Source organism: Prosopis cineraria, unplaced genomic scaffold (genome assembly GCF_029017545.1).
Source record: "Prosopis cineraria cultivar Desert tree isolate PC_DT_omini unplaced genomic scaffold, ASM2901754v1 PC1, whole genome shotgun sequence".
In the NCBI taxonomy this organism is placed as follows: domain Eukaryota; kingdom Viridiplantae; phylum Streptophyta; class Magnoliopsida; order Fabales; family Fabaceae; genus Prosopis; species Prosopis cineraria.
In genome coordinates this window covers 1,964,458-2,014,941 of record NW_026555332.1, presented here as the reverse complement: position 1 = coordinate 2,014,941, position 50,484 = coordinate 1,964,458, and the positions used below count along the sequence as shown (strand labels likewise).

General features: G+C 31.4%; 5 protein-coding genes across 6 annotated transcripts; 2 read left to right on the top strand and 3 right to left on the bottom strand.

Annotated features, from left to right (window-relative positions):
- Positions 1–4,203: 4,203 nt before the first annotated feature.
- LOC129288155 (uncharacterized) lies at positions 4,204–9,418 on the bottom strand. The gene is made up of 4 exons (XM_054924578.1): positions 8,076–9,418; positions 6,444–7,775; positions 5,072–5,186; positions 4,204–4,668 (listed from the first exon to the last, which is right to left on the bottom strand). The coding sequence occupies exons 1-4, from the start codon at positions 8,724–8,726 to the stop codon at positions 4,430–4,432; spliced, it is 2,337 nt and encodes a 778-aa protein (XP_054780553.1). The 5' UTR covers positions 8,727–9,418; the 3' UTR covers positions 4,204–4,429.
- Positions 9,419–26,547: 17,129 nt separating this feature from the next.
- LOC129288270 (mediator of RNA polymerase II transcription subunit 28-like) lies at positions 26,548–29,010 on the top strand. 2 transcript variants are annotated; one of them, XM_054924776.1, is made up of 6 exons: positions 26,548–26,837; positions 27,063–27,253; positions 27,738–27,779; positions 28,229–28,341; positions 28,457–28,597; positions 28,724–29,010. In XM_054924776.1, the coding sequence occupies exons 2-5, from the start codon at positions 27,076–27,078 to the stop codon at positions 28,589–28,591; spliced, it is 468 nt and encodes a 155-aa protein (XP_054780751.1). In that variant the 5' UTR covers positions 26,548–26,837; positions 27,063–27,075; the 3' UTR covers positions 28,592–28,597; positions 28,724–29,010. The 2 variants fall into 2 exon arrangements, with proteins under 2 accessions (XP_054780751.1, XP_054780759.1); XM_054924784.1 differs by lacking the exon at positions 27,738–27,779.
- An 866-nt stretch (positions 29,011–29,876) lies between these two features.
- On the top strand, positions 29,877–35,940 carry LOC129319657 (serine/threonine-protein kinase D6PK-like). The gene is made up of 3 exons (XM_054964750.1): positions 29,877–29,886; positions 31,223–32,120; positions 35,065–35,940. The coding sequence occupies exons 1-3, from the start codon at positions 29,877–29,879 to the stop codon at positions 35,864–35,866; spliced, it is 1,710 nt and encodes a 569-aa protein (XP_054820725.1). The 3' UTR covers positions 35,867–35,940.
- Positions 35,941–37,825: 1,885 nt separating this feature from the next.
- On the bottom strand, positions 37,826–41,253 carry LOC129311112 (exocyst complex component SEC15A-like). Its single transcript, XM_054953134.1, has 2 exons — positions 41,078–41,253; positions 37,826–40,421 (listed from the first exon to the last, which is right to left on the bottom strand). Exon 2 carries the CDS (start codon positions 40,396–40,398, stop codon positions 38,035–38,037), a length of 2,364 nt encoding a protein of 787 aa, XP_054809109.1. The 5' UTR covers positions 40,399–40,421; positions 41,078–41,253; the 3' UTR covers positions 37,826–38,034.
- A 3,171-nt stretch (positions 41,254–44,424) lies between these two features.
- Positions 44,425–46,797, bottom strand: LOC129322084 (copper transport protein CCH-like). Its single transcript, XM_054968127.1, has 3 exons — positions 46,653–46,797; positions 45,695–45,770; positions 44,425–45,049 (listed from the first exon to the last, which is right to left on the bottom strand). Exons 1-3 carry the CDS (start codon positions 46,659–46,661, stop codon positions 44,691–44,693), a joined length of 444 nt encoding a protein of 147 aa, XP_054824102.1. The 5' UTR covers positions 46,662–46,797; the 3' UTR covers positions 44,425–44,690.
- Positions 46,798–50,484: the final 3,687 nt, after the last annotated feature.

Genomic DNA, 50,484 nt, shown 5'->3' with positions numbered 1-50,484 from the left:
AAATTATGATTTTGATATTTTTAACAAATATATAATTTTGAGTTTATAATTGTTTTGACACACATATATATAGCTATTTAATTTTTTCAAAAAAAAATATGGTTTGGATTTATAATTAATTTTAACATGTATTAGGGTGTTTGAATAAAAAAAACATTGATTTTTGGTTTATAATTAACTTTTATATGTAATAGAAGTGTTTGATCATGTTTTAGCCCCTGAAATTGATTATTTTGAAGTATCCAAACATGTACAAAGTGAAAAATAAATTATAATATCCTAAAGCTTAACTTCTGCAAAAAAAAAATTAATATTCTTTTCAAAAAAAACTAAACCGTTTAAATATGGTCTAAATTTATATATCAAATATACATTTCTTGCATTTTCCTCATTATGCATAGGAAATTCAGATAACATATACGAAAAAGCTTGATTATTTAGCAGACGAATTTATAGCTACAGTTACATGGAAAATGATCTTATTAAAGGCCACAAAATGTACTGTGTGGCCAACTATATATAATTAGCTATTTACACTTTTGTGATATTCGAATAAGGAGATAATTCAATAAACTTGTAAAAATAGGTGTCACATATAATATTTAATTACATGTTATTGTTATTGCAAACAGATAATTTTTCTCATAAGTTACAAACAATTGATAAATATTTAATTTATTTGTACTCATTAAATAGAAAAAATAATAAATTATCAAATTAAATCATATTTTAATTGGAAGTCAAGCAAATTAGTTTAATTATTATACAATATCAAATGTCCAGGTAAGAGATAGAAGAAGAAGAAGATAATATGAAATGGTCAATTGTGAGGTTTGATTGTCATGATCGTAACACCTATACGTAGTTTTATTTATTGAACTTAATTATTATTAAATTATGTAAGAATATGATATGACTCATCGCAAGTACGTATGAAAATGGTTATTATGCTTTTAAAGAAGACACATACATACATATCTTAGCAGGCCATTATTGTTTATCAGGCATAATAAATAATAAGCACTTATTTATTTCTTAGGCATAATCTTGACCAAGTTGAAGGAATTAATCCTGGAGTTTCAGGAGAGGACTTGCATTGTGATTAAAATATAAGAAAATATAATCATTAATCCTTATAATTTTAATAAATTTTATTTTTAGCCCCTATAGTTTGTTTTACCCTTTATAAAGGCTTTAATACTAAAAATATTAAAATTATAGAGACCCAAGTAACAAACGTCTCTCAATTTTGTTGAAATTATAAAAATTAAAAAGTGAAAATACTAGAAAAAAACTATAAGAATTAAAAATAAAATTTAATAAAGTTATATGAATTGATGATTGTGTTTTTTTCCTTAAAAAATGGAGAAAAAAAAACACAAACTAATAACAAATTTTTAATAATTTTTTCATATTTGCGCACCTTGCACCAATAATGTTTTTTTTTTTTTTGAAAAAATGTATCTTTTACTCTGAAATGAAAATTAATTTTTTTTATGAAAAAAAATAGATCCTTCTCAACTAAGTTTAGTCTATATGAAATAGTTAAAAGTTAAACTCTCAATTGTTCCCTCCTATCCTAATAATTAATTATTCATATTTTCTTCCATATGTGTGCACCCCGCCCCAAGTCCCAATAATTCTTTTTTAACCCTTTAAAGTATTGGAGGCACAAAGTAGATTCTTTAGGTTTACTCTACACAATAGATGAAAATTGAATTATTAACTACTTGCTCAGGAGAGAAAATAAAATGCTCTCAATGGGTATAACAAATAGGTTTCCTCTAATTATTATTTCATCCGTCTCTATGATAAATTATTTTTAATTAAATATCACATATTAATAAAAATTTATTATTTAATTAAACTCACATAAAATCATAATATTTTTTCAGTTTTATCTCTAATAATATCACAATTAATATCATGATGGTGTAGGGAAAATATATAATTAATGATTTATTTTATTTTTCAAAACAAGAGTAAAATTGTTTGAATATTTAAAAATATCATTGTCACCCTTTATATTTAGATAAAATAAAATTTTAAAAAAATACTTAATATATAGGACAGAGGCAGTAACTTTTTTTTTTTTTTTTTTTGGGTGCTTCTTGAGCCTTCCCCCAACCCTGTCAAAATTGCGCATTCCCATCCCACATATATGAACCAGAGGTGTTGATGGGCTGATCTGAGTTTCATCCTTGTTAACCCAATGTCTAATTGGGCTGAGTAAACCTAATACCAGATCAAGATTAGCCCAATAGAAATTTTAAATTTGGAATTTTAAAAAAAAAATAAATATAATTATATCTTTTACTTAAAAAGAATAATTTACTCCATTCAAAATATGCATTTTCTTAAATAAAAAAAGAATGTGAGGATCAAAGGTAACTTTCTTCAAAATTATTAATGCTCAACAGTTTTAATTTTTAAAACCACTTATCTTGAAGAAAAAAACGTGTTTGGTTTTTAATTTAAAAAGTTAATTTAAAAAAGTTAGTAATTATAATAAAATTTATATTTGGATAATTTTTTTTTCAAGAGATAATGATAGTTTGATCCCAAAAAGATCAATTAATTTAAGTTAACTTTTAACTAAGTTTAGAGTGCCAACAAAATTCTTTAATCCTTCAATGATAAAATATCAAGTCTAACAGTTCTAGGGATTGGCAAATTCATTCAATTTTAAAAAAAATGAAAACAACAGCAACTAGATCGACTATAGGTTTTCGTTAGGCCCAACTTGTGGAACAGCTGAAGTTTTTGCTGCACGGAACAAATAACATAAAACAATGGTGTTGTTAACTTCTGGTACTAAATTACAACAATTAACAAATCACGTGTAAACATTTACTCTTTCGATTTTATGCATTAGTCACATTCTAAAAATATAAATTGATCTTTCTTATAAATCACTAATGATAAAATTATTTTGTTTCAAATTAAAATTTTTAAATTATTCCTAAAAAATAAGAAAAAAACAGAAAAAATAATATTATATTATTTATTTACTTATTTATTTACTTTTTGTTTTTTACTTGAAGGATATAATTAAAATTTTGCTTACTTTTATTTCTTGTACTTTTATTAATATTGATGAGATTAATAAAAATAATTTATAAATAGAATTGAAGGGAGTATCTCAGTATGTGGGATGTGATCAACTACATGAATATATTATTAACAAAAAAATTTCTTCCAACAATTGTAATAAATATTTTTTTTTAACCTTCCTTTGCCCAAACTCAAAATTGTCCATTTCACCTTCCCAGTTTCCATTAACACCTCTAACAGCTTTCTTTATATTATGTTCAAATAATCTAATTCTAAAACAATAAAAAAATATATTTTTTTTTCATTCAAAAAATATAAGACATTTTTAACCGAATCTTAACTCGCAATAAAGTAATTACATACTTTCAAACTAACCCTATCTTTTTATATTTATCTCTATTAATACCCTATAATAAATATAAAGTCATTATCAATATGGACACTTTTGAAAAAAAGTAATGATTACATCTCAAAATATTAAAAATACTTTACATTTTTGAACATTCACCTCCTCAAAAAATACCTTACACTTTTGAATAGAGAAAGTACATTATTTTTCAAATATAAGCTAATAAAGTACCTTATTTTGATACTAGAGTCGATAATTTATGTCAAGCCAGACAAGACCAACTAGAAAAAAATTAAAGTTGGACTTGACCATATGAACTATTTTAGAATGTAAAATACTTTAAGCTCGATTCGAATAAACTTAATTATTAAAATTTTCAACTCTATATACATATAGTCAGTAATTTTAACCAAGTCCAACAAGCGAGCTTAAACCCGATCAAAAAAAATTATGACCAAATTTGACCATATGAGTTTTTTTAAGAAAATAGATACTTTGAATTTGACTTGAAATAAACGCAAAAAAAAACCGGATTAAACCCAACCCAAATAAATTACAGCCATTTGGAACAACCAAACAAGGTCTCCGAGGCATAAAAACAAAAACCAAGCATGAATGTAATAAAACAAGAACCAGGCATAACAACTACGGTCTTCTTTTGCCAATTGAACGGCCAGACCCTAGAAATTTAAACCCTTAATCAGTGGATCAACAAGAGAATCAGAGTTTAAAAAAAAAAAAAAACACGATGATCAGTCAGAGACACAAGTTTGAAAATCCTGTGTAACTTCTTTTTTTTTTTTCATTTTCTTAAATTCTTCCTTTAAATCTAATTAGATGAATCTAGTCTAATTGTACAGAAGATCCGGGAGGTCAATGTCTTCATACAGAATGTACATACAATAAAAATCTATACAAAATTACACTTAAATTAAAAAAAAAAAAAACACAGCACCAACAGATCTGCTGTGTACATTTCCTGTAATAAAAATACTGTTATAATTAGCTTCAGCAATTCCTCTACCATCAATCAAGAAAGAAACCGGCCGAGACATCTGTTGATTCTGCAACTTGGGCTGCTTCGGCTATTCTAATTAACATTGTGGCCTTGTAAGTGGCTAAATCAGCATTCTCCATGAGAACCTGAGCTCTTTTGCGTTTCAGTATTGCTAATTCCATGGATTTGTCTGCAGAAGCTTTAGCCTCTTCAACCCTAAGCATCATCGCGTTCTTTTCTTCCAAAGCAACTTGTTCAGCCGCAATTGCTGTAAATGGATATAGAGATTAGAGATGATGATAAACAGGTTATAACAAATATGCAGACAGATGCCCGCAATTTAAAAGTGATCATCAGATGAAACCACAATATGAAAACAAGATCATATCCTAAACCAAATAATATATGCGTGACAGGCTCAAAGGGCCAAGCAAACAAGATATGCAATCAAACAGCCACTGCAGGGGTAAAGGTTAAAAGTTGGGTCAAGACAACAACAACAAAATGTTTAGCATCTCAGCATTGACACAAATTACCGCTATGAAAATTCAAAACCAACCATACTGTAACAGCACATCCAATGAATTGCTGATAATTCAACATTAATTCACCCACTGATAGAAACAATCCTCAATCAATCTTATAGCTAGAAGTAGAAACAAATTAAGTACCTTGCAATACACTTGGTTGCTTGCCTCTACCAAATTGACTTGGCTGTCTCTTGAAGGACCTTCTCTTCCTTAGCAAAGGCTTTGGTATAAGTGGAGCTTTCTTTGATTGATGACCCTGTCCGTAAGAAAACATCCAAGCCAATCTTATGAAGTTGTAGTGCAGTTTAAAACACCGTTCACAATTTGGTTCCAAAATTGAAGTACAATTAACAAGTAAAAGATGAAAGAGCAAGTGAAGCGAAATACTACTCCTGTAGTACCATTTCACATGCTTACGCTTCCCAAATAGCATAGTTATTGATTTATTGGGGCAGCACAAGCACCAACCAATTTCCAAAAGTACAGTACTCCCAAAATGTAAATCACCATAAATTCAGTTGCCTCAAAATGAGCACAAAAAGATTCATAAATCAGGTACTGTTCTTGAGGTTTTGTTCTGTTCAAACTTCAACCCTCTTATACCATCACCACTAAACCAGTTGTGGTATTTCCACCTTAACTTTAATCGGGAAAAACACGAGTTGTACATCATTTAATAGTTTCATAGCTGAAAATATATTTCACTTAGTACTAGCTTTTGAACGCTTTAGATGCAGTGAAAAACTCTCGACAAATATTTTTTGTTTTTTTTTTTCAATTTTGACATTGAGGTCATTATCACTCTCAATGCTTAAATACAAGATACCACCTTCACAGCAAAACAAACTACAAGAGGGTTGAATAACACTATAGAGAGCAAAATGATTAAGGATCAAACCGCACATAAGGTGTATTTTACCCCAAAGGAATTGTCCTTCATTTTGTCATACTTTCCTAAGTTGTAATTCTCACAACATTTTCCCCTCTTATCCTTGCCCATCAACTCTTTTAGATTATGATACTTTGGTTATCCTAAAGTGCACTGTTTTCACATGACCAAAATCTATGGCTCGAGTCCCCCCCCCCCAAAACCCCAGCAGTAGAACAGGTTTCAAGAACATCATACAAAATGCGTTGTACAAATTTTCATAGAAAAGTTGCATTGGCTAAAGTAATATCATCCACACCAGGGAGAAAAAAGTATACGTCAATGCCTTCAACCGAGAAAGAGAGAAGAAACATATTAACCTACAACCTTGGATCACAGTTCAGATACGCGGGCTCAAAGATGTATATCAAATATACAATAATACTTGCACATGCAAGGAAATTTTCTATACTGATACTAAAATAGAAATGTTAAACCGCATTTCACACAGGCCTGAATTTTTCCCACCTCTACTGACAAAATGAGATGGCAACAATAACATCTACAAAGTAACAGACACCATAAAACTATCACAAATACACTCTCTGGATGGAATGCATTATCTGAAACACGAGGCAATTTTACCTGGAAAACCCTAAGCAGCAATGAACGTTTTAGCTTCCGTTTTTTCATCCAATAGCCATATACAGCTTCCACAATTCCATTGCTTCCCAGATCTTGACAAAGATTGGCAGGCAATTTCTCGTCAGAAAAATCATCAGGATTACAATAATATGCCTTCTCCAAAGCATCAATAATTAGCTCAAAATTATCCTCTGAAACACGCTCTTGAGACTCATAATTGAGCTTTTTTAGCCATTCCTCATCTTCAGAGTCCAGGTCATATATTGCTGTCGTCTTGGCCAAAGCTCTAGATAACTCATCACCACTCATTAAAATATAGCTATCTGGTCTGTGAAAGGGAACACTCTTACTATCTGCATAACCAGGGACTTCACACACACCTGGTACAGGAATGAATTTGACAACAGGAGCTAAAATATTGCGATCAGAACACTCTTTATAAAGATTTTTAAAAAGAATCCAGTCCTGTCGCCTATCAAACTCTAACTTCCAACCATTGTCCAATGGAAACATTGTCACATGGGTGAACCGATTGGAAGAATTGGGTCTCATAACTTTTTCTGCTCTGAGAGTGCATCTTGTTAAACCATCTTTCTTCACTGTGATATGCCAGTCTTTTGAAGCTGACATTTCAAGAGTAATTATTACTCCCTCTACCCTATAACATTTGTCTGACTCCGTGATTAATAGATTTGCAGAACAGAGAGATGAATCCAGGTCTTCAATTGAATCAACCAAGGAAGAACTCATTTCTTTAAAGCTTCCAGGGGAATAACTGTGAACCAAACTTCTTAGCTTCTTCCTTGAAGCTACACCAGTCAAAGGAGTGCTGTTTTTCCTGCCATCCCCTAAATCAGAAGCCAACGCTGCATGGGTTTTCTGCACACCCAACAATGAAGGATTTCGAGCTTTCCTTTTCCTAAGTGAACTTCTCCTCCTCTGAATTCCTCTAGAATTTAGAATACTTCTGTATTGTCCATTTCTGCCAGCTATCCTGGAACCCCTAACAGGTGCTTGTAACGATGAACTGTCCTTGATTTCAATGACATCAGGAGTGATGGATACACTCCCAGAAGGTTCTGTCTCGACAGAATGGCATGAATTCGGCTCTTCAATCTCAAGTTCTTGGTAGTCACTATCCACCTCATCGTCACTATGCACACAAATTAAATTATTTACAAGTAAAAATGACCTAAAAAAAGATCTCGAAAGCATTGCAGAATGCAAGTGCAAGAAAGAAAGAGGGACGGCAGAGAAATCCACACTGAACAATGGGTCCAATCCTGTGATCCCAAAAAATTTGCAAATTCCAATTTTCGTAGTAGGCGGTCCCTGAAGCAGAGAAAAACAAAAGTTATACAAGAAAGTATCGAAGGAATGTTAATCGAGCAAAAGGAAAGATAAAGTACAACCCACAGTACAATAAATAACTAAGTAAAACGTCAATCCGACACTTTAGTTTTATAATGTGTTCCGTCCATTCATTCAAGTATAAAATAGAAGGCGAATTTGGCTTAACCAAAGCATCACATTTGCAAAATAGCAAAAAAAAAAAAAATTGGCCGATGAAATTGCACGAGTACAGGAGTAACATAAAGCGGATCCCCAAGCAAAGCTCGGGGGGGTCATTACCTGTAGAAATTGTATACCCCGGGAAGCATAGGCACCACAAAAGGGCTCAAATAGAATAAAGGCCGAAAGATCCTTAAATGTCAACCCAACCCGCCGAATGTACCTCAACACCAAAGCCAAGAAAGACGAAAGCCAATGGCTGTTGCCATAAGAGGGCCTCACAACAACAGAAAGCACACCTTGATTATCTTCAATGAGTTTCCTTCGTTGCCGACGAGAAAAATACAAGCCCCACCTCCTGTCATCTTCCAGACTTCGTTTGGCCCCTACATCAACTGAAAAGTCTGAACTTTCAGCGACCGGTGTCTTTCTTTTTCTACTATATACAAGACGACACATTTTATTGGGGCCATTTCCGCCGCGTGAAGATCTGCCTTCTTTCACTGGCTTCGTCTTCTTCGTACCAGAATCTGCATGTTTTCCTATAACTGCGACTTCTTGCTTTGTTTTAACAAAGCCACGAGCCCAAGCGTCGCCTTTCCCAGGAGTCTTTACCGGCTTCAACCACTCATCCGCATCGTTACCCCTCCTGATCTTCCCATCATAAGATTCCGGCCAAAGGCGCCTCCCCGACCTCAAGACCCTGGCGGAGTCAGCTCCCTTCACGACTCCAAACACCCTCGTGGTTCGTCTCATCCCAACCGCCGGCATTGCCGTACGGTTTCCAAAAGCTACAACCCGAGACTCGATCTTATCTAGACGACAGTCACCGAGTCGAAGCTGAGTTGACTCACACTTAAGTCCACAGAACAAAATCGAACCCAGCGGATTCCCCAGCGCCTAATTGTGTCATACACACTGAAAACAAAGAAAATTCAACCGACAGTCGGATTATTCCAGCATAATCGGAGCGACCCTTGACCCGAACACAGAAATTGTATGAGCTAAGCGCAGGGTGAGTTAAAATACAGTAACAAAGAGAAGAAACGACATGGCAGCGAAAATCAGGATCTTCCCCGAGAAAGGAAGACAGGGATCGAGTCTGATACAAATTATAAAGTTCCAATAAAATAGACGAAAATCAGTAAGATAGGTTGGGAATCGAAATAAGAACCGAATCTCAGAGTGAGATCTACTTGGGACGAGGAGAGAGAATAGAGGATCGAAGGAGTTGTAGCCGCAAAGAAAGAGAGCGTGGAAGAGTATCGGCTAGGGTTTATGATTAAAACCACTGAGGAAGATGGGGGTAACCACACACCGACTAGTCTGATCCGTTGGATACAATAATGAACGGACGAGATTGATTAAACACCCAGACAGTTCGAGGGCTGCGCAAAGCGTTATGCACTTCAGGTCTAAAACGCAGGAGAGATATAGAGAGAGAAATGGAGGCCGAGGATATTTTTAGAATTGAGACACGTAAGACTGGAACTAGGGGTTATGGGACATTAACCTTCATTAAGATGGAGATGGACGTCAGCGCCTACAAATTTGTATTATGTGCCGGTTTATTTCATTTTTTTTATGAAAAAAATATTTTTTAAAAAAATTATTTCATGAATTTTTATGATATTTGTTTTAAATTTTTTAAAATAATTAAAATTATAAAAAATAAATATATGATTATTTTAAGGAGTTACCAAAGTAATTTTTGTAAATAATCATACACGATGGATGGGAGGTACTCACTCCGTTCAAAAATATAAGACATTTTTTGAGAAGTTAGATGTTTAAAAATGTAAGACATTTTTAATCTTTCGAAGTATAATCATTGCCTCTTTTCTAAAATTATTTCTATTAATAATAACTTTATATTTATTGTAGGGTATTTAATAAAGATAAATATGAAAAGATATAATTAGTTTAAAAGTAGATAAATATTTTATTGGAGATGAGATTCTATTAAAAATGTCTTACATTTTTTAATAAAAGGAATAATATTTTAAAATATGAGATACATAAAAATATTATAAAATTTTAAATAATTAAATAATAGACTATTTTTTTAAAACATAAATCAAGAAGAAAATTTAAAAATTTAAAAATAATCCATTAATAATATATTTTTTATTATTTTACCCAAATATAAAATAATATTTATAAAATAATTTTTTATAAAAATTTTAAATTATTTAAAAGTTACTTATTTTTAAATTTTAAATAAATAAGCGTTATATTTAACCAATTTAACTTTAGTTCTCATCCATTGAAGATAAAGCATGGATTTGGATTTTTTTTTTTTTTTAAACTAGTGAATTACATAATTTTTGGCACGAAGTCAATTTCTTGAACAAAAGAGCAATGAAATCTAACAACTCAGGTAAAAAAAAATTCTTAACTTATTTGGACTGTCTTATTACTTGAAAAATTTACATTGATTACCTTCATCTGTGCAATGTTTAATTATTGAATCTCACAATTTTAATTCAAAATGCTGATATGAATTCTATTTGAAAATAGAAATATTTTTTTATGTATGATGATCTCTATTGGAAAATATTCAATTGACGCAGGATTCAATATAAGTCAATTTATAATTTTCTCATTCACGTTGTAAACAATGTATATCTTATCAAAGCTTTATTCTTAAACTATTATTGTATTTCTTACGCTTTATCAAGTTACTTTACCATATTCATTGATCGTATTGTTTTGTGTCAATGACTAAAATAATACGAAATATTCATATGAGTTTGATAATTTGAGAAACTCTTCATCCCCATCCGTGCACGGGGATAACTCTAATTATATTTTTATTCAACACATTTTTATATCTTTTTCATTAAAATTACTCATAATACAAGTAAATACAGTAAGTTTTATTTACAACTTAGCATAGCAAGATGTTAGCATTATATTATCATTTTGTGATTTTCTATAAATTTTACATTTAATTGTGCCATGGAAACCTAAATGTAGATCTTTTTTATTTTGGTCTCATCTCAATATTTCATAGTAAAATAGTAATTATTTTTATTTTTCATATAATATTTTATTTTAATAATATGTAAAATAAAATTAAGAATAATATAACTTACAATCTCTAAATTTTTATTCAATTATCATTCTAAAATTTAACTCAATACAATCCAGTTTTTATAATTTATTGAATTAATGAATCACAAAGAGTTCAATGATAAATCTAGAGAAGCAAAAGACCCTTTCCTCTCACTCCAATACTCCTTCTAAAAAATTTAAATTTTTTACTTATAATGTAACACTCTCAAAAATACAAATTAATTTTTCATAAATTATTAAAACTATTCTCATGATAGAAAATTTTCTTACCATGATACATCCAAGACATAACACAAGTCTTAAAATATCCAAAAAGACAATTAAAACCATGAGGGACAGACATAATCCTCATGGTCATATAAATACTTTTAATAAAAAGGATTAGAGTTTACATGCTCCACAAAGAAGATATGTCCTAAGTTGGCACAAGATACATTGTATAATCCAAAATAAGAGGCAACGTAAAAGATGGTGTCTCATACACCATAGTTACACCTCTGGTGCTTTCTCGGCCGGACTCGCTCCTGTAAAAATATTAACCACGGGGAATGAGACTTAAAAGTCCCAGTAACCAAAAATTAATATGTAATGATGCATGCGGATGTAACTAATCATGCGATTGCTAAGTGGGCACACAAAACATTTAACCGAACAATATTTTCAAACAAACCGAACAAGTATTTAATTGCATGACTGCACCTTATATCCTCCTTTTACCATGCTCGGACGCCAAATCACCCGGCCAAAGGTGAGTTGGACCAAGCGACACGCCACTCATTGGGTCCAATGAGGGCTTACCACGTGGTAATAATTAACCGAACAGAAATTCTCATTAACACCATACATTAAAATACCCTGACAAGTCATGCATCATTCAAATATGCAAACAGAAATATATCCGAACAATAATATCTCATCATGATAAACAAAAATAAATTTTTAACCCACTTGGCAATGATTTCACAGAAGTATATAACAGTATTTATTTTCAATAATTCATAATTTTTTCAAACAACAAAACAACACATAACCATTCACAAACACACCCATCACAACACATTAATAATGGTTACCTTGTGTCTTGAATAACAAGTTCCCCTTCACAACTCCTTTTTCACCACTATCTTTGTCAATATAATCTACATAATTATTTCACAAAACTATATATTAATTTTACATTAAAATAAATAACTCTAATTTAAATAGTTAGAAAGTCTTAGATCTATAATCCATATTAACACTAATTTAAGATTTATGCCTCATTTAACTTCTCAAATTCTTTTCTAAAATTCTCATACCCTAATAAACTATTTTTTTATCCTCAAATCACTTCTAGTATCACAATTTCACCCTTCTATATTCTAAAAATTCATCCAAAAATAAATTAAAAATTTTAAAATTATCCTGAAGCCTCAAATCACCTTTCTATAACCTCAAAAATACCTATTCATACTTAAATAAATATTTAATAATCATAGATTTATCCCTACATCTCAGATTGCACATAAATTCAACCATATAGATCTAGATTTTAACTCAAAAATTCTTAAACATGAGTTTCAACCTTAAGAAAATATTCTATAATATTTATTATATCCCTAAGAGTTTTAACCTATATTTTTAATCCATCATATCATCAGATTAACTATCCTATTGAAAAGTCCTAATCAAAATATTTACTCTATCCTACAAAATAATCATATCACTAGAAAGCTAATATTATTTAGAAAATAACTATAAATTAATTTTATAATTAAATAAATTTTTAAATGCTAATCTAAACAGGAAAGTTAGAACATACCTGAAGAAAAAGAAAATAATCCCCCCTTGCGAGAAAACGCCGAGCAACGTGAGAGGAAGAGAGAAAAATAATATAAAAATGGCATTGTGAGTCCCAAAATTATATTAAAAAAAACTATAGGTCTGAATTTAATTATTCAAACATTTGGGCCATGAGTTGCAATTTTTTCTAAATTGCATCTTAACCTCTCATGCTTCCTAATGCACACACCCCCTCCTTTTTATACATGAAGGCACCTCTTCTCTTCTCTCATCTAACTAATGTAGGACTTAAAAACAACAACCTTCCACCCCCTTTTTTTTGTTCTTTCTACCTTCTCTCTCTCTTTTTTTAACACACACATAAAAAAATTATTTATGTATTATATCTTAACTAAATATTGCTTATGTGGTTTTAAATTTAAATTTTTAAATTCATAATTAAATACCTAACCATAATATTATTTCTAAATAATCTCAAATAATATAAATTCCTATTATTATTATTTTTTTCCTCAAAACCTAAATTCCATAATTTCTTTATTATATAAAAATCAAGATGTTACATATAAAAACATTAAATTGGATTTTAGCCCCTCCATTCATGTTTTAGTTATTTGGCCCCAATTACTGGCTCTTAGATTTATCACTACATAGATTAAGTTATACTACCAAATTTAAAAATTTATAAGGATTAAATATTTTCAATTAATAAATTATAAAAATTGAGTCATTCTAAATTAAAATTTAAGGAGTGGACCCAAAAAGTTCATGAACCAAAGTTCTGCTTGTCCTAAAAAAATATGTTAATTTAATTTTAAAAAATTGTAACTTGTCATATCTCTGAGGAAAAATGATGTGATAGATACCATTAGACAATCGGGAAATTTGTCCAAAAAAACTTCATCAGCAAATTAATTGTTAAAAGGGAGTTGGGGAGTTTTGGAAAATTAGGTCCTTTTATGGCATTATCATAGTATCGTTAAAAGACTAAAATGCCCCTAGCAAAGTAGATTTCAAAATTAAAAAAAAATAAGAAAGGGGTTGTACTTCCCAGCAAATTACATGTATTCCTAGAAGAATTTTGCATGTGCACATAGGTTATTACATCAAAGGGAGATATGTTGCATATGTGTGATCAGATTCTCGTTTGTAGAAGATGTTTGCATTCTATTAAAGATTATTGTATATGCAGGAAGACTAATTGCATATGCTTGATGTCACATGCGCCTGTAATAAAATAAACTTTTACGGAAGATGCATTGCATATATCGATTAATTGGCTGTATATATTAAAGACTTTTCCATATAAGGAGAGCTTATTGCATTAGAGAGATATATCCTACATATGCAAAGTCAGTTTCTCATTCGTGAAAGTTGATTGCACTTCATTGAAGTTTTTGCATATACGAGAAGATCAATTGCTTATGCTTGATATCAAATGCACCTGTAACAAAATGAACCTTTAAGGATAATGCATTGCTTATACTGACTGACTAATTGTATATATTGAAGACTCTTGCACATGAGAGGAGCTTGCTGTATTAAAAGGAGATATGTCGCTTATGCATGGTTAATATTTCATTCATGGAAGATACATGATTGCATTTCGTTAAAGATTCTTGCATATACAAGAAGAGTAGATGCATATGCTTCATATCACATGCACCTACAACAAAATGGACATTTAAGGGAGATCCATTATGTATATCGACTGATTAGTTACATGTAATGTAATATTCTTACTCCACTAAACACACTTAGCAAATAAAGTCCATGGTAATTAAGGGATTAACTCCGAAGAGTGATTAACAAGTTTTAATTCAAAAGGAAAGGATCCCAAGTTTTTTAAATAGAAACGAGTTAAAAAATCAATCAAAACCTTTCTTATCAAAGTAAAAATAAGTTTCGGAAGTATGGGATACCTCAAGGAGTGAAAGAAATCAAAAATGGTTGAAAACAAATTATGTATTGAAATACATAGTAATGCACCACGGCGTGTTGCTCTCTTTGCCACGCGCCGTGGCGAGTTGCATGATTCTTCACTGGTTCTGCTGTTATTTGATAATAGAATTAGGGAAACTTTTGACTTGCCCCGATTCTCTGTCCGACGTTCGAATGACGTGATCTAGGTGTCTATGGATAGCTCTTTTCATGTATTAATTAATGGTATGGGTTTTACTTACAAAATAAGTCACACTAGGAAGTTGGACACCCAAACATATTTTAACCACTTTTTAACACTTTTACACAAAATGGGTGTCCAAAACCCTAAACAAGTGCCAAAAGCTTTTCCTAACAACTGGACCATGTCCAATGGACGTAGGACTACCAGTACAACACTTCACAAGCATCGAAATATCAATATAACGACAATTCACTCCTAAACCCCATTTTACTAAAAACAAATGGGGAGGTAACTTAGCATTGCATTTAACTCAAATCATTCGAAACATGCTCAAACTTCACTTCTACACTTGCATTAGTATTTTGGCCTTATAAACATATATATGATAAAAATACACAAAGGCTAAAGGCCTAAAATACAATTCTAACATTTTGAACAACTAAAGTAGTGCAAGTGAGGTAATATACATCCTAGAATTGGCAATTCAAATACTATTACACAATCTAGAGCTAAACTAGAGGCATATAGAAGGAATATGCTAATTTCTCGTGTAAAGGGCGTCCTAAATTAGGACTTAATCATCATACTAACTATGATTAATTAAAGACTAACCCAAATGGATTATCCAATACGAGATTAAACCAAATGAATTCTTAATATGTATTTATTTTTTTTTAAACTATTTAATATAAAGGGATCCCAAGTCTTTAAAACATTTTAAGAACTCATATCATTTAATTAAACATATGTGGAAGCATGTTAATAACTATTTTTACTTGCACAAATATTTTGGCTCGTAATTATAGCACAAGCATCAAACCATATTTCCCAGGGCCCAAAATACATTTTCCCCAACACAAAACCTATAATGCAAGTGGATCAAGAATATATTATCCTAGTTGGAAATATTATAAACTAAATACACATATCAAATAAAAGGAGAGAGGCCTACAGAAGTGATTATTATCACTTGGTCTAATGCTCCTTTTCTCTGTTTTTCTCATATGAACTAGCTCCTGTAATATGTTAAAAGAGAGGGGTGAGTAAAACCACTCAGTAACCAAGGTATATCTAAGTTATACAAATGCATGATAATTAATCATGAATGTAAGTGACTAATAAGTTTATCAAAGTGACTATGTAAACAATCACATCAATAACATGTTAATTACATTAACATCTAACTCATGTGAATAATTTTAAGAATAAAGTTAAGTATAAAATTTGCACAAATAACCATATATATATTATTCGCATAATTACTACATGTTCTCATTTCTACAATTACAATCATATTCTCAACATAGCCATCAATCACTCAAATTACATGATAATAATAATATGCATGATCGATTTCTTCCTTATATCCTCCCTTATTTCCTCTGACATGAAATCCGTGGGCCAACAACCGAAAGGGATCGTCCATGTGATAAGACTAGCCCAAAGCCTTAATCATATCATGAGGGGCTACCGGGCTAAGGTTACCTTACTCACTTATGAACACGGTTTTCCCCAAATCATACACTATAAGGTGTCATATCCAAAACTAGCTCTACCCAAAACTCCAGGTAGGCCAGTAAGGTCAAGTCCCTTAATAGGAACAATGCTACAGTACCTTAGAAGGTAAGTAGCGGCTATAACCCCTAGGATTATTGGTTAATAGCCAAGTACCGTATGAATTTTGCATAATCGCTAACTCCACCACTAAGGCGAACTCCCGCCATATGATCATACTCATGAAAAAATGCATTTCAAAAACTCATATATATATTTCAAAATTATCCCACATGCTCATCAACTTTCATCACTGTGCATAATCCACAACTTATAACCAAGAGTGTATACATAATCATCAACCATCAATCTCATTACTCACAAGTCATACAGTTTCAGCAAAGTCACATGCATTACAAACAACTATTTGAAATTTAGATATATATATATATATATATATTCTTTTGTTTCACTAACATAATTAATTAATTAACCTACAAATGTATAAAATAGATTTTTCCCGGTTACCTCAACCTTTGAGAGGTCAAAGGTTACCCCTCAAGTTATAACACTTCCAAAGCTTTCCAAAACTTGAATGGTGTCAAAAGGAAATTAATCTACAATTGATCATATCCCAATATGTCAATAATATTATTAACACAATTTTCACTCATACTCTAATACCTAAGTATTTATTTTATCTTATTTTATATTTATTTATTTATTTATTTTTAAGAAATTAGTCTTAGTCTCTTGAATTCTAAAATTTAATTTCATGTATTTGAACCTATCTATTTGATTCAATAGTCTCCTTCACAATAATTTCATTCAAATAATTTTCTAATATCAAAATTTCTCTTTTTATTCCAAAAATTCGCACATAAAAATACCCAAAAATTACAAACTTGGTTTCAAGCCTAGAATCATTATTCTATAACCATAATAATTTATTTCTCATCTCAAATAATCATCTAAATATCAATAAATCAATTTATATTTTTAGATTTAACCAAAAATCTACTCATATGGATCTAGGGATAAACTCAAATACCTCAAATTCCAATTCTATCAATAAAATAATACTCTAGAATATTTATTACACTACCAACAACCTCAACAACCAGATTTTCTCACCAAAAATTCATCCCTCTTTCAAACCCTAGATTTTTCAAAATCTTAAAATTTGCAGCTCAAAGGGAAAAACGACTAAGAAAATATTTAGAACACTTACCTAGTCATAGAATATTTAAAATCTCATCTGAAGTATTCCATTATGAAGCATCACCTTCTAAATCAGCTCCTACCGCCGTAGCGTCGCTCGCTCTCTCGCTCGCTCTCTGTGTGTGGATGCAGAAACGGAAAGGAAGAAGAGAATAAAAAGCCAGAAGTCTTTGGCTTGTTTTATTTTAAAATGGTGTGGGTCCCACATAATAATTCACACTACTACTTTCTCGTCTTTGTTTTCTTCAATACACACACGTGAATGTCCGCCTCTCTTTTCTCATTTTTTTTAATTTATTTAATATTCCTTCTTTCTTTTCTTATTTATTTATTATTTTTTTATACCTTACACGCACACGTGGAGAGAAAGAAACAAAAGAAAGTGGGTGGGAAAAACGGTTTGTCTCTCTCTCTCTCTCTCTCTCTTTATTATATATATAATGTCAAACTCACACACACAATCCTGCGATTGCTGTTTCTCTCTTTTTTTTAATATAGTATTCCTTTTTCTTCTTCCTCCTTCTTTCTTTTTTTTAATAATATTATTATTATCTCTATTTTTTTAAAAAAATTATAAGTTTAGATTTTATCTAAATTAAATCCAATAATAATCTTCTAACTAAAATTATTTATCTCTAAATATTCCTCCAAAATTACTCATTTGCTCTAAATTAACTTAATTAATCTTAGGTTAATTTTTTTGGGATGTTACATCTCGCCTCTGCAGTCTTCTCCCTTTCAACACCAGATCTAGAGCCTGAAAAGTATTAAATAAGAGGGGTGAATCTAGCTACTCAGTAATCAAGGTTAAACCTACCTTATGCAGTTGTATATCAATTATAAAACAAATACATGTATAAGGAGATCAAATTTATAAGACATACTCCTATATATCATATTTTATCATTTATCACTCTATAGCTTCTTTATGCACATAATTAGGTGTATTGTCACTATATTCTTAGATATGTGACATGACCCATACTCTTGCTACCTGCCACCATTTAGCACGTGTGACACATCATATATTTACTTAGGCAATGATCAACCAACCTTATATCCTCCTTATTTCCTCAGACTGAAACTGTGGGCTATAACACTGATTAGGGCTCTGTCCATGTGACTGGAATACCTAAGCTCACCAATCGTGAGGTGTGACCTAACCAAAGATCATAGGACTCATTCTCGAACCACAGCTTCCCCCATTCTCAAATCTCTGGGATGTCTCATACCCCAAGCTATTCTCCTCATTGAACCGATGAAAATAGCTAGGCTCTAGTCCCTTGACAAACAGTGGGATAAGACTATAGCCCCTATGCATCGGAGGGCAGCCTAATTACCATATGGATTTTATCTACTCCCAAATCCCTAGGCGAACTCCCGCTACTGATCATACCATAAACCATACTCACTTGTTCTTACTTTTCACTTTCATATACTCACTATTACAATAATCACGTTGGGCTTACGACCTTGCATTACCCAAATGTGTATTCTCATCTTTTTCTCAAAACTCATTTCTTATTAACACAAAAATATTTCTACATATTAGCACATTCATTTCTAAAAAATATAGGCATATTCATAATACAATTCTCTTAACTTTACACTTGCATTTTCAAGCTCAAAAATAGCTTTTTCATACACTCAAAGAAGCTAATATATATAGTTCTTACTTAAATAACCAATCCCATGCATGTAAGCATTCACAATTTTACATTCATAACCAATTAACAATCAATTAACATATAACTACTCAAAATAGATTTTTCTCCCAGTTACCTCAAACCTTTGAGAGGTCAAACATTTATCCCTCAATCAATTAGCTTTCAAGTTTGGATTTCCACTCCAATAGGTGACCAAGAGCAAAAACTACAATCAACCAAGTTGAATTTCATCAACATAATAAACTCAAACATTTGAACCCTCAATCTCTACTTCTAAATTGCCCAACCTTCACTTTACAAGAGGTGAAGTCTAACCATTGAATTTAATAATTACCTTTAGCTCCCAATAACATTAATAAGTCATTAAATCCCCATTAATGGCATCACAAACTTCCAACCACCCATAATAAATGAGATTTTTGGGTATTTATGGTGTCCAACAACCTAAGACACCAAAACTCATTATACCTAAATTTAAATACTCTAATCTACCCCCATTAATTTTATTTGAGTCAACAAATTCAAACCCATAACCTATATGGACTGAAATCCCACTTTCAGTATCAAACACTAATCATAAACTCATAAATGTATAAGAAAAGAGGAGATTAATGGATATGATACTTACCTTGTGTGTTTGTAGCCTTCAAAACACTCTCTAATTGGTCCCCAAGCAAACCTTAGCAGAGCTTTGGCGCGCCTTTTCTTTCTATCTTTTCTCTTCTTTCTTTTTTTATCTCATTTCGCATCTGATAAACTACAAAAAATGGCCATGCGCCACGGCGAACGCACAACACGCCACAGTGCATGGCACAGATAGGTCCTCCCTTACTCAGAGATAGTTGTGTGCTGCAACGGATGATTTACAAGCTGCGACGTATGGCACAGCAACTTCAACTCTTCTTTTTCTTCTCCTTTTGATACCCGGGAGGTCCACCTCGATATCAGACTCACAACTAGGGCTGAAATAGTATCAAATAAGATTATTTGACCTCTCTGGCCACACTCCAGTTCAACTTACCTAATTAGGTTTAATTAATCAGGGAATTAAAACTCGAGATGTTACATGTAACAAAGACTTTTGCATGTGAAGGGAGCCTACTGCATTTTAGGAAGACCTCTTGCATATGCATGGTCAGTTTCTTGTTCATGGAAGATGATTGCATTTCGTGAAAAATTTCTGCATATATGAGAAAAGTAGCTATATATGCTTGATGTCATATGCACCTGTGCATCCCACATATAGCCTTTGTTTTCATAATATCATGATTCTATATTCAAATAAATGAAAGAGCTAGTTTTTTAGAATATGATTCATTTTTCATGAAAATGCATATAAATATATCACTAATCACATGTTTTCATCACGAGGGTCATAATACAAACAATCATATGCCTTTTTTATCATAATATACACGATCACACCTCCCTTAATCTTTCTTATGTAACATGCTAGGATCATTATGAGATGAGAGTACCCTAGCCATTCATGTGTGAGGGACTATCTGGTCAAGGTTACATAACTTACTTATGGGTCATGATTTTTCTCAAATCTCACATTATGTGGTCTCATTCTCTCTAAGCTGGCTTCTTCGTCAAACAAGTAGAAAATTATTTACATTTGAGACCCTTATAGAACAAGTGAAATAGTCTCTTGTCGAACAAATGAGACAATAATTTAAATAAATGCAGCCAAACTATTGAGCTCTGATAGAAGCCTTACCACATAAATTTCAACTTACGACTCCTCTTCCTAGGAGAACTCCCACCTATCATGATCATGTAATGTATAAAGATGCAATTTCTCACAGCTTACAAGAAATCAATTCACAAACATGCTTGAAAATTCTCATACTACTCACATATCACATGTTCGTCACATAACACATTACATAATTGAACTCTTCTTTAACACATTCATAGAACTTCATTCACAAATGTTCATGGAACTCCACGAAGAATATATCACTGAACTCTATAAATGTCATATCATTGAACTCCACAGTGTTATTTCATAGAATCTCACATAAGCATGTCATTGAATTCCACAAAACACGATTGCATTGAACTTCATACGAATTAAGTCATTGAACTCCATAAAAATATAGTATTTATTTATCAAGTAATCTATGTCACATTTGCATTTTTAATAATTACTCACTTCAATTATAACATGTAAATCAATAAATCAATTAACACACAAAAGCATAAAAAACATTTTCTCCGATCACCTCAAACCTTTGAGGTCAAAGGTTTAACCCTCAATTTACCACTTTCAAAGCTTTCACGAAGTTTAAATTGTGCCAAGTTGCGATTACTCTACATTTATTCACAATACAATTATCAATAACCTCTATTGGACAATTTTCAAAACCTAATTCACACTTCAACACTCTCTCAAAATTCAATTTCCTCATATATAAAAGTACCTATTGGGTTTATTAGTTTTTTCTAACTTCCACTAACTCCATTGAACTCTCAACTAGCCATTGATGGCTTCACATTACTCCATCTTCCTCATTTATGAAGGATTTTCATGTATTTATAACTCTTAACCACCAAAAAGTGGATAGAGTTATGAATTCTAGGTTTAAATAATCTAAACAATTCACATTAACTCTATTTAAATTAATAGGTTCGGAGCCATAGCCTCTATAAGCCAAAATAATCTTTATCAACCAAACTCTAACTTACAAATTCAAGAAAATACAGGAGGAAAAGAGGGAAAGAGTTTAGGAACCTTACATTGATGTTTGGTAGCTCAAAATTGCTCCTAACCCTTCAGCTTTGTAAGCCCTAGCAGAGCTCTTTTGTTTTTCTTTCATTTCTCTTTTGTTTCCTCTCTGTTTTTCACATCTGATACACCCTTATTTTTGCAGATTTGTTATAATGCATCATGATGCTTGTACCACACATCACGACATGTGGTATAAAGAGAGGATTATTGTGTTCTGATGGCCCGTATACCATGACATCTCATGCATGCGCTTCGGCATATGGCATAGTGCCATTTCTTTTTGTTTTCCTCACTTTTTGATGTATGGGTGGCCTGACCTTGCCCCGAACTCAATTCTAGGGCTAAAATCGCAACCCATAACACCCGTTAGCTCTTTATAACCATACACCGTACTAATTTACATGATTAACTTCATTTACTCAACTAATTAGGGATTGAATTCTCTAGGATGTTAAATCTCGTTCCTATCTCGATCCTGTCTTGACTTCGAATAGGACAAGATGACTTTTGAAACAGGACGGGACGTGGAACTAAAATTCAATCTTATTCATTTTTCTGGAATAGGACATAGGACTAGACTATCCTGATCCTATCTTGTTCTATGAACACCTTAGGAAATACCATTTGTAACAGACCTAATTTTTGCCATTTTTTTCAAAAGAAAACCTCCCCCCTTTATTTTTATAAATAAACATTTTTCTTAAAAATGTACCTGTCTAAACAAAGTGATATCAAAATTAACAATCACCACTGGACTTAAAGCAGATAGGGCCCAGTAAATAATTTACAGCAAGTCTAGGGTTCAACAATAGTTTATAGATATAATCAATTCTGCTTAACACACACATTTTTCTTATACCATCAATATGTACAATCCAAAATAAATGGGCTTGGCCCAATAGAAAACCATGGCCCAGATTGACATATTTAAAAATTATCCAACTCAAACAAAAAGATTAAGTAGTTATAGTCAAGTAACCTATAACAATTATCCAAAATAAAATTTATAAGGGTCCCTAGGTCATGGCAATTATAATTATAAAATAAACAGAAAACCACGTGCCAAGCCGAGAGAAGGGAGCCTAAGCTCACTTCTTCGGTCACTTAAAAATGATAAAAAGTAACATGTGAGATTAAAAATCTTAATAACAGTTGGTAATTCTAACATATACCAACATACTTCTTGAAATCAGTTCACAACCATATCCATAGATATACATATGCATTTGATAATTAATACATAAAACAAGAAATGCAATATTCATAATTTTATAACAATTTCTAAATCAATGTCAAATTAGAACAATTGTGATAATTTTCTAACCTCACCCTTATGGCTCCCAACTCCCTTATTATCGCTAGCTGGAGCCTAAATTGAGGTTATACCCGGTCAAAGATACATTGCCGTCAGAATAAGACTCCCCTCCTTAAAAAGAAGGTGCCCATCGTCCCAAAATGTCAGAGACATTGAGAACTACAAGAAAAAGGCCAACCACTACGCGCATAGTGGAGGCAAACAACACGGCATAATATTTAATCATCAATCCCAAATAAACAATTATATTACTAGCCATCCTTATTACCTCTCTTACATCACATAAAACAAATGTCACATTTCACAATAAGATCACACAAGTATTAATATATATATATATATATATGTCTATACACGATACTAAAAATCAGTATCTTGATATATGAAAAGATATTCTAATGTTACCTCTTCTCCAAGCTATAACTAACTCAGATGTGTAGGGGAACTTCTTAACCACGATAATAGATTAATCTACGACATCGAATGATATGAATACCATTATATATATATATATATATTGCAATTTATCAATTAAATATAAAATTCAACTAAACTTCTCAAATTTACAATCATATCCTTCCAATTTGAATCCCCCCGATAAAAACCCAAAATTAAATTAAATTAACTTATCTAAATCCCAAAAACATAATTTAATCAATATAGACATTCTATACACTAGAAATCACAATTTTTTAGTTAAAAACTTAATTTTAAACTCTCAAATCAATTAATAGAACAAATCTAAACTGATAGAATTTAAGTACTAATTTATCTCTACTAATTAATAATTTCCATTGTTAAAAGTCAATACTTACTCTAAGTTTAAACTTTAGAATTTTCTCCACTCATAAAAATTTTACTATCATTAGAAAGCTGTAGATGAAGAGAAAAGTATTTATAAAAAGAGTTTTGATAATAGGAATAGTTTTGAACATTAAATCTTACCTCAAAATCTCCTCAAATCCCTTGTCCCCTCTCTCTCTCTCTCTCTCTCGCGTACAAATGAGCAAGGGAAAGCAGATTTGTGAGGAGAAAAGTATTTATAAAAAGAGTTTTGATAATAGGAATAGTTTTGAACATTAAATCTTACCTCAAAATCTGCTCAAATCCCTTGTCCTCTCTCTCTCTCTCTCTCTCTCTCTCTCGTACAAATGAGTAGGGGTGAGCAAAACCGAACCGAAACCGAAAATCGAACCGAATCGAATCGAATTTTGTCTATTTGATTCGGTCTATTTGATTTTTCGGTTCGATTCGGTTTTTTTATTTTAAATATTTCGGTTGATCGGTTCGATTCGGTTAGTAAAATTTAAAATCGAATAGACCGAACTGACCGAATTATATATAATTTATTAATTTATAAATTATATTTAATTTATAAATTATTTTATTTTTATTTTTATTTTTTATTTTAATAAAGAATAAAAAATAATAACATCACTTGAAACCCCATTTCAATCAGTCACTCTCATCAGTAGGTATTGTGACTGAATTATGAGGCTATTATTTAATCATCGGTGTTTATTTATGGTTGTTTATTTGATTATTCATGTTTTTATAATATTTGGGCTTTATGTCATATGAGTATAATTAGAATGGGCTCATATTGAAAAAAACGAAAAGAAAAAAAGGCCCAATTTTATAGTGTTGTTTGTTTTAATATTTAAAAATTAGGCCCAAACCGAAAAACCGAATTAACCGACCGAACCGAATTATCAAATTTCGGTTCGGTCCTTGTTCGGTTCGATTGGCTTGTTCGGTTCGATTCGGTTTTCATTTTTAGTGTTATTCGATCGATCGGTTCTGCATATTTTGAGACCGAACCGAACCGAACCAACCGATGCTTACCCCTACAAATGAGCAAGGGAAAGCAAATTTGACCATTATACTCCCTTTTCCACCGCCTCTCCTCAAATATTATTATTATAACATATATTTTTTTTTTGTTTACCTTATGCCACCGTCCCTCCTACTCATTATTATTATTATTATTATTATTATTATAACTTAACACTTAAGTTAACAAGCCTTAAACCCCCCTTTTTAAAAAAAACACATTTTAATATAAAACTATATTCTATGTTAAATTAAAAAAATATTTTAATTAATTTCTTTATCTTCAAACATTCTTTCTATTTTTTTTATTCTAATTAACTCTAAAAATTAAAGTAGAATGTTACACCATTCATAACATGCATTTCTTCCTCCATATAAGCTATTGAGTTTATCTGCACATTTGAGTAACTTTCGAAAGAAGCAGTGATCTCTTTCTAAATCCTAGTTTTATGCCCTTAGGCTATCGATCTCTTGGTTTAATTTAATGTTCAATGAAACAAGTATATCATAGAGATAATCACTATAAAAAACATAAAATAAAGAGAATAATAAGCACACTTGAAATTAAATTATACAACGTTCTTTTATTTGAATTTAGATTCGGTGACTGTACTTAATATATGTATTCAGTGCCTATACCATTTGAACCGTTATAATTTCAATCTATGGTTATGAATTCATACTTCACTTGAGATTAATGAATGAGTGAGTTTATATAAATTGTTGATTTGAATTTTAATAGCTCAAATGGTACAGACACTCAATACTTATGTTAAATACAATTATCGAATTCAATTCCCTTCTGTTCAGAACATGAAAGTATATCTATATATAAAGAGAGAAGAACAATCATAATAAATGCACGATCACTCTAAAAATAATTAGAATAAATGAAATAATAAACATGGAAATTCGATCTACACTTGAACTAGAAAAATTATCGTGAAATATATAAATTATATCGATTTACTTTTATAATTAACAAGGGTGAGAGAGCATGCGCAAACATGATAGATTTTTGGATTTTCAAAAGCTAAAATGATTCACAAAACTATTGTTTTGTTCAACGAAAGAAACCTACGGCATCAACTTCTCAAACAGTTTAAACTAAGTTAAATTTGAGTGTCATTGGCCTAACTAAGGTCATCAACTTCTCGAACAGTTTAAATTAAGTTGAATTTGAGTGTCGTTGGCCTAGCTAAGGTAATTTTTATTAAATTCTCCATTTTATTTAAAGAAAATGAAGCATTGGTAAAAAGGATAATTTTTTTTCCTTTTCCTGGAAAAGAGAATGATAAAGGTGAAAGAAAAATAATAGCGGTTTGAAAAAGAATTAAGGCCATGAGGAGGTGATCGAAACGCAGTTAGGCCATCACGAGCACGAGTCCCAAACCCAAACCCTTCCCCGGGGAAAAAAAACGCCGGAAACAAGGTTCGGTGGTGTCAGCCGTGATTTTGTGAACGACGATACAAGTGAATCTGAAAATTTCTATAAGCAATCGATTACAGAAACCAGAGGAGAGTGGCCTGCGAAGGATCAGCCAAGAAACGCTGTGTTTTGAAAAGGGCTAAGCAGCGAGTGATCCACAAAGTAGGAACGAAACGAACGGAGAAGACGATTTCACGCACAGTTAAATCTCTCATCTCTTACTTTTCAACTTCCATTGATTTCTACTTCTTCCTTTTGTTGGCATTTCGACATTTCAACATTTTCCTGTTGATTTGTTCATTAGGTCGTTGCCGGAAATTTTTGCATAACACAAACCTTTTATCTTTCGATTAGCTTTTGTAAAAACATTCCACAAAATTTCCTCGTCATTTATCAGCTTTTTCGTGTTCCTTGTTGAAAATTCAGGTTCACAGGGTATATGGGTGATCGACAAGTAATGGAGTCGCAGCACACAGTTGATCCTCCGCTGCCCTCTTCGCCTCCTTCGAGGGATGATATGGTTGCTTGTGTGATGGCTTTGGAGGCTGCTTTGCTTCCTTGCTTGCCTGCCAGAGAACTTCAAGCGATAGACCGCTCCCCCCACCCTTCACATCAAAGTGAGTAATTATCTTCTTGTAATCAGGATTGTACCATTTTCACTCGTTGTAACAGCCCAACTATGTGAAATTTTTCATTCTGACGCTTCAGGTAAAAAGTAGTGAGCTAGCTTATTGACTTTAAAAAATTTGAAGTCCTTTGATCTTCAATAATTAATAGAGTTTTTAGCAGGTTAGCAAAAAAATGCCCCGTACATAAAATAACCATATCAATTTGATTGCGAAGTAATTAAATTCACTCACTTCTAATACATGGCTAGATGGTAACCTTGTTAAGCTAATGTTAATAAGAGATTGAGAGAAATGATAATGTGTCATGTTTACATTTAAACACTTGATTATTATATAAGTTTTCGTTGATAGAGTTTATGTTTGTACTCTTAGCTTCACTAAAGGCAATGTCATCTTAAATAATGGCTTTATTGCGAATAGTGCAATAGGGGTGTTTCAAAAGTTACCACCATATTAAATGTTCCCTGTGCAGTGAACAACTACACATGGGCTGGATACAATTTCTCACTGAATGGTTTGCCGCGGCCCTTGTTACTTGTGCCAGATATCCTGCTGGGTCCTGTATAATTTGCTTAATTTCTATTGGCTTTTCCTGGTAATGTTGGAGATTATCCCAAGTGATCAGGTAGCAGTGTGACATGACAATATCAAGAAGCTATTGAAACTCCCGTTTTAATTCACATTGAAAAGAAAAATTCTGTCCTGTTAACCTGCTATTTTGCCACCCTGGTTTGGTTAAACTTTCTTTTCTTGCAAATTAGATTGACTAGTAAGATTAAAGGCTCTCCATTGACACTGCACTAGTGTAGTTTCTATGGCACAAAAATGATATGTTTTGACAGTGGTTTACCCTCTGGCCAAAAGAAAAAAGATAGAGCTCTGCTCATCTTGTAATGCATCTTAAGCATAGTGCACTCACCATCTAACCTTACTGATTCTTTTCTCCTCGGACAACCGTTTCAGTTGACGTAGAGAGGCATGCCAGAGATTTTATGGAGGCTGCCAAGAAGCTTCAACTTTATTTTATCAGCCTGCTGCGTGAGAGTCAGCCATCAAAAGCTGAAATGCTTAGAAAGGTACAATAAGTGCGCAGAAGTAGGCATTGGGTAAATTGTTCTTACTTCAGCAAGTCATTGAGATCCTTATACAATGGCATCGAAACTTAAGTTTTATTGTATCTTTTCTAAGCAGGAGATTGCTTTGATGGAAGAAGAACTTAAGAGAAAAACGGAGTTGATTAAAAAGCAAGAGAATCTAATTCAGGGGTGGAGAAATGAGTTAAAAGACCAGTTAGACAAGCACAGTACTGAGTTGGACAGAGTTTAGCGAAAGGTTACACATATCTCTTTACCTGTGGACAGAAAGTGTAGTTTTTAGATGTTTGCTATCAAGTTCTATTCATTAAAAAAAAATGAATGTTTTACAGTTAACTCCTCATTATTTGCTCTTTTAAAGCAGTTCCTCCGCTGAGAGCAAGGTTTTTTAGAATACCAGATGATGGAATAAAAAAAGAAGCTGATAGCTGGGAAATGTCACCAGTGTTAGAATAGTTTGTGATAACGGGAAAAACAAAATTTGAGAAGAGATCTCATCCGACGCGGGGAATATTTCATGTTGAAGATCCTAATGCTTATGGGTTTGGCATTCTTCTTTCCATTGCTAAAGTATGAACTTTCTTGCTAGATTGTAGTTCTGAAGTGCTAATGTCTGAGTTATCACTGTGAAAATTGTGTTTTAGAGCTTGTTGTGTTGTGCACTTTATTTTTACTTTTAAAACATTTATTATGTAAGATGAGAATCAAAACAATTCAGCAATCGCTGATTGATTTTTTCTTTTTGGATGAAAAAGAAAGTTTACCAAACTTGTTTAAAGGAAACTACAACCAATGACAAGATTTGAAGAGACATTTAAAAGAGATTTTTATTAAAGTTGCATAATTGCAAGTCTGGCAACAACTTGGTTCGAAGCAAATTACTATAGTTTGCACTTGGTGTTTTAAAATTTTATTCTATTTTAGTGGTTACAAACATGAATGTTTGAAGTCTATTTTAGTGGTAAGTATGATTTAATCATGAAAGATTCATTTGACATGTGCGGCCAGATTTACAAATTTGCAAACGTTCAATTGGTAAGGTTATTTACGTGTATATATTGTTATTTTTCAGGTTGAATATTAGAAGAATACATAGGCATAATTCAATCAAACTGCAAAAAGATATTAAAGGAATTAACTCTATTTTATTTTACTATCAATAAGTAGGCAATGCCTTTGAAACCCGATGCATAATTGCCAGGATTCATATTGAAGCGGGGGAAGCAGCCTCATGTTAAATCCACTAATGTTTTGAAACTCATACTGTACGTCAAACTGAAAAGAACAACCAATCACAATTTTTATAGTTCAACTAGTTAGATTAGTCGGTGATATAAAAATTAAATAAAAATTATATATATATATATATATATATAAATATATAAATAAAATATTAATTTATCAATAGTGTTTGGGATTTTGATGTGAAAAGCTAGAGACTTAGATTGTTGGAACTCGAAGTAAAAGTATGTTGGCACAAACTCACTATTTCAAAGCAAAATGTTAGAACTAGAGACATGGCATCAGGTTACAACTCATAAGTTTTCGATCTTGATACTAAAAGTTGGTCACTAGAGTTGGAGGCAGAGGTTGGAGAAAAAGTTAAAGATTGAGCTTGAGTTGTGGAGGAGAGATCAGAGATGAGATATGAGAAGATAGATGATAATTAGAGATTAAAAAAGAGAAAATGCGAATCTGAACAACTTAACCTAAATTTCTTTCTTTCTTTCTCTCTTTTAATTTTTTTTGGCTTTAAACTAGGTTGACTTACTCTGATTTTTAGGTTAAATTCAATTCTCATAAAATTGATCGGGTCAACCCAGGTCAACACGATTCAACTACTATATTAGTCCAATTAGTTGAACTTGACTGTTTTGATCAACGAGTGACAGTTGGACCGTTCGGTTTGATTTTCAAAATTGTGATTCACTTTTGCAAATAAACAAGCAGAGAATGTAAATTCCAGCAAGAATTAATGAATGAATATGTTGGCCGTATTGTTGTAATGACAAAAACATAAAATCAAAAGACACTTGAAATTGTTTGAAATTGTTTTTGTTTTATTTTTTTTTTGAAAATAGGTGTTTTATAGTTTTGATAACAAAAAAATAATAAAAATGTGTGTTTTTCTCATACTCTCTTATTTTTCATAATAATAATTTCAAAACACTTAAAAGATATTTTTGTTTTTTGATCTTCCAGAATAATATTTTATTTTTTATTTTTCAAAATACTTTTTTAAAACATGTTATCAAACATATTTTTTTAAAATTCTGAATAATAAAAAACTGTTTCCAAAATTTCAAATAGGCTCTTAATTTATTCTTGTTTTTACTATAGGATGAAAATAAGGTAACTTTCACATATTCTATTTCTGTCGTTCACCTCTTAAAAAGTTTCTTTTGTGGGGAAGGAGTCAAACTTCTACTTGTATTCGTATCAACGTAAGCACTAATTATAATTAGTGTTTCTATATACATCATTGAATGTACAGATAAAAAAATATAGAACAATCTGTCTACTCTTTTATAATGATTTAATCATTATCAGTCTGTGTCAGATCGAGAAATAAATGCTTTTTTAGTCACAAGAAATAATTATAAATCGTTCAAAAAAAAATAATATTGACATTTTTTCCCATGGGCCCCTTCCCTTCTAGGCCCTGGTGTCATTAAAGCGAGCCACATGGCCCATCCTTAAACTGCCGGCCCATTTGTCTCCCACCTTTTTCAAAACCCCTCTGCCTGAGTTTCTCCCTCTCATTCTCATACTCCGACTTCCCCAATTTCCCTACCCCTCCACCGCCACAATGCCGTCCTCCGCCGTCAAACTGCCCGGCGACTTCGTCAACCTCAATTCTAAGCACACCACCTCCACATTCACAATCCACCACCCGCCGCTGATCTCTCCGGCGACGTCAACAATCCCAGTTGCAATCCTACCACCCCCGGTACGGTCACAAATAGGTCGTCCACCGCTGACATCCCTGGCGACTGCGACAATCACAATTGCAAGCACTCCTCTGCCGCTATCTCAATTCATCCATCTACCTCCGAACTCTCTGGTGAAGCTGAAAATCTCAGATGCAATTCTGCCACAGCCAGAGCCGGTAGAAATCAATCATCCGGCGCCAACATCTCAGACGACTTCGATAAACTCAATTGCAAACACGCCCAAGCTACTGTCACAATTCAGTCATCCGCCTCCGAAGTTTCCGGAGAATCTGACAATCTCTGTTCTAGTTCTACCACCGCTGGTGCCGGTGCAAAGGATTCAACGACTGATGACCTCGCCGGAGACTTGGAAAATCTCAGTTGCAATGTTGCCGCTAACGAAACCGTAGAAAATACGCATTCGCCATCAACCAAACTATATGCAGTAGCGTCAGACTCGATCCATCGGGTCGGTTTCAAGCCGACGACAACATTGAGCATGGGCGACATCCAGTTTGTTCGGCGCGTGGGGAGCGGCGACATCGGGAGCGTGTACGTGGCTAAGGTGAAGGGATTACCGGAAGGAGAGTGCGTGTTTGCTGCGAAGGTGATGGACAAGGAGGAGCTGGCAAGTCGGCAGAAGGAAGGGCGGGCCCGGACAGAAAGGGAAATACTGGAAATGTTGGACCACCCGTTCTTGCCGACGCTTTACGCCATCATCGAGTCCTCACGGTGGTCCTGCTTGCTGACGGAATTCTGTCCCGGCGGTGATCTCCACGTTCTCCGCCAACGCCAACCCCTTCAGCGCTTCCACGAAGATGCCGTACGGTGTGTCAACTTCCTCACCTTTTTCTGCATGACATGCTCTCCTTTTTATTTATTATTACTGCTTTTATTTATTCATGATTCGTGCCATGATTTTCTAGTTTTTATTTCTTTTCTACTTTTTGTTTTTGTCACGGTTTCTCTGTCAAAAAAAACTAACATGCATATATTTCTATAATTCAATTATAAATAAATAACTAGGATCAGCATTTGATCACCGTATTTTTTACTCAATTAAATTCAATCACTTAATAGTGGAAACTTTAACTCATTATAATTTTAGCAATTTATAAAACATTAGTAGTAAGCTTTAATAACATCTTTATTATTTATAATTTTATTTTATAAAATATAAAGATCAACATTTTAAATCAATAAAATTATAGAAATTTAGTCACCAATTTAAAATTTAGTTACTAAGTTTTAATCTTTTTAATCTAAGTCAAAACTATATGATTGAATTGTACTAAATTAAAGTTTAGAAATTAAGTTTTAATTGAGTGAAAATTATATGATCAAGTAATTAATTTTTCATAATATATTTTCCCAAATCAATATCTATAATTAGGAATGGGAACAAGTTAAGTTAGGCTGGGCTTTACTTAAATAAAATTGAATTTATAGCAAAAGCTTAAGACCTGAACTTATATATAAGCTTTTTATTTTTTAGGTTCAAACTTGAACTTGTTATAAACCTAACTAAGTCTAAATTGTTTTTAAAGGCCCACTTATAAGTAGACCTTTAAAAAAGCTCAAGAAATAGGCTTTGAATTGCCTTTACTAAATTTTAAGTTTACTTAAATTATCAATAAAGTTCAATCATTCAACCAAGAAAATATCAATAACAGCATAATAACATAAATTAAATATATTTAATATAAATAAACTATTATATATACATAATTAAATAAAAAGGCTTAAATAGGCCCGGTCTAAAAAAAAAAGTCTGGCCTATTTAACCAAACAGCTTATTTAACTAAAGAAATTTAGCTAAACAATTAGGCTTTAAGTCGTGTGATAGGGTTTGACCTATTTTTTCTCTTATCTATAATCTAAATCTCTCTAATGTTGTTGTATATTTATTAGGATGAGTGAAATTTTTTACTTTTTTTTTCTTGAAATCCTCTTTCATCTTTTTTTTAATAATTAATACAATCCAGTTAAAATTTAAAATTGGGGTCATTGGCAGTGTACTCTATTGATTAACTTGACGACCATGTCTGTATGCATTGTGGTTATAATTAAGAATATATAGATAATTATGAGAATACACATGCATGATAATGGTTTAATTTTAATATTTAATAAACTTGAGGGTGCTTCTGAGAGTATAGATAATTAAACATCCTAACATGTAGCGCCACAAAGGAAATTCAGTTGGTATTTCCTAATTTATTGATAAAACAGAGAAATCTACGACTATTGATAAGTCAAGGTTATTCTTTATAATATTCGGATTTTGAATTGGTTATTCATTATTTTTGTTGCATATGGGGCCATGTAATTTAATCCCATGTCTTTCTCTTCTATCGAGTGACTTTGATTAAGACCCCACAATCATTTTATTATGTCTCTCGTGCCCCTCTTAATAATTCAAAACCACTTCTAAGTTATACCACACAAAAAAAAAAAATTGAAACAAATTTGGCAAAATTAAAATAAAAACCGTTTAGGTCACTTGATTCGTTAAAGTTGTTTGTGTATATGTAATTTATTTTGAAAACTTGCTAGCTCGTTTATTTCTTCGTACTTTTTTAACACATGATAATACCAATCACTACCTTTTTACTGGACATTGACCGCTTTTTAACATGACTTTTTTTTTCCTGGGTGCCTCCATCTTATTTTCATTCTCGGTGGGGACTGAGGGATTGATCGAAAATATTTTCAGTTTATTTAGTTATTTATATTTAGATTTTTATTTGATACGCAGGCTTATGTTTGAAATAATCATGCCAAATTTTACTATCTGCTATGAATTAATTTGTTGCCTATTGACTACTACATCTTTTTCTAACCCAATTATCTATAATAATAGTTGGTCAAAATTTTATCTACAAGAATAATTGAAAATAATTAAATGGACCCCGTATGATTCAGTTATTGGAAAGAAAGGTGGCAATGAGACTATGATGATAATTATTTCTTATCCTCTTCTTCTTTCTTTCCTTGTCATGATTTTTTAATGTTTAGTTATTTACAATTATTTATTAGAATATACTAAACTTAGATTTTATATATAGGCTTTAAAACAAATTATTTATTTGTCACAACTTGGATGTATTTTTATATAATTCGGTGAGATGGAATTTTCCTTTGTCAATTCGATTGTATTTTTTTTTTTAATGAATGAAACATCTCTCGGTTTAGTCTCTTAAGATTGTCTTCTTAATTTATATTTTTTACATATTAATACTTTTAATCATTTTTTGATAATATGTTTAACCATTTATATATAAAGTTGGAAAAAATTATTTATTAATACAATCATGATTATTAGCATCTTTTTATTAATAAAGTTAATTAGTAGTCTCTTTTTCGACTGTTCTTGATATCCACCTTTAACCATAGAAGCTAATAGCCAATTTACACATTGTGTAATGGCCTAATGGGGATGAACTAATTCACTAGAAACATTTTATTTGTCATTGTATTTTTCGAAATAATTCTTTATGAAGATAGTATCAACGATGATTTTATTTAACACATTGAATTAAGAAAACAGGGATATAAATTCAGAGACAAATTAAAAATTAATTTCATAAATGGTTACCCATATATACATAGGTATATCTTGTCCATAATAGACACGAAGTTTTAAGCTTTTATGTGATAATCAATTTTTTTATCTTACATATGTATTTATATTAATAATAATAATAATAATAAATAAATAAATAATAATATCTCGCTAAATATTTGGTTTTATTTGCCATGGGTGATATAGATTCTATGCATCAGAAGTAGTTATTGCGTTGGAGTACCTGCACATGATGGGAATAGTCTACCGTGACTTGAAGCCTGAAAATGTACTTATAAGATCGGACGGTCATATAATGCTCACAGATTTTGATCTCTCTCTAAAAAGCCACGACTCATCCTCGTCAACGGTCCAGATCGTAGTAGATCACGAACCTTCGAGTCCAAACATAAATCCCACAGACCAATCCTCCTCCGCCATGTCATCATGCATTCTACCCAACTGCATTGTGCCAGCTGTCTCCTGCCTCCACCCCAAACGCAAGCGCAAGAACAAGAGGTCCACTCGTTGTGGGTCCCTCGAGATCATAGCCGAACCAATAGAAATTCGGTCCATGTCTTTTGTTGGGACCCACGAATACTTGGCACCGGAAATAGTCTCTGGCGAGGGCCACGGCAATGCCGTTGACTGGTGGACACTGGGAGTGTTCATGTATGAGATGCTCTACGGGATCACACCCTTCAAAGGGCCTGACCACGAGCTAACATTGGCTAACATAGTGGCTCGAGCTCTTGACTTTCCTAAAGAGCCCATAATTGCTGAACCAATCAAGGACTTAATCGCAAAACTCTTGGTGAAGGACCCCACAAAGCGTTTGGGGTCCACAATGGGAGCCACAGCCATAAAACACCATCCTTATTTCAATGGAGTCAACTGGGCTCTGTTGAGATGTGTGTCACCGCCATACAAACCACCGCCGACAATGTATAAGGAATTTGTTCAACCTTGTAATGGTACAACCAATACCAACAAGGTCGATTACTACTAGAGTCTAAAGACAAACGAACTTATAGAAGAATAAGTTCTTGCCCATATTAAAACCCAAGTTGCATACAATTAATATACAAGCTTTTTTTTTTTTTGGCAAAACAAATTTCTAGGAAATTGTTCCAGTGGGATCGGATGAGTTGTATATACACTTGTAGAACTTTTTTCCCTTTAAAGTTTTAATTATATTGATTGTTAGATTTCCCTTTTTGAATAGCTTTAATTTTTAATATTTAGTTTTTTTTTTTTGCGATTTTGTACTTCACTACGAAAAAATTTGAAAGTTTTGTGACAAAAAACAATATGATTTTATTATTGAATATTATAGCTGCAACTCTACAATTAAATATTTATGCATTGACTTATTATTATAGTATAACAAATATGAAGCATCACTGTCAAATCTTCAACAATTCGTGTTTAGTTCCAAATTTTAGAAAACGATCATCTCTAATATATAACACCAATAAGGGGATAGAAATGGTGAAATAAACACATAATTTTGGAAATAGAGATATTTTCATAAGAGAAATAATTAAAGTAGTTTGGTATTTTTTTTCTTCGTTTAAGCAATTTGATATTTCAAGGAGCGTAAAAAAGAAAAGAAAAATGCTTAGAGCTATACATGCACTATTCAAAGAGAGCATAGGATTCCAGATGTGGTCGGAGGAAAAAAAATGGGATCAAATTTCTCATTGTTCAAAGTTGCTTCCCAACTACTTCCGTTTTCGATCCACCCAAATCAATTATTATTCGTCACAATATTACTAATTCTGTTTTCGGTCCACCCAAGTCAGTTATTGTTTCTAGAAAAAATATATTTACAGATCTTTATAATTTCACTTTATTTTGAATTAAGTTTCTGTAATTTATTTTGTTTTAATCAAATTCTTATAGTTTCATTTATTATGTATGTTGCAAGGTTAAACTTAACAATGAATTATTAAATTTTACAAACAATGAATTATTAAATTTTACAAAAGAAAAATACTCTTGGAGTTTGTAGAAAATATAATTTAATATTTTTAACCAAACTCGAAAAAAGAAAATTTGATTTAATTTGCTGTTTCTATTTTTAATTATAATTTTTTAATGAAAATTTTACATGTATAAAATATAATTAGAAGACAACCTAATTTTATAAATTTTGAATTATAAAAATTATATAATTAAGTTTAAAGTCATATAATCATTTAATAAAAATATAAAAATTCTTAATTTTGTTTTTTAAAAGAAAAAAATGTAAGGATTTTAACTTTCAGGGATTAAAAAATTTAATTGATTAAACTATAATGGCTCAATTAAAACAAAATAAACTGTAGGGATTTAATTCAAAATTAAATGAAATTATAAAAACTTGTAAATATGTTTTCCGTTGTTTCTCTCTAAAAAAAAAAACCTGTTTGGGGGACCAGTAGTTTCCTCCAAAACTCATTTTCATTTGCTTTTATAATAACTAGTAAGTTATTATAATATAGAACCAGACACGATTTTCTGTTTGTAACACAAATATTAAAATAAATCGTGTTATTCATAAATTATGAAAGGCTTAACTTGTCATAAGCTTTATATTTTATATTGATGATGATTTTACCTGAAGATAAAGAAACACACAACATTGTTGACACATTCATAAATCACTGAAATGACGATAAAATTTTGATTTAACAAGTTTCATGCAAGTGATAGTGCGCTTAAAACTGAGTATAGCAGCATGCTTCATTGGGCTTGATTACCTTATAATGTGTAACAAAATTGTTCAAGTGAAAATTTAGACATTGAGTGAAACTGTTTTAAAAATGAGATGTCCAAGAACAAACATTATTTTGGATCACTAGATTCAGAAGTCAATGAACAACCCTTATGATGCTCTAAATTATATTCACACAAGTACACTTACAAAGGGTAAGTATCAATGATCAATCAACAAATTCCAGCACAAAGCACAAAGTTCTTATTCCAGGCAGTTATAAACATTTATGTGATGTTTAGAAGGTAAAAAAATATTCTCTAGGAAAGAAATGAATAATGCATTTCCGTGTACCAAACATGCATTCATATGCAAAATAAAGGAATGCTAATCATTACAAGATCTATAAGGGAAGTAGTACGCTATAAGCATTATACTATAGTTTTAAATAAAAGAATTTTTCACGAAGTCTAGTATCATCAATTGTAATCCTTGAGTCTCTTCTTAAGCGTGTCCATGGATCTCTTTCTGGCGCTTGTTTTCGTGTTTTTATTCGAAAGGCTTCCGAATATGCCATCAGGAGAATCCCTAAACTTGTCACAGATAATAGACACCCTCTTGTAATCCAAGGCATAGTAATTTTTCTCCCTTATCACAGGATTCATGAAGTTTTCAGGTTGGCTACTCAGCAAAAGATTTAACAATTGTCTTGCTTCTAACAAACATCCCTTGAAACTCCCATCCTTGTAAATCTCACTCAGCCCAGAAGCATGAAATCTCTCATCTGCAAAAGCCTCTAACATTTTAACATCATTGTTGATGCTTATTACTGCAGTTTCATTGAATCTCTTGACACTATCACTGAGAAATGCAGCCACAATAGAGTTAGAAATGTGCTCAAGTGCTTCACTCCCAACTTTGTACATAGCATCCAATGGTAACATTTGTTGTGCTGTGGACATAAGAGAGTCAAGATAAAAGATCACTTCATTCACATAGTCATTCCCATTCTGCTTTATCTCTTCTGAAGTCCAATTTATTTTCTCTATTAAAGCCATATATTCATCTATCTTTGAGATGACCAGACTCAATAGAGCAAGATAAGCTGCATCCCTTGATGTCTTGAGCACCACTTTTGCAGTTAAAGCAACTTGAGGCTTCAAACTGCGAATTGGGATTCCACATAGATGTGCCACGTGCCTGAGGAAGAAATCACAAGCCCTTTCTAGAGCAGCTATGTTTGCAGCGATCTGCATTGCTTGAGATACACTGATGTTGCCACTGTTAATAGTATCAAGCAATATTTCATTCAATACATCAATCAGAAACTTGTCCAAGTATTTCCTAGCAGCATCAAATAAGTTGGCATTTATACCATAAGATAAGTAATCAACAGAGCCTTTAATGTAGGATCTCACGATTCGACACATTTCAGGAACCATGGAGGAGAAAGGAGCAACATAAGGAAATGCTGGCATGATATCTGTGGTTTGAAGATTAAACGACAGAACATTGTTCTCATAGTCACTTTGTTTCTTTATAACCATCTGATCATATGAGTCGTTGGCAAGGAGATCAAGAATTTGCTTTCGACATTCGTCCAGAAGAATCCCATGATATTTGTTGCAACTACTATCAAGAACCTCGAGAAGAGGACCAACTTCATATCCATACTGTCTGAGAGTGGATACCATGAGTGTCACATAATCCTTCACCAAGAGAAGATGTGTAGCAGAACGCATAATTGAGAACTGTTTCTCCAAAACCGATGTGATTTTTGCCGAAGCAGTCTCCCACATTGTTTCAACCTGATCAGGTACCAAGAGTCCACCTGCTGTTCTCAGAACTCTGTCCTCAACCATGAAATATCCTACAATTTGAGCCAAATATGCCTGGTGTGATTCAACAAAAGGTTGTGCTGAAGATAGTTCCAAGTCTGAATTCAATTGCAACAACCTATTCTTATAGTAGTATTCACGAAACTGCTCTCTAAGGCCTAGACAATCTTGTATATGACAAGCACGATAAATAGGCGTGAGATCAAACTTGACAACAGAATCCTCACCAGCTTCCTCAACTTCCAAGCTATAAATTTGATCCTCTGACCCACAATTCTCCTCAGCCTTTCTTTGTCTTTCTAGCATTTCTTCATCCTTCTGGCGAACTGATGCAGCATGACTAATCACTGTCTGTCCAATAGTTTTAGCAGAGCTCCTCAAATGTACCAACCACTCATTAACTTGGCTGCATACTTTCTTCTCAACGTGGGATTTTATCGCAGGAATTCTCTGCTCTACCACCTTTTTCAGTGTCTTTGCTGGAATATTTTGCAAGTAATTCTTCTCAAGCAAATCCACTGTCTTCAATGCAGGATAAAATTCGCCATTGGATATGTGATTGTTACACTTGACACAAAGCTCTAACACTTGAATACAATACTTTGACATCTTTATAGCTTCAATCACATTCTGCTTGATGAAATAAGATTCAAGAAGATCCTCAAGGCTCACAAGAATGCTACTTCCAACCTGTTGTAACTTAAAATTATCACTTTGAAGCTCACTCTTGAGCTCTTCGGCATCAACCAACACACCTCGAAGCTCATCCACTGCAACAATGAAGTCCTCATAGTGTGTCTTACACATCTCTTCTATTTCAGCCTCCTTCTTCTTCACTACATGTCTCAGCTGGTGAAGAAGCCCTTCAGGACGCCCCATTTCAAAGGCGTGCCTGACAAGAGGACCAAGATCTTCCCCATTTCCAATCAGAGTTGCTAGAACCAAGTCCTCCCCTAACCCAGCATCACCATTCTCTGTCACAGTTCTCTTTTTTCTCCTATCCATTTGCTCATTGATTTCCTACGAATCTGCAAACACTTTTGTTTCAAACCATATATTCTACAGCAAGCAAGGCCACCAAAACAAAATCAATTTTTTTTTTCCGACAAATAAAGCTGGTATTACAATGATAACAGTAAACTACTAATTACCTACAGAACTGTCAAGCTGAGTTTTAGTCTCTGCAAATAATATATAAAAATTCTGCTGCTCAGTCATTCGCTATTCTTGGAAACTGAAGCTAAATACACCTAAGAATTTGATGATCAAATTATTATGCAGTTCATTTGAGGATACTACAGGAAGAAATATTATTATGCAGTTCATTTGAGGATACTACAGGAAGAAATAGAAGGGAGAAGGATCCTAAATCATCACCATGAAGAGAATATAAAATCCCATTACTGTTTACACTTGAGCATACATTCTCATTACGCAACAACATGGACAACATTAGAGTTTAGAGCATATGCTTACGAATACAATGCCTCTGAAAATGACTTAATGTCAGTGAAAATAGATCAAACTATATCCAGAACCGAACGCCAACAAAAAATCCACGTGGAATAAGTATGGAAAGCAGATTTAGAAGAACAGGGCATACCCTCCAATCGTAAGGAAGTGAGTAAATAAATAAGCCAAGAGAAAGGAAAGAAATAGGCACAATGTGGTGGAACAAGCATACCCGGGCTGCGCGAGAAATCCCCAAAGGAACAACAGAGGAAACACAGAAGCCTGAAGCTTCTGAACAAGATAAGCCCTTTTCATGGTTGATTTGAGAAATATGGGTTAGAGATTGATGACGAAAATTTCGAAGGAGAGTATGGAATTTTGACAGTTGGGCGACAGAGGAGGGGCCGGTTCGAGCGTCGAGAATGTTACGTAGGACAAATAATAGCATGATAGGGATGCGACCTCTTCCATGAACTTGTCTCCTTCAAATTCTTTTTTTTTTTGCCCTTTCCTTTTTTGTTTTTACAATGCTGGGCCCATTGCTCAAGTACTATCAGATGCTGCTGAAACTTTCCTCCACTTTATTGGGAACACCAATTATTCTAGATGTGATCAATACAATTTAGAAGCTTGTTTGATTTCTGTTTTTAAAAATAATTTAATTATTTTTAAAATTTTTCTTATTTTTAAAAAACAATAAAAAATTGAAATATTTCAAAACTGTTTTTATTTTTTTTATTTTTAAAATATATTACATATCATTATTGAAGATTACTTCTCTGATCTTATTTATAAGGCATAAAGAGAAAAAAAATTGATCCTATTTATTGGGCACTTGTCAATTTTAAATGTTTCTCTTTACATTTTCACCCTTATTAAATATTTTAAATAAAAATATCAGTAATAAATTTAAGAATATTTATTAATAATAAATGTAAAAACTCGTTAAATTTTAAGATAAATTTAATAAAGTTTAAAATTTTTTTTGATTCTAATGAAATATGCTGAAAATGATTTATAAATAAAATTAGAGAGAGCATGGTCACATCTATTAACTGGTTATTATTATTATAAGTTACCACCGTTAGCTATAAGTGACTATCACTATCAATCAACTTTTAATTATAAAATTAATTTTTAAATTAATACAATCAAACAATTTTTTATATTTTGTTTTAAAAAATTTTAAAAATTATATTGCAAAGCAGTTTTTAAAAATATAAAATAAAACAGAAACGAAACACGTTCTAAATGTCTGGTTTTTGTAAAACTTAAATTGTTAAAGTTGATTTCCATGTACGCAGTTGCAACAAATCTAGAAGTGATCTATAAAATTTGAGGGCATGTTTCGTTTTTCTTTTCAAAAACATATTTTTGTCTTTAAAAATATGAAAATTTAAAAACTTGTTTGGAGGAGTGTTTTAAATTTAATTATTTTAAAAATGTTCTTATTTTTATTTTTAAAAATAAAAATAGAAACAGATTAAAGATGTTTTTATTTTATTTTTCTTGTCTTTAAGATATTGATATTTGATCATTGAAAATTATAATTATCTTGACCAATTATTATCATAAGCCAACATCACTAATCATCAATGACCATCACTATTGATCAATTTTTTAATTAATAAAGCTAGACATATTTTGTTTTTTTTGTTTTAAAAAATAATTTTAAAAATGGTGTTGTAAACCATTTTAGGCTAAAATACACTTTCACTTCTTTAACTTTATACAAAATTTTAATTTGATCGTTCAATTTTGTAAAGTATTTTTTTAATTTTTTAACCCTAACATTAATAGTTTTAAATAATTATTTTTTATATTAATTATTATTAGTTTAAAAAAATTAAACTTAACGTGCCAATATTTGAAAATGTTTTATTAATATTTAAAATTTAATATATAAATTTATTGAGATAAAATTAATAATGTTAAGATTAAATGACTTAAAAAACACTTTATAAAATTAAATGAGTAAAATGAAATGTTATGAAAAATTAAAGAATTTAATATATACTGTAGCCAACATTGTTTAAAAACAAAAAATAAAAATAAAAACGCAACATATCCTAAATGGCGAATTCATCATTAAAAGTATTATATTTTTAACTGTGGAGATCTACATTTGTAACTCAACTTTCGGTAAAAAATCTGTTTTTTTTTTTTTGGTGTGTGACTTAAGTGTTACTTTTCCAACTTTTAAAACTTTTTTGCGTGAGGAGAAAATATATGCCATATGCCACATATATAATCTCTTAATTGAATTGAAATTTTATTATTTTAAATTAAAATTCCATATAATTATTATTTTTATTAGAAATTTAATAGGGGAAATACAAATAATATCTTTAATTGTTTAGTTCTATTTATTTATCTTAAGAAGTACTTTAATTTTGATCAAGGCGATGTTATTTTTGTGATTTTGATCTAATACATGAATGTTGTCAAGATGCACGAGAGCTCATTGTCCCTCAATAATATGATACTCAGAACTATAATTACAAGCCTAAAAAAAGTTGGATTAGATGATAAAAAAATAAATAGTAGTTCGTTTTTATTTTATTTTATGTTGTGTTAGATTTTCCTTTAGGATTTCCATTCTAAGGAAATATTTGTATCTTAAATAACAAATATACTGGGTTCAATAAAGCATTCCATTGCCAACATGGCTTCCACCTCATAAAAACGCATTTTGCTTGTAATAAAAAATTATAAAATAATTTCGTTTAAAGAAAAACTAACATCTTTGATGTTAAACCATAATTAATAAGGATGATTAAATGTATGATTTGGTTTGATTTTGGTCAAAACATGAACCAAATCAAACTAATAGGTTTGCACAAAAAATAACATTTGTTTTTTTTAATTAAGATTAGTTTTGTTTTGTTTTTAGGTGGTTTGGTTTGATTTAGTTTATATATGGATCAAATTTCACTTTTTTTTATATAAAATCATATATTAAGGCTAAGCATAATTTTTTTTACTCTTTTTTCTTTCATATTCTAACTTCAAGTCATATTCTCAACTTTGTTATTCATGATGAAAATAAACATCACACACACACACACATTCAAATTTTATTATTAATAAATACTAGAGTATATGCATTTGTAAGTAATATGAGTTAAATTTCATTACAAATTTTCTTGATATCTATAATGAAAAGTTATCTAAAAGAAGGAAATCCTATATCTAAAATCATCTAAAAAATCATTTTTGACATAACACCGGTATATGCATTTGATTCTCTAATAGCAAAACTAAGAAAGGAAGAATTAGTGATTCTATTAAAATATTTTAGGCTTGAGTTAGACTTTAGTTGGAGTTAAAATTTTAAAAAACAAGCACTAATAGTCTAATATTAATTATAAAAAATACATTTAAAAATTTAAAAGTTACAGTTTAGGTTTTAAAGAAAAAAACTGAAACTTGAACCAAACCATTTAGTTTTCAAATTTATAAAACTAAACCAAACTTTATTAATGGTCAGTTTTATTTAGTTTGTATTAGATTGGTTTGGCTTTGGTAAGTTTTGTTCAGTTTTGCTCTGAGGACTAATATAGAGAGAAACGAGAGAAATAATAAGGAAAGGAAAAAGTTGAATCCCGGGTAGAAAAGCACACTAGTGCTGTTGCAGCCACATTACAACTTCACAGAAACCAATATTACAGCTTTAGATTAGAGAGTATAAGCATATACTATAAAATGAAAACCTCTTCCGATGGCATCATGATATACAGCTATTAATAATAGTAAGCTCTCTCTGTAAGTGCAGCAAGTATTAATTTGATCAAATAGACCCAACTACTTCCATATGGGAATTGAACCAACCAACTGGTTTTGTTTCAGGCAACAGCTACAGTTTCAGAAGACTCGTTCTCATGCTCAGCTGATGCTGCAGTTTCAGAAGGCTTGTCTTCATTACGAACTGAAGCAGCAGTTTCAGATGGCTTGTTTTCAGGCTCAACTGGTGCTGCAGTTTCAGCAGCAGGCTTGATTTCCTGCTCAGCTGGTGCTGCAGTTTCAGCAGCAGGCTTGTTTTCAGGTTCAGCCGGCTTGATTTCTGGCTGGACCAGTGCTTCGGCTTCCCAAAAGGCGGTCTTCTTCCCGGTCTTGGATACAGTCTGCAGAACTGCCTCTGGCTGGACATTTCCTGTCACTGTCACCTTCTGTTCCTTCATATCAATGTCATAAGATTCAACACCTGTGGATAACAACACCATTACAAAGGAACATTTGAAGAGGAATAGCTGATCTCAGGTCTCATGGAGCCATTATTGCAAATTAGGTCAGCTCTGCAAATTTGCTTCTATCATTCTCTTCTACCAAGGGAACCAAAACGATTGAACCAATAAGTACAAACTTTTCAGGAAAACTCAGTTCTAATAAATTCAGTGATGAGCAAGAGGAAAGCAAACTCAAGAGTTAACAGATCTTCTGGGCTATGAGTAGAGCTACATATAGAGTAAAACAAGTTCAAGAGAACACAAAATTAGTAAGAAGTTGGGCTGTTAAACCTTGTCATAATCCCTCAAGTGAGGTAAAGCAAGATGTCATATTGAGGAACAGAACAGAGAGAACAAGAGAAAGAGGAAAGGATAGAAACTGCAGGAAGTTTCAAAATTAAGGAAACACAACCGCCACTTGAAACCAAAAACTGTTGGGGAAGACAAATGATAACTAGTTGAATGATAGAAATTGCAGAAACTCAAGTGTCTAGAAAGGTATTGAATGACTTAGACTGGAATCAAATAGCAAGAGAATATTGAAATAATTTGTACTGGAAATAAAGTTGAGGGTTAATTTAGAGAAGAAGAAGACAAGAGTTCATGGTGCAAGCAAAGTTTACCTTCCATTTTGCCTAAAACTCTTCTCACTGCACCAGCACATCCCTGACATGACATGCCAACTTTGAGGACAACAGTCTGCATCCACAAAGTGAAAATTTTGGGTCAATATAATGAAAAAGGTAAAAAAGAGAATAACCATGTTTAAACACTACCCCCAAGCAGCACAAACATAAAAAGAAAAATATTCAAAAATTACTTTAAAATTGGAAAAAACTGCAATCGATTTAAGAAGAGGGGAAAAAAAAAGGAGGGCAGAGAGGTAAAAGCAAAATTAGTGTGATAGTACAACAAAACACAACATCCCTTTGTTGTTTCACACTTTCTGCTTATGTGTTAACGGTCAGATATGTGATGCATAGATAAGATTAAGAATTGAAACGTCCACATAAACTAAAGGAACCAGCAACATGTCTTTCATATTCAAAAGGAATATTTAAAAGATGAAGTCAAGCCTAAAAACTTATAATTAAGTAACAGGTAATGATGCTAGAGCATTCTGATTAACTTTAGAGATCATAAAAAACATTCACAACCAGTCAAATAGCTCCTAGTGGTTCGAGAGAATTGAAAGCATAACCAATCAGTTAAGTTATTTCAAAATCTGTAAAAACACCCATATGAGGATGCCCTGATCCGTCCAAGCTATTTCAAAATATGAAATACGACCCATGAATTTCCGGCAATCCTAAATTCAAATTTCATTCCCGAAAATTCAATCAATTTACACTTCAAGGAATCCTGATAATAACTCAGCTCAGAAATTCACCCTAGTTCAGCGCAAACATTCAGAACTATAAGCGAGAACCCCAAACGGGTCAGAATCATGAATTACAAAATAAGACATGAAGAAATAAAAAGAACTAGAATTGAACTATAATGATCAAACCCAAGAAAACTGATGAAAAAATCACAAAGAAGAGAAGAAAAATTAAGAAAATAAGGGGTAGGATGGAGCACCTGAGCCATGGTTATGGGTGTGGTAGAAGCTGAAGAAAAAGAAACCAAGAAGGAATGAACCAACGAATGGAAGATGGATTCTATTCTGTGCGGGGTTTGTGAAGAAGATGAAGCGCGAAAGAATCTTTTATAGACATGGGCGATCAACTTTAAAAATGTTATATAAAAATATTTTAAATTGATGGGGTAAATGTGCATTTTTTCCATCAAAAGTTTTTTTATTATTTGTTGAAGTATTTTTTACTCTAAAATAATTAAATTAGAGTATCCTCTACCATAACGTTAAATCCTTAAAAGCGTCCATTAAGTCAGAGTTCGATTTAAAGTAGCATTTTCTAACAAAAGTTTATGAGGGTTTAATAGCAATGCATATATACTCCGATTTAATTATTTTAAATGTAAAAATATTCTAACAAATACTTTAAAATATTATGTCTTTCTTGAAAAATATTTTATGAAAAAAAAAATGTACCTTTACCTAAATTGATTTTAAGACAAAATTAGTTTTGAGGTTTTTAAAAAAATTATAATTATTTATTTTTCATTATATGCCTTTAACTTAAAGTAACTCAATTTTTATAATTTATTCATTTAAAATAATTCAATTCTTATTTATATTCAATATAATTCAGTGCCCAAAGCTATAATTCTTCAATTGAGTAAATTATAAGGATTGACTTATATTAGATTAATTTTAGCAAAAAAAGGATTTATATTAAGTTAAAGTTTAATGATTAATCTTGAGATAAAATTTAAGAATTAAAATTTATGCTATTCAAATATTATATATATATATATATATATAAATAGATAGATTTATTTTTTTAAACAGAAAAGAGATATTTGGTGGATGGGTGGATGTTGGGTTGGCTTGAGTTGGGTGACCAACATTGGCCACTTGAGATTTGCACTTTTGTATGCGAATATTTGTGACATTTATTTGTTCAGGTTCACTTTAAATACAGGCATTTTTTTAATGTAATTCTTACGCGTCTAACATTTTGTAGTGGGTAATGAATAAATAAGTAGCCAGGCGATTTGAATTTTTTAAAATAATAAAAAAATCTTAAAAACAAAAAGGCACAAACCAGGCCACCGGAGTCTGCATCAACTTTCTTTTAATGAACAAAAATATTTTTATAAAAAGGCACATTTTGGAAAAAAAAATTCAGGTACTTGTTTAAACTTTCAAAAATGATCAAAACAAAAAAAAATATTTCTCGGTGCAAAAAAAAAAAACCCCCCTTGATGTAATCAACATGGAGAAATTGGCGAGAAAATAACATTAAAAGGAGTAATATAAAAAAAATGAATGGGAAGAAGTATTTTTCTTTTAATAATTTTTCATTGTAATTTATTTGATCTAGGAAAAATATAACTATGGGCCCTTATACTTTTAGCGTGTTTTGGCATTAGCTCTGGTAATTTTTTTTCTTAGTTGCTTAAAGTCTATTAATTTTTAATATCTATTTACAGCATTTTTTGTTTATAAATATTTGATTTATAAACAAATTAGAAAATGGTTACTCCCCTTCTAAAAATGACTACTTTAATTGTGTTTGATTGATAAATAAATTTGCATAAAGTAAGTAATCATTTTCTATTATGTTTTAATCAATAACTTAATTAAAATAGTCATTTCTTGATGTGTCGACTAATTTTTAGAACTTACACTTGACTGATAAATATTTATCGAAAGAAAGCAATCATCTTCTATTTCATTTTAGTCAATAATCCAACAAATTAATTACTTGACTTATTTCTCAACATGTTAGTCAGTGAGGAGAAAAATATGTCATTTTGTCAAAAATCAAAACGTCAAACAAATCTTTATGAACTAAACAGTAGTTATCACATCTCAAAGTATCTAATTGTTATTTACATATTTAAAATTTTTTTAATTATTTTCCCTAAGTTTGATTCAATGTTTTAGTGCCTTAATATCATTCTCCCTGCTACAATTTGTGTTAAACTTTTTTTTCAAAAATAAATGTCTTAAATTTTTAATGAAAAATAATAATAAAATTCTTTTAAATTATATAAATAATAATTTAATCTCTTAAAATGCCATAATTTTATTGAAATCGACTTTTATATCATTAGTGAGACCAAATTGCCATTGATTTTATTGCAAATTTTGTTTAAAAAATTATAACTTTTTTTTAAATTGTAAAAATGTAACAGTAAAATACAAGTTTGCATGTCAAATTCCTAATATTGTTAAAGTGTTAAAAATGACAAATGTAACATCTCAATTTAAATTTTAATAGTTAATTTTTGGTAAATAGAAATTTTTAAAAAAATTTTTAAAGGTAAGCAAATTAGTAGGAGATGATTATTAAATCTAACTTAGGATATAATTCTAAATTAAAAAAATAAAAAAATAAAAAAATAATTAAAAAATAAAAAAATATTATTATAATAGTAATAATAAAAAAAAGTATGAGAAAGAAGGAAAGAAAGAAGAGAACAAGATGGCTTTCGGTGCTCTTCCCGGTGCAATGATTATATTTATATTATAATAATATATAAAAAAAGAGAGAGAGAGAGAAAAGAAGAAATAATAATAAAAAAATGTGTGGGACCCACTGAATTTTTATAAAAACTCACCTGTTACTTCATTTCTTCATTCCTTCTTTCGTGCGTGAGCTGAGACAAAAAGAGAGCATCTGTGAGCCAAATTAACCGGTGCTGGGTTTTAAGGTAAGAGTTTTTAATAGGATATTTAGGGTGTGATTTTAAGCTTTTTAAGACTAAGTGTTCTAAAATTTTTTTTAGTCATCCTTCTTCTTTGGTTTCTGATTTTGTAGTGGTAGAAAATTTAAGATCTGGAAGAGGGATGAATTTATGTTGAATAAATATGGTTTTTGAAGTTGTTAGTAGTATAATAAATATTCTAGAGTATAAATTTATTGGTGATCTTTGAATTTGTGGCTTATGGATCAAATTTTAGACTAGATCTGAAAATATATGTTGATTTATTGAGGTTTAGATGATTATTTGGGATGAGAAATGAATTATTATGGTTATAGGATTATGATTCTAAGCTAGAGACTCAATTTTTAATTTTTAGATATTTTAGGTACGAATTTATGAAATAAAAAGAAAATTTTGATAATAGAAATTAGTTTAGAAGTTGATTTTTAGATTATTAATGTTTATTGATAATTAAAAGAGGAGTTACAAATTTTACTTAATAGTATTAACTATAGATTTGTATTAAGATTGAGATTAGGAATTATGTTATATTTTTAATTCTATTATTAGAATTATTTTATTAGTTTCAAAAATTGAAACTAATATTTATAAACAATATGTTATTTATAGATTGTATTACTGGTGAAGATTGTGGTGAGAGAGAACTTTTAAGGAATAATTTATTGAAAAAGCCACAAGGTAACCATGCTTTTAATTTGTGATTAGTGTTACTTCATGTTAATTGGGTGATTATTGAGAAATTTATAAATTTTGTAATATTATATAATTGTGCAATATTATTATGAATTTATTTGATTATTGTGGGAGGTGTTGGGAGATTTGCTATTGTTGTTGTATTTATGTGCCACATGGTATGCCCCTATTGGAGCTCAATAGGTGGTTTGTAAGGGCTCGGGCTAATCTACCTTTGGCCGGGTAATTTAGCACTGAGTGAGGGCTACGGCTCGAGGTTAATGGAGGGATATAAGGATGGTTGTTTGTGTATATTGTAATATTTCTTATATTTGTTGGAATTATATTATTTTTAATTCTCACTTAGTAAGCACACACTTAACTGTCTGTATACACTATCATAAATTGGCTTTGGTTACTGGGACTTTTGAGTCTCATTATG

Excerpts from the sequence above, each read along its gene's own strand:
- LOC129311112 (XM_054953134.1), bottom strand. The coding sequence starts at position 40,398 with ATGGATAGGAGAAAAAAGAGAACTGTGACAGAGAATGGTGATGCTGGG.
- LOC129319657 (XM_054964750.1), top strand. Across the intron at positions 32,121-35,064 it reads TTCCACGAAGATGCCGTACG|ATTCTATGCATCAGAAGTAG; the intron begins GTGTGTCAACTT and ends TGGGTGATATAG.
- LOC129288155 (XM_054924578.1), bottom strand. The coding sequence starts at position 8,726 with ATGCCGGCGGTTGGGATGAGACGAACCACGAGGGTGTTTGGAGTCGTG. Across the intron at positions 5,187-6,443 it reads TGCTGCTTAGGGTTTTCCAG|GGTCATCAATCAAAGAAAGC; the intron begins GTAAAATTGCCT and ends TCTTACGGACAG. Across the intron at positions 4,669-5,071 it reads GCAACCAAGTGTATTGCAAG|CAATTGCGGCTGAACAAGTT; the intron begins GTACTTAATTTG and ends ATCCATTTACAG.
- LOC129322084 (XM_054968127.1), bottom strand. Across the intron at positions 45,050-45,694 it reads AGTTTTAGGCAAAATGGAAG|GTGTTGAATCTTATGACATT; the intron begins GTAAACTTTGCT and ends TGTTATCCACAG.
- LOC129288270 (XM_054924776.1), top strand. The coding sequence starts at position 27,076 with ATGGGTGATCGACAAGTAATGGAGTCGCAGCACACAGTTGATCCTCCG. Across the intron at positions 27,780-28,228 it reads ATACAATTTCTCACTGAATG|TTGACGTAGAGAGGCATGCC; the intron begins GTTTGCCGCGGC and ends CAACCGTTTCAG. Across the intron at positions 28,342-28,456 it reads AAGCTGAAATGCTTAGAAAG|GAGATTGCTTTGATGGAAGA; the intron begins GTACAATAAGTG and ends TTTTCTAAGCAG.